The 72,089-nt window shown below is 34.3% G+C and overlaps 2 long non-coding RNA genes across 2 annotated transcripts; one reads left to right on the top strand and one right to left on the bottom strand.

Annotated features, from left to right (window-relative positions):
* Positions 1-55,797: 55,797 nt before the first annotated feature.
* Positions 55,798-68,798, bottom strand: LOC104644642 (uncharacterized). The gene is made up of 4 exons (XR_738516.4): positions 68,225-68,798; positions 67,956-68,028; positions 59,141-59,203; positions 55,798-57,551 (listed from the first exon to the last, which is right to left on the bottom strand). It is a non-coding gene; the product is annotated as an uncharacterized lncRNA (long non-coding RNA).
* Positions 59,215-67,927, top strand: LOC104644641 (uncharacterized). The gene is made up of 3 exons (XR_738515.4): positions 59,215-62,820; positions 62,974-63,035; positions 63,368-67,927. It is a non-coding gene; the product is annotated as an uncharacterized lncRNA (long non-coding RNA).
* Positions 68,799-72,089: the final 3,291 nt, after the last annotated feature.

Here is a 72,089-nt window from a genome sequence, read left to right as displayed (position 1 = left end):
TATAATTAGAACAAATGAAGTTGCATAGTCATTATATGAACTCTTTGGATCTCATTCTGAGTAGGCATGTGTCAAATTAATTGTCTTCTGATCACCATTGCACACCAGCTAAAATACGGAGTCTTGTACGATGTAAGTATTGATATTTTGTATGATAAGTTTACCTTGAACCATCCATGAAAGTACCAATAATTTGCCCCATTAGACTAATAAACTAATTAATGATCTCTCTTGTTATGATCTTAGTGGAGTGTGAGCTAATTTGACGCACACCTCTCTTATGACCTCCCTTGTGAGTTTGTGAACCTCTCTTGAACACTTCTACCTTTTTTTGTAACAAACATGATGAAAACTAAATCTGTTTTGATCCATTCCTCTTAATACTCATGTATGATTATTTTGATTGATATAACAACTTAGGACGAAAGCCTAAGTTGGGGGTCTGGTTAAGAGAATAAATGAAAAGTCGAAAGAAGTGAAAGAAAAGTCTCCCTTAACCCATGGTGCTATGAATAATGAACCTCCATATTAAAATAATAAAAGAAAAATAAAGAGAAAAGATAAGTAATTTAAAAAAAGTTGGGAATAACAGTAAAGAAGGAAAAGGGTTCCAAGAAATCCATAGGAAGTGAGAAATAGGATGAGTTATGAGCACTAATAAAGATGAGGAAGGAAGAAGAAAGGAAGTGTTCTGAGCACCACAACTCATGAGTTACATTAGTCACTGATCCTAATTTACTATAACTTTGTACTAATCACAATTACAAGCCCTATAAAGACCTTTTTGATCTTTAGAAACTAGAAACAATTGTGCACTGGAAAATATGGGCAAACATATAGGTGAAAGTATGCATTGTGTTCCTATTTTTGAGAGTGAGCGCTGTATATGATTCCTGAACTTAAATTTTTCATACACTTGTGTGAGAAAATAGAATCATCATTTGTGTGAGGGCCTCTGAATTCTTATGTTTGATCTTGAACTTGCATTTAAATCAAGCAATGTAATCTTTAGAATCTTTGATAATGGTGTATTACAACTTAAATCATTGAGTACACAACTAATCCCTGCTTAAGTAGTTTTAGTGATGTCGTGTATATTTTCTATTGAGTCTTGTGTAGCATTATTTGAGACATCCATTTTGAATTGTTCAACTTTAGTTTTACTTGAGTAAAAGCAAATGTTTAAGTTGGGGTTTTTCATTAGTCCACAAATTTTACTCATTTAGGTATATATTATAGAATAAGTAGTTTCCTCTAATGCTTATTTATCTAAATATGTGATGAAAACTCCTAAGTTTCAGATATTTGACGATATAAGGAAAGTATGGACACTATGTCATAACAAGGATCAAAAAGGCTGCATAGAGCGAAGAAATGAAAGTCTAAGGATTTCAAAGTGCACTTGGCTGATCGCCTATGAGGCATACTACGCCTTTTGTTCTTGTGTGCTGATCCTTGAAGGAAAGGGTAAAATCAGTGAAAGAGTGGACCAATTGGTGCATCGCTGAGTAGTTTCACAAAGCAGTATCTCATCGCCTATGGAACCCAAGCACGACGATGCTGAAGATTGTACCAGAAGGCGATGAACTACACTAATGGGTGAATTGTAGAGTTAATTGTCTATTCCCACTAAAGTCGTTAAATGATTTGCTGCAACACAAATTTGAAAGATCTAAATACTAGTAGACTTGCAGTTTTTTGGGAGTTCGATCATTATTGGAGAATTCCGACTTAGACACAAACAATATTATATTTTTATAGTACTATATTTTAATCTCAATTTTTGTAAGAGTTTTGAAGAGTTCAAGAATAAAGGGTTTCTTCTATTTCAATTTTGAAATGGGTCTCGTTAATTCTTCTCTCTTTGCTCAAATTAAGACTTAATTTCTCCTAGACATTTGATTTCAGCATCATTGAAGGTATAATTTATATTTCTCAATGTGTTGCTAAGACCCCCATTATTAGGGTGTGATTTAGCAAATATGGGTTAATATTGTTGTTGGGTCTTGTTTGTTTGTAAATTAAATGTATTTCCATATTGATTTTTTCTACTGATTGTGGTTTAATCAAATTTATATGGTGTTATAAACACAAGTTCACCCATGTGTTTTCACCTTGTTCGAGAGAGAGGTCATGAGATAAAGACCGCTAGATTGATGGCATAAGGAGTGGGTCGACATAAGGTTCAACCAGAAAGGGTGAGTCCTAGTCCCAAATCCTAACACTTAGCTCAAGAGAATGCGTGGGTTATGGCGTAGGCTTGTCTTCATGCGGCAAATGGGTGTCCAAGAGCAACCCATTTGAAACGGGGTAAGTTTCTTGAGAGAGAACTTCTTTACATATAAATATTATCCTAGACATTTCTCTACATATTTTCTATCGATGGTATGTACCCAATAAACAAAATTAATTTTTATTTTTTTCACATCCCTAGAATTTCCCTCACATTGCTTATTTTTCTTGTTATTTTTAGCTATTTTTAGTACTTATGAAAAACCCCTAATTTGATATTTTTGACACTTTGGTGTAACCCCATTAATTTGTTATGTTTTTATTCATTACTTTCATTAGATACAAATAATTAGAATGAGATTCTAATTAGATACATATTTTCACTAACTCTCCTTTAAGGCACGACCCCTTTGTTGGTTTACTATATTTTCATCAATCATAGACACTTGAATGGAAAGTAGTGTTGTTGCTTACAATAATCACCATGTACACTATTACGACCTTAAAGGATATGTTGAGGGGCACTGTGATCAATTTCAAAGGGATTTGGGATGATCACCTACTTCTAATCAAATTTGCTTACAATGATAGTTAGAACTCTAGAATCTAAATGGCTCTATATGAAGTTCTTTAAGTGAGAAGATGCAGATATCCTATTGCATTGTTAAAAGTTTGTGAAGCTTGGCTAATAGGACCATATTTAGTACATCAATCAATCGAAAACGTGATAGTGATTTAGGAGAGGTTGAATACGGTGCAGAGCCGTTAAAAATCCTACTCTAATGTTAGGAGAAAGGAGTTAAAGTTTGAACTAGATGATTGGGTATGCTTGAAGGTTTCACCCATGAAGGGTGTTATGAGGTTTGGTAAGAAGGGGAAACATAATCCCCGTTATGTTGGACCTTATCATATATCCAGGATGATTTGAAAAATAGCTTATGAGTTGGAGACACCAACAGACTTAGCAATAGTTTATCTGGTAATTCACATCTCCATGTTGAAGAAATGCATGAACGATCAATAATTGATCATACCAACTGAATAATATTGAGATCAAGGATATGTTATCTTATGAGGAGACTTTGTGTTTATATTCTAGATCACCCAATTCGCAAATTGAGAACAAAAGAGGTAGCATCACTCAAAGTCCTTTGGAGGAACAAATTTGGTGCAGAAGCTACAAGGGAAGCTAATGAGGAGATTGATGGGTCCATATATTTGATTCATGAAGGACTATATTTTTTTTAGAAATTGTGTCCTCAAATTCTTATTTTATCACGATATATAATGAAGACTCCAAAGTTTAACGTATTTGAGGATTTAAGGAAAGAATGGACACAATATCTCAAAGAAGAGCAAAAGCACTGACAAAGATGAAGAATTGAAAGACTAAGCAACGCGAAGTCCACTTGTCGGATCACCGATAGGCATGGATGCCACCTTTTCTTCCAAAGCTCTGAAGGTTAGGGTCAAATCGATAAAAGAGAGGAACAGTTGAGGCATCGATATGGAGTTCCATGAAGTAGTGTCTTATCTCCCAACGAAGCAAAGCATTAGAATGATGAAGGTTGTACCATAAGGTGACGGACTTCACCAATGGGTGAATCATTGTGTCAGTCGGAGATTCCAAGTATGGTCGTTAATGAACCGTTGAAGCACAAATTTGAAAGCTATAAATACTAGTAGAGTGTAGTTTTTGTAAAATAATAGTTGGATCATATTTGTTGGATTCCTACTTAGCTAAAAACAATAATATATTTTCTTAGTACTTTTTATATTTTACTCTCATGTTTTGGAAGGGTTTTGAAGACTTTAAGAAGAATGGGTTTTATCTTCCCCAAATTGGAAGTGAGACTCCATAATTATTCTTTCATTTATCAAATAAAGACTTTATTTATCATACCCATTTTATTTAATCTTCATTTAACTAATAATTTCTATTTCTTGATATGTTGCTAAAATTGGGATGCGAATTAGCAAATATGGGTTAATATTGTTGTTGGGTCTTGCTTATTGGTAGTATAAATGTAGTTTAATTGTGATTTTGTCTAGTATTTTTGGGATAATATAATGTATTTGTAGCTGCAAATACAAGTTCATTGATTTGTTTTCGTCTTGGTGTACAGAAAGGTCGTGAAACCAAGACCGCAAGATTGATGGTCCAAGGAGTGGTTCAACATGTGGTTCATCCAAAGAGGGTGGGCCCTATTCCAAAATCCTCACTCAACTTGAGAGAGTGAGCCGGATAAGGCATAGGTTGGTCTTCATGCAGCAAATAGGTGTCCGAGAGGAACCTAGTTTAAACAGGGTAAGTTACTTGAGAGAGAACTTATTCTATATAAAACTTACCTTATTCAAAAATTTTCTACATATTTTCTATCAAAAGCATGAGCCTACTAATCAATATTAATACGTTTTGCAGTCACATCCCAAGAACTCCCCCTCTCATTGATTAGATTTCTTGTTCTCTTTATGATTTTACTATACCTGTGACAAACACCCGTGGATATTTGACACTTTCGTGTCACCCCGTAATTTACAATGTTTCTAATTGCAAATTTCTGTAGCTACAGCTAATTAGAATGAAGTTCTAACTAGAAACAACTTTTCACTACCACTACCTTGAGACACAACCCCAACCCTCAGTAAGGTTACTATATTATGGATAATCGTACACACATCAATCGGAAGTATTTTTGTTTGTATGGATAGGCATCAAAATGGTGCCACGGCAAGGGAGTGTTTTTACGTGAAACTATAGCTAACTATAGTTTTTGTTTTAAAGTTGTAAGTTTTAATTACTTTAATTTTAGTTTTGTTTCTCTTTAAGGTTGTTGTTTAAAGATAATTTTTCAAGTAACACTTGTAAGAGTATGGAACACTCTCAACTAGAAGTAATGATGTTGCAAGATAGGGTTTTGACTTTCACGAAAGCATTGGTGAGATTCAAATCACTCCTGGACAATACCCTACAGTTTGAATCCCTGATACATTAATTCTAATGTAATGTTACTGTAGTCTCAATCTAGGAAACAAAATTATGGCTAATAGACTTTCTTGGGTAATCTAGTATGACAATCCTATGAAACATCAATGAACTACTCAACAAATTAACTGAGCCATGCCATGAATGGAAAATCGGAGACTTAAATTCAGTGGTTCTGCTAACAAAATTGGATGAACTGACAAAAAAGTTTGAGGTTATTGGATACCAAAGCAAAGGTTAAAGGGGTCACGTCCCTCCTAACAAACAAAAGAAAATTGAGAACATGGAAGATGGATAAATCAAAGATATGTTAGAACTTTTACTCCTTAAATCTAATGATCATAGTATGATGTTGAATGAGCTCAAGATGAAAATATTAATGACTAATCAAATAATTCTTTCACATGCCATACTCATTCGAGTATTCGAAGCCCAAATAAAGCCAGTGCTAAATGAGTTCCGTCAGGGTTCAAAAGAAGGACCGCCTGATGAATTAGAGGCAAACCCCACTAGTGGAGTATAAACATTACCTTATGCCGTGTCACGAGGTTATATAAGGCGCTTTTTGGGAGGCAACAAAAAATCATAACTTTTTTTGGATTTTCACTTTAGAAATAAAGATATATTTTTAGTAGGATTGTGTGTGGAAGGCATTCAAAAAATATGGAATAGATGACGTAAGTCCTATTAGGGGAATCGCCGACCTTCCAGCGACCTTGATGAAGACGATCATTGGGGCCTTCATGCAATTGGAATCCCTACAAAACTCGGGAAGTTAATATCCACTTGGCGAATATCAGACTAGGTGAGGGAATGTGAATGATCTCGCCGAACGGTTCATATCTTAACAAGTGGAATAAAGTTACTGAATTTAAACCTCACCCCTCCTCATTTATCTCACTATCGATTTAAGACTTCCTCTCACTTCCAGTTTTCACAGAATTGCACCTATTTTTTATTTCCATTGCCATATTTATTTATAGCATTAGTACTCTTGTGGATTGTTTTATCCTATTCAAATCTGTTAGGTCTCTCTGTGGAAAGCACGAGCACCGGTTGTTGTTGATCCAATCCTATTCTGAATAGTGCACCTTTTAATTGTATTTTGAAAGATTGTAGGGAAGATCTAAAGAAAATGAATCGTAATTAGAGGGATGAGTATTTTGTCGAGCAAGATAAGGCATACCGAAACAATGGGCATTATGCCTAATGATCCTGCCCACATTTAATCCCAATGCTTATTTTACTGATTCTGTTAAGTTCGGTGAGACATTTAGACCCATAAAGAGTGTTTGGGGACTCACCGAAGTAATTCTTGATCGCACATAGTCTACACCTTAAGTCTATATTACACTGTAACTTTCGATGAATAAACACATGTCCCTGAACACCATCTGTAATTTGCTGAATGTTTAGGGATCTATTTACACATTCTGATTTATAAGAAGTCAAAACTATTCAACTTTCTGCTATGTAATTCCAGATATTGCTTGTCCAAAATTTTTTGGAAAAGCTCTGCCACATGAAGGGAGGAAACAGGGAACAACTTAAATAAGAATGCATTTAAAACGAAGGCAAAGAAAAGAAACTTGTTGCAATGGTAGGAAGGAGAAGGGTAAACGAAAATCAAATGTGCCACTGGAAGGGATCCTGAGTTATAATTGCATCTATGAAACCCACCTCTCCACCTCTTATAATGGGTGTACGCATTTATAACTCCAAACTACTGATTTCACGAAGAGTGGCAAGTGATAACACAAAGGATAGAACTATGCTCAGAAGATTTAAATGACCCATTTTCGTCTGTGACTCCTCAAGTAAGTACATATCATCCTTTAACATAAGAGCATGTAATAGTTTTGGTGCCCCAAATAGAGGTCCTCCACCAAAGACTATGAAGCGATCAAAAAGCATAAGGGCTAAGGACAATTCTTGAAGAAGCACGTCCATCAACAGACATAATGACTAACAAGTATCAAGAAATTATGAGCATCCTTAAGTATCATAACGTTAAGATGTTCACTAAGACCCGTGGCACATATATTTTAAAATTTGTTCATGAATTCTATGCATCTTATGGAGCTTTGTTACCACAAGGAAGGCAACAAACAACAACACTCAAACTATGTGATTCAGTAGTCGTTCAGGGAAAAAAGTTCAATACAGCCCTAATATTATTAATATTATTTTTAAAATCCCTAAGAAAATTATGGATGCTTACCGTCACATAATCAGAACTGAAAAGCTTAACAACATGAATAGGCGGTTTGCTCCACTGATCTCAAATAACAATACCATTTGGTTATAAGCTGGTTCTGGGATTTAAAAGAAGGACCTTGATGTAGCAGCACTGTATTGATTTGGTTTTTTTAGCAGTACGATCATGCCTTTCAAAAATAAATCTATTATGTGACATACAAAAGATGGATGTTCAGATTACATATTTGACAAAATTCTGCTAAATTTGGGGATGATTATTGTTTCTGATATTCTCATGCACGCAAAACAACACAAAACTTCACTTCTATTCCCCATAATAATCACCAAATTTTATATATGCCCAGGTCTTCGAGATACTAAGGAGGATGTAGAAGTCACTCCTACATCCTCACTTGATATCCGGAGAATCAAAGCTTAGTACCTTTAGGATCAAGCAGGGAAGAAGCATGATAAAGTTGTATCCATCAAATGCTTACATGCAGGGAAACCATTACCTAAACCAGCTCCAGGACCTCGATGTAACCTACATAGACTGTTCCACTTTCTAATGCGACAGGTTTTCAATCACTACATTGGCAAACATTTTTATTGCCTCCCATGTTCTGATAACACGAGCACTTCTGTTTAAGACTGTACAACTTGCCAGTCTGCAAATTATTGGACTGATGCCTTAGAAACCTCTATTTATGGCATGATCCAGACAGCCTTGACTAATGTTGTCACACCACTAAGAGAAACCTGTGATGAAGTCAAATCTAGAATTGTAGTGTGTAAATGTGAGGAAGGGGCCACAAATGAAGTTATATAATTGAAGTCTACTCTTGTTGAGCTGATAATTGATATGGACTAGATGAAGTACATTGATATCCCCATGGTCTACTAAACAGCGGAGATTCAAAATGTATCAAAAATTTCTCGAGCTACCACTAGACTTGAATGAAAAATTGGACCTGAGTCAGGGGCAAATACAAAAATGAACATTCTTGAGGAAACAATAGATTTTGAATACGAGGACTTGATGGAGACCGAAAAAATCTTGATGGGTGTAGCAGTGCTGGTCTCCATGATAAATCATCTTTTGTTGTCCCCAATGAGGCCAACTTTTCCTCGCACGACCAAGACTTCTTATATCCTAGGCACCAATTTCCAAACAAATGGAGCGTTCAACTTAGATAGGGTCCCCTCTATACGTCCCTCTCTGTCTTTATTTACTTTAAGTTCTTGATATTATTATGTGCATTTGATGACAAATACGTTAATTTATGCTAGGGCTGCGGCCCACATTTGTGTTCTATTATAGATGTTTTGAGTTTATGATTGAGATGTTTGTTTTAATTTTTTTCATACTACTTATGTGATTGTTTAAGTGTATGGATTCTTTTTAATTATAATTTGCAAATTGATTTTTACAGCCTTCCAAAATTTGTTTCATATTTATCCAAAGTAATTGCCACCTCTTCTATTGAAAGTGGTTGTTCTCTTGAAAATTCAAGTATTTGTTCTTATCAATACCACCGACTTACATATTTCTTTCAATCAAACAAACATGAATGTGTTGCTTTGACGAGACCAAATGAAGTATCATAGATAACACATGTTTTCCATCTACTTGTGACTAGCCATGTATCATAATGATTCTCATGTTATGACCATTGCACACAAGAAAAAGTGTGAAGTCTTGTTTGACTTAAGTATCGTTTCCATGTGTGATAAGCTTACATTGAACTATGCATGACACAAGACTTAAGTATCGTTTCCTTGTGTGATAATATTACCTTGAACCATGCATGACAACACCCAAAAGTTTCCTCGTTAGTCTAGTCATCAAATTAATGCCTCCTCTTGAAATAATCTTAGGCAATTTATAGAGTGTGAGCCATATTTACATATACCTCTCTTGTGACTTTCCTTGTGAATATGTGAAACTCTATTGAACACCCTTTGAGCCTTAGACTTCTTTGGAAGAAATAATATGAAGACTAGAAACTTCATGATCCATCTCCCTTGATATTTTTGAAATATTGGTTTGATTTAAAAAGTCAACTCATGCTAAAATCCTAAGTTGGGGGTGTGGTGAAAAAAAAAGGAAAAAGTCAAAAGAAGTGCAAATAAAGTCTCCCCTAACCCATAGTGTTGGGGAAGGATGTAAACCCTCCTTATAATTAAGGGAAAAACAAAGAAAGAAAATGAATGAAATGAAAAAGTAAAGTTATGGAATAAAAGTGAGGATGAATAGGGTATCCAAGCAATACTGTCACGACCAGGGCCTTCATGATTGACAACCAAACAATAACTCGATTGGTGAACTACCACTGGCATCCAACTAAAGAATTAAACCTTAAAACTAAGGCATTTAATTTACGGAAGCAAGTTAAATAACTATTGACAAGGTTCCATTACTCAATAAAGATCTAACAACTAACTAACAATGTGGAAGATAAACCTAGAATTTGAACGTCCATGTACCAAAACTAGAAACGATGACCAAGTCTAACAAGAATTCTCTAGTTAAATATCTATCTAGATAAAACAAGGTCTAGGTCCAAAACAGGTGGACATATACTAAAGACAATTGCATGGCAGCCCGAACGATGTGGCTTACCCTTGAACTCACGGCGATCACCGATCTACTAAGTGAGGTTTGTAAACAGTCGCATAAAGATGACATGTACTCAACAAAATAAGAGCAAGTGAAGAATAAGTGCCCAACCAACCTATATGGGTAGGATCACTCGGCTATCCCAGTAGTGTAACATAAAAAAGCAAATACAACATTGTAATACAAGCATAAATATCAACAAATTCAATACTATCATAAGAATCAATATCCAGATCCAGATGTTTCATCACATAGTTGGTTCCCTCACGGAACCCAAAGTCAAACTTATAGCATACCGCAACGTGGAAATATGATCCCATTTTTATGCCGGAACATGGCAACCAATCCTAGTTACAACGAAAAAACGTGGAAATCAAATTGCAATTACACATCACAATAATATATCAATATCACACATTCATGATTTCATTTTTCAACATCTATGGTAAATACTACAACATGCACACATGTACAAGAATCACAATGAAGCAAGAACAAGTAAATATCACCCAGTCATAGAATGAAAACCATGACCTACCTCAAAACAAGCGTCAAACACTAGATAACTTGATCCTTCCCTTCATCATTCGCACCACTTGTTTGGTCTAGAAATAACAATATATGTATTGGAATCAACAAAAAGAACTCTACATTCTCGTGATACTAGAGCATATGAACCCTAGTTCAAACCCATGACCATAACTAGTCAATATAACGTTAATTCCACCATAGGAGTTTTACAAAAATCATTCCCCATAAGTATTGACCAATTCTAAAATGTTCTACGGATCTAAAAATGAATTCGAGGGGTTTAAAGCTTACCTTTAGATTTAATAATTGTGGAAAATGAGTCAGAATAGCCCACGGATCGTCTCTTAAATCAAAAGTCAAAAATTACAAAATAAGGTCATCTAAGAGTTTTATTTACGATTTTAAAAACCGTTTTCCCGCTACAACAACACTTATCCAACTGTAGCAGTGTCCCTGCATTGTTACTAATCTCAATGTTGCGGCAAAAGAAAACCATTGAGGTTCCTCAGAAAAAAGTCTCAAAATCATTTAATTCCATCTCTACCTAGCCTGCTGCAGTGGTACCCATCCCGCTGTAGCAGCAAGGATCCCGTTGTAGCGGAACTAATTGAGGCAGTGAACTCTATAAGGGTATTCAAATTCTTCCTTTCTACAACATACACTTGACCCAGTACGCTCTAAAAGTTCCCTTAACGCCAATATCGATTCCCAATGATCTACTTATCCAAATTCAATTTCCTAAAGTCGTATGGATTCCTTAACAAGTTATCCAACCGATTATGCAATCAAATCTGCATTTATTCCACCCAATTGCTACAAGATTTCCTTACACCATGATGACTATAAACTCCTCCAGATCTTGACAAGGTTGGGTAAATCCTAGTACTTACAAATAATTTTTTTGCCACCATTTTTACCCATTGGAATTCCAATAATATAGAAACCCGATCGTTCGAATAGATACCAATTTCCCCATCACTCATCCTTGAGTGATCAACTTACAAAGGGTAGGCTAGAAAAGGAACAAGGTAGCACCTGATTCGACGAACACCTGCAGATACTTGTCTCACATATCCTTCTCAGTCTCCTAGTTAGCTTCATTACCCGGATGATGTTTCCATTGATAATTCATGGACATAATAACCTTGGTCCTCAACTAACGAACATCACGATCAACAATAACAATCAGCTCCTCCACATATTAGATGTTATTGTCTAGTACTATTTAGTCCCACTTAATGATATAATCACCCTCACTGTGATATGTCTTCAACATAGACACATGATATACAGGATGTACACAAGACAAATTAGGGGTAACACAAATCTATTAGACATTGTTCCTACACGTTCAAAGATTTCAAAGAAACAAATATATCGAGGACTCAACTTACCCCTCTTACCAAATCTCATCACACACTTCATGGGTGATCCCTTGTGATGTTGTCCATGTAATTCTTTTGTCTACACTGTCAATCCCCAAGGGTTTTACATCTTTGAATTCGAACCAACCTATGGGTGATCTACATCTCCCCCAATATAATGCCTTAAATGGTTCCATATCAATGATTGAGTGATAACTATTATTATAAGAGAACTCACATAGGGGTAGGAACTTATCCCAATATCCTCCAAAGGCACTAACACAAGGTCTCAACATGTCCTCTTAAACTTGCATAATCCTCTCATATTGTCCACCCATCTGGGAATGGATGGTTGTACTTAAAGTGAGTTGTGTGCCCAATGCATCATGAAACTTCCCCCTAAACTTTGAAGTAAAAAGGGTACCATGATTTTAGATGATGGAAAGGGGCGCAGTGTGTAGCCTCACTATCTCCTTTACATAAATTCTAATCAATTGTTGAGCGTTGTAATCCACCCTTATTGGAATGAAATGGGATTCCATAGTCAGTCTATCAACTATAACCATGTAGAATCAAATTTCCCCAAAGTCATGGGAAGACAAACCAGAAAAGCCATGCCTATCTTTTCCCACTTTTATTCCAGAATTGGCATCCTTTGAAGTAGACCCACAAGCCTTTGATGTTCATACATCACTATACTTGTTAGCAATTCTAAAACTTTTTGAAAAACATCTTAATGTCTTATATCATTCTCGACCACCAATAAACTCGTTTTTAAATTCTACACATATTGGTCACACACAACGAATAAAATAGCGCGAGCCATGAGCATCTGCAACAACCTTAGAATAAAATCGATAACTCTTGGAACACATATTCTACCCTTATAGTTGAGCAAACTATTAGCATCTAGATGGGTGCCTTGAGAATTACCTATTGCAATCTTTTTTCTAAGCTCATCTAAATGTCCATCTTCAAATTTCTTGGACATGATTTCCTCTATGAACATGTACGTACCTTCAACACTAGCTAACAACCCACCACTTTCAGAAATTCCCAACTGCATGAACATAAATTTAAAGTCTGAATTTCTTTGGCCAGCTGTCGCTTGGTCCCACTCAAGTGAGATAATGTACCCATACTTATCGCTTTTCACCTTATAGCATCTGCCACAACATTATCCTTACATGGATGGTATTGAATAGTCACATCATAATCCTTGAGCACGTCCATCCATCTTTGTTGTCTCAAATTCAAATTCTTTTTAAGTTAATACATGATGCAAATTGTGATGATCAATAAATACTTTACACTTAACTCCGTATAAATAAAGTCACCATATCATATGAGTAACTACCACCACTGCCAACTCCAAATCATGAGTGGGATAATTCCTCTCATGCACCTTTAATTGATGAAACACATAAACTATGACATTCTTATCCTACATCAAAACAACACCTAATCAAGAATGTGAATAATCACAACAAACAATAAAGTCCTTACCCTCAATCGGTAATGCAAGAATGGGCTCAGTGGACAAAAGCGTCTTAAGCTTTTGAAGCTCTCCTCACATTTTTCAGTAGATTCACACGGTACCTCCTTTTTTGTCAGATTGCTCATGTGAGTAAAATAAAGAAAAATTCTTAACGAAATGACGATAGTAACTAGAAAGTCCCACAAAACTCTTAACTTTTGTCATCAAGCTAGGCTGCCCACAATTTTTAACCACTTAAACCTTTTGGGGATCTACATTTACCCCTTCTTTTGACACCACATGCCCCAAAAATGCAACTGACTTTAACAAAAATTCACACATGGAAAATTTTGCATATAACATTCGCCTTACAAGGATACCCAAAATAGTACAAAGATGGTTAGCATACTCTTCTTCACATTTCAAATAAACCAAAATGTCATTGATAAATACTATCACAAAAGAGTAAATAAAGGTCTTGAATAGTCCATTTATCAAAGATCATAAAGGCTGCAGGCACATTAGTCAACCAAAACGACATAACCAAAAATTCGTAATGCCCATAACGAGTCCTACACACAGTCTTAGGTATATCTGCAGGCTTAATTGTCAATTGATGGCAACTAGATCTTTAATAAATTTAAGAGATGGATGTTGCACCTTGTAATTGGCCAAAAAGCTCATCTATCCTAGGCAAGGGGTACCTATTATGTATAGTGACCTTATTCACTTACTGGTAATCTATGCACATCCTCATTCCACCATCGTTGTTCTTAACAAACAAACTTGAGCACCCCATGGTGAAGAACTAGGACAAATAAAACCCTTGTAAAGAAGCTCTTGTATTTGAGCCATACGATCTCTTAACTCAACCGGAGCCATGCGATATGGAGGGATAGAAATGTGGCGCATACCAGGCTCTAAGTAAATACAAAAATCTATGTCTCTATCGTGAGGAACTTCATTAACTTTAGACACCACAGTAATAGACCCAATGAGTGGAACTTCCATCTCATAATGTTTAACACGAGCCAAATAAGCTAAACAACCTTGCTCTACTAATTTACTAGCCTGGATGAAGGAAATAATCCTAACTTGCCCGTCCAACTTTAAATTTCTCCCTTCCTGAAATTTCTATGGTAACAAACATAACATTGAAATTAAGAACATCATAATGTGGTGAAAACCAAGTCATGACTAAGCTTATGTCTAAGTCGGCTAAATAAAAATTATTGAATCTGCCCATGTCTGAAATCTTATAAACAAAATAAGACAAGTACGAAACATGGGTGACTATCACTGAGTCGCCAACCATGGTAGAAACACATATAAGATTATAAAGAGTATAACACAACATCTCAAAATCAAAGGCAAATCTCACCTACAAAATAATAAGTGGATTTCGGATCAAATAATACATCAACCATGTGCTCGCAAATAATAAAAGTACCTGTGATCACTGCATCATACGCCTCTACGTTATTTTTTCTTGGGAAAGCATAATGTTGAGCTACCATTATGTATGGTTGTATGTTACATATACCTAAGTTACCATTTTCTCTATATCAACAACCTTTGTGATTTTCTCCTCATCCTAATTGTGATCATCCCTTCCCATTATTACCATTTCGGGTGAGAATAATTACTCGAGAGGATTCGTGTTCGGAGTCAAACAGATGCGGCTGTGGGCAGTTCCTCCTCATGTGTCCAAGTTTCCCACAACTTAAGCAAGTGCAGCTTCTAGATAGTCTGCTGCCCGCCAGGTGCCCACCACTCTAATCAACTATTAGAAGGAGTTCCGTAGTAGTTACTGGCTGAGGCAGGTATGGCACAATGAATTTGCTTGCCGCGAGTTCAGGTCGACTTGATCCTCTAGCATAGCATCACCAAAAATTTCAAAAATTGTTGGCACTCTTAGCCAACACCTCATATTGACCATCTAGCGTCACCCCCTCAACTTTCTTGACATAATCGGTCACTTCATTAAAACTTCTTCCTGCAGAAGTAATCTGAACATATAACACTTGTAGATCAAAATCAAACTCTAATGAACGATCGGATCCTCTCCTCTTCCTTGTTAGCCAACTAAGTAGCATCTCTAGATAAATCATGGAACTTGGCTTCAGAAGCAGCAGTAGACATACTACCCTGCTCTAGCGCCATCAACTTATCCTTCTTGTGATATCTCAAAGTCCGAGGAACATATTTCTTTAATAATAAGGCATAAAATTGGTTCCAAGAAAGTGGAGGTCAAGTATAGGCTCTGCATTCCATGTAAACTCTCCACCATTGCTTGAGATCACATTGAAGTTAAAACAACAAGAACTCAATCCCATGTTGGTGAATGATATATGAGTCATGCAACCTCTCATATCAATCCAATATGAACCCATAAGCTTCCTATTTCTCCAAACAAAGAAATATCAGGGGCTTTAGCTTCAAGAACTTGGTCGACATAGCATGCTCATTATCGATCGTAACAGAATCCAACAAAGGATGGAAGGAGGCATAACTACCTCCCACCCCAACCAGCTTGGAGATATTTTTAGAAAAAGGGGTACTTGTGGGGGATCGAGTAGGTGGAACCATCCCTAGTCCAGCCATCCCTTTCAAAAGTGAAGGGATCTTTTTAGCTAAAAACGGATAAATTGGAGGGATTCCTGTGGCTTTAGCTTTCCCTCCTTCCTCTTGTTCAACCTCTTCAACATTCTCAACATTCTCATCTTCTACTATCACCTCTTCTTGTGCCGGAGGGTTCTCATTCACTAAAACATGTTCGTTTGGAATCTCATTCACATCAGTCGCCACTCTCCCACAAGATCTATCCCTAAATTTTGTATTATCTCTACTTCGACTGTGACCTCTCGCTACAGGTCCCGAAACTGGAGCATTAGCGAGCTATGGGCATAACACTTTTGTACATAGTACTAACTATCTGTGGATAGACGAGTGAAATAAATTAGATACCAATTTGAATATCTAGATACCAATTGGAATCAAGTCATACCACGATGGAAACAAGTGAAAGTGGACATTCCTAAAGTCCTATAGCCTCTTGAAGAAAAGTATAGGAATCCCTCTACCGTTATGTGAGACTTTATTAGAATAATTTTAGTACATCGAGATCAACGAGCCTAGGCTCTAATACAAACTTTTTCACGACCCAAACCATCATGATTGGCACCTATACTACAACTTTGTGGGAGAACCACTACTAGTATATATATATATATATATATATATATATATATATGTATATATATATATATATATATATATATATATATATAACATAGTCTTAAAATGGATGTCTCATATTAAACCATCTAAACAGATTAAAATCAAAATGGGCATAAGCCCTTACACAACGTAGAAATTCTCCTTAGAACTTACAACAAGGCATTATCCTCGAACTTTAAGAAATACACATTTGGAGAATGATTCCAAGCCTTACATGCAAATGGTTACCAATCCTTCAAAGACCGAAACCTTAAATTTTTGAGACAAAAGGTAGAAATGGGGTTAACCCATCACTTGTAATAAATAGGGCATATATGCACACACAACCTAGAAATCAGGATAAAAAGGGATATTTCATTGAAGCATGCTAATTTACTATGAAAACATATACGCATATTCAACAACAAATACCAATAAATAAGCACATATTCTTTAGGTCAAGACCATGTAAATCAAAAGACCAACAATGTCATGTCTAGTCAAGTCAACATACATATCAACATAAATGAACCCATAATCAAGGCAACTCCACCATCAAGTTATAATATAAATAAGCATGTGTAAGAATTCATAACATCATAACCAAAGCTTTACCATTACTCGTGAATCACCATTAAGTACACTAGTGCAATGACTAGCTAAGGCCCCTCAACTCACTCAACCAAGTAAACCCAACAAGAAACATAAGCAATACCCACTTCACATACTATGTCATTAAGAGTGAACATCATCATACTTTAGCAATCGAGACCAATCACATGTTCATAAGTGAAACCAATATCACATAGTGTTATTAACATATAAGATCAACACATACATATCATTTATATTCATAAGAACATAAGAACATCTTTCTAAGACTTTTTTCAAGGCTAGCTAGTGCTATGTATAGGTGGAGTCTCATACCCCTACAGAGACTAATTAAAACCCCTTGGGTCATCCTAGTTAGAGTTCACTTTGTCACCTCATATTACCTTTTGGGAACATCTTGCCTTAACCTACATAGACCACATGAGATAATGTGGAATCCTGTATTATGGAACCTTACACCAAAAGAAGGCGGACTACTTTCCAAATTAGTACCAAAACATTAAGATATACTCTATGTGGATCCTCTAGCTAGTATTGCTAAAGGGCAACATAGTTTAAGAACGAGGAGATGTAGTTGGGACCCTCTTTATGATATATGCATTATAGTCTCCAATCTCATGAGTATATTAGTGATCCTACCTTCCCTATGTGGGAAGGGACACTTCTCATTTCTACTTCACTCGGTGCAAAGCTAGAGTGCCTTTTAAAAAGTCTTTCAGTAATAATCATAACTTAGTTTAGGTCATAGAGTCTAGCCTTTATATATTCATCAATCATAGATCAATAGGAATTGTAAGAGTATTTTCATTTCATTGCAATCCACACATGTGAGGTTAGCACATTTACATAATCAGATTATGAAATTGCACATCGGAAATTCATCAACAAACTTATATAATTACATCTTCCCAACCACTCACAAGACATAAATCAAGACATTTCAATTCAATATGGTACCAACCCTTATCAATCTTATCATAATTTATACTTTGATATAACTTCATCACTAAACACAAGTAATCATAATTGAAGTAAGGATTGAGATCACAAGACTTACCCAAATCTCCTTGACAAGATATCATCATGTTCTTACCATCAATCAATAAATTTCATCCAATAATAGTTGTAGTAACATCATTCAATAGTATTTAATATAATAATTAGATCAGTTACATCATTACTATCCCAATTAACTTGAATTGATAACCTAGGGTTAGGGGGAAATGGGTTCATCATGAATTTTTCAAGAAATATATCCAATCACAACAATAAATTACCTTGGTCTGTCTATGAATGAACTAGGATACATAAAACAAGTCTTCCAGTCAATGCATTCATCAATTTCTATAAAATTATATACCAGATCCAAGATTTGGGAAAATCAGGGAAAGGGACATGATCCAGACGACATTTCCCACAATTCACATCAATTACTCAACAATGTATACTCAATTATCCAGGTGTTATCACAATTATTCATACTCAATCATCAATTGTAAGTTTAGAAGAAAATCCATTAGAAGTGGAAAATCCTTGGAATTGGGTGATTTAGAAATTAACTTTGAAAGGACCTCTTGGGGAAAGGAATCCCAAGACTGAAGAAACCATACCTTAATGAATCTAAATCCACTAAATTTGAGAAGTGAAGTTGAGAACATGGTCATCTTCTCCAAGCTTCCTTGATCCTTCAATGTAGGATGACTAGAGAGAAAAATTAGAGAGAGGTGAGAGCTTTTGGATTTTATTTTGGTAATTTTATTTAGGTGAGTGAAAATGACTTAAAACTTACCCTTAGTCAGTTTATAGTAACCCCCTAAATTATGAAAAAGACCCCTTACTTAAATGGGTATTTTTGTGAAGTCAAAATGCTTAAAATACAACACTAACGAATTTTGGAAGTGGATGCGCGTCGCGGGGTCAATTTCACATTTTATTTTTGAAATCTGGGATGAGGCAGTGGACCTCATGTAGGATCTGTGTCACGGGGAAATATTTTTCCGCTTCAGGTATAAGCTGCACGTGGCGGAGTTACCTTCAATTCTAGGCTGCCGCAAGCTGCTTTGGCAGCTTGCTCATCAAGGTTTGGGTACTCCGCAAGGACCCTTTGGGTTGTATTTGGAGAGTCGTGACTGGACTTTTGGTCCCTTTGTACTATATTCTACCTATTTAAAGTCTTTTTATAAGTATTAGACTTCATATGACCCTCCCAAACCATCACCAAACATAGGGACGTCAACTAGTTTGATTTAACTGGTTTCCGGACGTCCTGGACGTTTCTTGAAGCCTTGACTCTAAAACATCATAAATGGTTTATAAACATTATTTTAGTCTTATAAACTATGTTCTAAGGTTTAGTTGATCATTTGAGGCTCTCTCTTACGTCATAGACTTTCAGAATGTTTACATTATTTCCCCCTTAGGGACATGCGTCCCCTAATGACACTAAAATCTTTCATGGGAAATGATAGACTCAATACTATCAGCCCAACCAACAATCAATATAAAATTATCACGAGTTACAAGTCATAGGAGTGCTTCACCACTTCATTTAACACATATTGATGGCATTTAATAGTAACTCAAAACATTAATTCCTTCACATAATAGCTCAACATTACAACACAACAACATGAGTTCAACAAAACATATAGAGTAACTTATACAAAAATTTATTTTGAAACAGATCGACATGCTCAATCTCATATCATATAAGCAACATCATACCAAATACACAAATAAGTGCAAAATTGAGCAAAAGGGCATTTTTCACATGAAACTTCATTTTAGAGAAAAAAAATTATCAAAAATATAAACATCTTTGCAAAGAAAATGAAACTAAATTTATTTATTATTTTGATCATTAATTAGAACCACTAGCCTTAATCAACAAAGAGATGAGGATAACGGAACTTCATGTTGGCATCGACCTCCCATGTTTCTCCCTCAACTAGGTGATTCCTCTATAGGAATTTTATGGAGGCAACCTCGTTTTTCCTCAATTTCTTCACTAAATGATCAAGGATTTCCACCAGAATCTTTTCATATGATAGGTTATTATCAACATCTAGACCCTCATGGAAAGAATAGACTCCGGATAACTGATGCACATCTTAAGCATGGAGACATGGAACACCATATGAACAAAAGCTAGTTAACTAGGTAGTCTCAACTCAAATGCAACCTTACCAACCCATTGTAAAATTTCATACGGACCCACATAACAAGAATTCAACTTCCCTTTGCTTGCAAAATCTCATCACTCCTTTCATGGATGAAATTTTTAGGTATGCCTTATCACCTTCTTCAAATGCTAAGTATCTTCTCCTCTGGTCGGCATAAGACTTTTGCCGACTATAGGTTGTTTTAAATCGGTTTCTTATCAAATGAACTTCCTCCAAAGTCTTATAAATCAATTCAGGACCAAAGAAAGAAGACTCCCCCACTCTAAACCATCCAAGTGGAGATCTACATCTCCCAACATGCAAAGCCTCAAAAAGAGCCATAGATATAGTTTAATGGTAATTATTGTTATCAGAGAACTCAACAAAGGCAAATGTGTATCTCAATTTCCTTTGAAGTTGATCACACACTTTTTAAGAATATCCTCAAGTGTTTGAATAGTACGCTCGTCTTAACAATGTATTTGGGGATGAAAATCGGTGCTTAGCTTCACCTTGGTACCCAACCTTTTTTGGAATGAATTCCAAAACATAGATGTGAATTGTGTATCCTATCTGATATAATGGATAACGGAGTACCGTGGCGACATACAATCTCATCTATGAATATCCTTGCATAATCCTGCGCCGAGTATGTGGACTTGACGGGTATAAAAAGACGTATTTGGTTAACCTATCCACAACCACCCATATAGAGTCATGTTTTGTTTGTGTCCGAGACAAACCTATCATAAAATCTATACTTATGTGTTCCCACTTCCAAGTTGGAACTTGAATTTCTTGAAGTAAACCACTTGCCTTTTAGTTATCGGCCTTTTCTTGTTGGCAATTTGGACATTTTACAACAAATTCCACTATGTCCATTTTTAAGACTTCCCACCAAAACAATTCTCTAAGGTCATGATACATCTTAATAGAGTCCGGATGAATCCAACAACAGGAACCATGAGCTTCCTCAAGAATTTGGTTTCTCAAGTCATTAACATTGGGCACACACAACCTTCCTTGATACCTGAAGACACCATCCCCCCTTGAGGAGAATGACTCATTAAGATTACCAAGAACGGATTCTTTCAACTCCATCATGATTAATCAATGTGTTGCTTAGACTTCACTTCAACCACCAAAGAGGATTTGGAGTTATGATGGACCATAAATCCACCATTTGGAGAATCTTCCAATATAACACCCAAACGAGCTAACCTATGAACATCTTTCACTAGGTTTTCCTTGTCTTCTTCTACATGAGACACACTACCCATGGTCATACGAATGAGAGCATCTGCAACCACATTGGCCTTTCCGGGGTGGTAGAAAACACTCATGTCATAATCCTTCAACAATTTCAACCACCTTCTTTATCGGAGATTTAACTGCTTTTGAGTAAACACATATTGAATACTCTTATGGTTGGTATACACATCAACATAGACACCATACAAATAATGTATTCTTATTTTCAAGGAAATTACTACAGCCGCTAACTCAAGATAATCAGATGGATAATTCTTTTCATGAAACTTAAGTTATCTAGAAGCATAAGCTACTACTTTCCCATGTTTCATAAGAACACACCCGAGGCCTACTTGGATACATTACAATATACCACAAAGACCTTGATACCCTCCGATAGTGTCAATAACATAGTGGATGTAAGCCTATCTTTCAAAATTCAGAAGCTTCTTTCACATGCCTCCGACCTCTTAAATTTCACACTCTTTTGGGTAAGATAGTCAAAGGAGATGCAATGGACACAAACCCATCCACAAACCTCCTATAGTATCCCGCTAGACCCAAAAAGCATCTACTGACAGTCGTAGTCAATGGCCTAAGCCAATTTTTCACCACTTCGGTTTTCCATGGATCAACCTCAACTCCCTCACTACAGATGATATGACTAAGAAATGCCACCGACCTCAACCAAAACTCACATTTGCTATACATGTAAAATAGTTCGTGTTCCTTAAACACTTTCAACAGCACTCTCAAATTATCCATGTGTTCACCCTCATTTTTCAAATATACCAAGATGTTGTCAATGAAGACAATGAAAAATGAATCTATGTAACTGAAACACCCTATTCATGAGATCCATATATGTTGCCAGGACATTAGTGAGATCAAATGACATTACAAAGAAATTATAGTGACCATATCTAGTTCGGAATGTCATTTTTCGTATTTATCTGCCTCTCACCCTAAGTTGGTGATACCGCGATCTCAAGTCAATCTTAGAAAAGTAGCTTGACCCTTAGAGTTGGTCAAACAGGTTGTCAATTCGAGAAGAGGATACTTGTTCTTAATAGTGTCTTTATTTAGTTGACGATAATTAATGAACATTCCAAGGGACCCATCATTCTTTGTCAAAAACAATACTGGAGCACCCCATGGAGAAATACTAGGTCTAATGAAACCTTTGTCTAGTAAGTCCTTGAGTTGAGACTTCAAATCATTCAATTCGGTCAGAGCCATCTGATGAAAAGGAATTTAAATGGGGTTAGTATCCGTTAGCAAGCCAATACCAAAATATATTTCTCGCTCGGGAGGGATTCCAGGAAGATCATTCAGAAAAAACTTTGGAAATTACCTCACTACGGGGACAAATTAAATGGGAGGATTTTCGAAGTCTAAATCTTTGAATCTTACAATATGGTATAAACACCCTTTTTATATCATCTTACAAGCCTTTAGAAAAGATATAATAAGACATCTAGGAACAAAATATCTCCCTTTCCACTATAAGACGAGTTCATTTCGAAACTTGAACTTGACAATTCTTGTTCTACAATCAATAGAAGCAAAACAATCATGCAACCAATCGATCACCAAGCTGACATCAAAATCTACCATATCAAGTTCTACTAATTCAACATTAATAACTTTATTGGGAAGCATTATAGGAAAATTTCTATATACCCTCATTGCAATCACTGACTCAACCACCGGGGAGGACACCATAAAAGTTTCATTCAAGATATCAGGCAAAATATAAAAATTTCTACCTATTAAGGGATTAAAAAAATATAATGTAGCACCCGGATCAAGTAAAGCATAAAAATCAATAGAGAAGACTTGTAATATACAAGTCACCACATCGGTAGAACTCTCTTGTTCACCCTAGAGCGAAGTGCATAAAAGCAATCCTTCTTTGGAAAATCCACATTAGAACCACTAGCTTGATCTTTCCCTCTTCCTTTGTCTTTCCCCTTCACATTAGGGCAATCCATAACCTTGTTCCCTCTCTTGACACACCCAAAGAAATTGTCCGTCCCAACAACGCAATAACCATAAAGTATCTTTCTACACTTTCCACATGTTTGCTTCTTGCTGACCTAGTACCTCTTCCCTTTTAGGATTAGGGTTAGACACCCGATCATCATGAGCCTTGGGAAATTTGGAAGGAACTTGATTAGAAAAACCTCTTATTGAACCTGGAATTGTCTTGAATGTCAAGCCTACCCTCTGAAGAACCACTAACATAAGATTTTGCCTTCTTGGCCTCCGTATTCTTCCTCCATAACCTAATTTCTTCCACTTGTTGAGCATGAACAATGCGACGAGAAATATTCATAATATCATGAAGCATAGATGAATGACATTCTTCTACCATGTCTTCGAACAACCCATAAGAAAATGACTTATCTCATCTCTTGGGTTTGATACCAAAGAGGGAGCATACTTGGACAATTTAGTGAATTTCAAGGAATAGTCAAGTACACTAATACCTCCTTGACAAAGGTTGATAAATTCTTCCACTTTAGATTCCCTCAAATATCTAGGAAAGATCTGATAAGGGAAAGCCTTCTTAAAGATCTCATAAGACACCCTACCACCTGTGCCCTATTATCCCTCCATTGCACATACTAAGTTTGGGACACATCTTTGAGTTGATAGGCAGCCAACTCGTCCTTCTCAGTTGAGGTCACACCGATAGTATAAAGAATCTTATAGACCTCATCAAAGAAATCAGAGGTTCTTCATCAAATTTCAAACCGAAGAATATAGGTAGATTCATTCAAGTAAAGTCTCCAAAATGTGACGCCATATTGTTAGCATGTTGAGGCACTCGAGGTTCAACCTCCCTATTCACTTTAGTCGTCATGGATTGGACTTGAGAAGTGACGACATTGGCTTGAGAGATCATATCTTGGGAAAAATTCATAAAATTCGCCCTTACCTCTCCATTGTTCATTGGTGTAGGAACAACCGAAACTTGATCACACATAGAAACTTCCTCAAGTTGGGGCACTTGGTTGTCTTGTGGAGACACTTGGCTCTCTTATGCTCCTCGATTAGCCATTTCTTCTTCGGCCCTTCTAGTAGATTAGCTATCCTTTGAGTATTCATACCTATAACCACAATACAAGGTTTAGGTGAAAGCACATAATAAGACTCTAGAGGCAGGACATAGGAATACAAGACGATGAGAGTTTCTAAGCATCTCAAAGTCTCTTATTCATAAATGTGGCGTGCTTCAAAATTATGAATGAGAATCTACATGGACGTGGTTTAATGAGACATCGTTTATACGGATATTCAATCTCATGCTCTAATACCAAGTTTATCACATTCGGGGAGCACCCCTAGATGTAACCAGCGTCGTCGTCCTTGGAGAGGACTAAGACTAGCCTCTTAGCATTCTTCTTTATATTCATAGGTAAAAAATGTGGAAACTTTTAAATTTTTTCATCAATACTACTTCATGAAGTTTACTTAAACCTCTCGCTTACACATAATATATTCATATCGAGTATATATAGATCCATCGTATTAGAAGATTACACAGTGTTCTACTTTTTTTGCACACAAACACACACACACGGACAAATATATATATATATATATATATATGTGTGTGTGTGTGTGTGTGTGTGTGTGTGTGTGTGTGTGTGTGTGTGTGTGTGTGTGTGCTAGTAGTTGTTCTCCCACCAAGTTCTATGTTGTGTGTTCATTTGTGCCCATACTTAGTACAAGCGATGCGCTAACCCCATTTCTACCTTTTGTCCCAAAAAATTTTGGCTCCGGTCATTAAAAGGTATGTCTCATATTAAACAATATAAACAGAATTAAATCAACATGGGCATAAGACCTTACACAATGTAGAAATATATCGTAGGGCTTACAAAAATATCTTGAACCAAGATGAATGAAAAGACTAGCTTTAAACTATAACAAAGAACCATAGCTAGAGTAATAACAACGCATCATCCTCGGACATGAGGACATACCCACTTGGAGAATGATTCCAAGCCTTCTTGCAAATGGTCACAATCTTTCAATGACCGTAGCCAAAAAATTTTGGGACAAAAGGTAGAAACGGGATCATAACATCACTTGTACTAAGTATGGGCACATATGAACCACACAACATAGAAATCATGCTAAAAAGGGACATTTTATCAAAAAATGCTAATTTACTTGGAAAACACATTACGCACCTTCAAGAAACAATACCAATGAATAAGCACATATTATTCAGATCAAGGCCATGTATATCATAATACCAACAATATTAATTCTAGTCACGTCAACATACATATCAACATAATTAAGCACATAATCATGACAGCTCTATCATCATGTTATAATATCAACAAGCATGTATAAGAGATCATAAATCATAACCAATGCAAGACCATTACTTTTTAATCCCCAATAAGTACACTAGTTCTAAAAGTATGTAAGGCCACAGAACCTCATTCAACCAAGTAAACCTAACAAGGACCATAAGAAATACCCACTTAGCATACTATATCATTAAGAGTAAACATCATCATTCTTAAGCAATACATACCAACCACATGTTCATAAGTGAAACAAATATCACATAGTGTCATTAACATGTAAGATCAACATATGCATATTATATACATTCATAAGAAAATAAGAACATCCTTCTAAGACTTCCCTCAAGGCTAACTACTGCAATGTATAGGTAGAGTCCCATACCCCTACCTTGACTAAGACAAACCCCTTGGGTAATCCTATTTAGAGTTATTACTTCATTTTACCTTTTGAAAACATATTTACTTAGTCGACGTAGATGAGATAAGCTAATGTGGAATCTGGTGTCATCAAACGCTACACCAAAAGAATGCGGACTACTTGTTAAGGTAGAACCAAAACATGAAGATATCATCTATGTGGATCCACTAGCTAGTATTCCTATGTGGTAACATGGTTTAAGGACTAGAAAATGTTGTTGTGACCTTCTTTATTATACATGCATTATAGTGTCCAATCTCATCAGTACATTAGTGATCCTAACTTCCCTGTGTGGGAAGGGACATTCCTCACTTATAGTTCACTCAGTGCTTAGCTAGAGTCCTTTTTAAATGTCTTTCATTAATAATAATAAATTAGTTTAGGTTATAGGGTCTACCCTTATATAGTCATCAATCCTAGATCAACATGAAATGCATGGTATTGTCCTTCAATTACAATTCACACATGTGAGGTTAACATATTTACCTAATCACATTATGATAAGGCACATAGGAAATTCTTCACCAACCTTCTATCATTACAAATTAGCCAACAACTCACAAGTCATAAATTAAGACATTTCAATTCAACATCTTACCAACCCTACTCAATCTTATCATAAGGTATACTTCAATATAACTTCATCACTAAAACACAAATAATCATAATTTAAGTAAAGGATTGAAATCACAAGACTAACCCTAATCCTCTTCACAAGCCATCATCATGGTCTAACCATCAACCAACCAATTTCATCCAATAATTGGTGTAGTAACATCATTCAATAGTTATTAAAACAATAACTAAATCAGTTGCACCATCACTATCCCAATTAACTTCAATTTATAACCTAGTGTTAGGGGTGAAAATAGTTCGTCATGAATTATTCAAGAAATAGATTCAATCCCAACAATACATTACCATAGGCAGCCCATGCACGATCTAGGGTAGATAAAAAAGTCTATCAGTCAATGCATTCATCAATTCCAATCAATTTATAAGCCAGACCCAAGATTTGTAAAAAGTGGAGAAAGGGACATGATACACACGAAATTTCTTAAAATAACATCAAATACTCAACAATCTATACTTAATTATCCATAGGTTATCACAATTAGTTATAATCAATCATCAAATACAAGTTTAGAAGAAAACCCATTCGAAGAGGAAAACCCTGGGAATTGGGTGATTTAAAAATCAACTTTGAAATGACCTCTTGGGAAAAAGGAATTCCAAAAGAGTGAAGAACCAATAACCCAATGAATATAAATACACAAAATTTGAGAAGAAAAGTTTAGAACTTGGTATTTTTCTCAAAGCTTCCTTGATCCTTCAATCGAGGATGAATAGAGAGAGAAAGTACAAAAAGGTGAGAGATTTTGGATTTTGTTTTGGGAATTTGATTTAGGTGAGTGAAAAATGACTTAAAACTTACCCTTAGTAAATATAGAGTCACCCCGTAAATTAACCAAAAGACCCTCACTTAAATGGGTCTTTTTGTGAAGTCAAAATGCTTAAAATACGTGACTAACGAATCAGGGAAGTGGATACATATCGCGGGGTCAATTTCACATTTTATTTTTGAATCTGGGTTAAGGCAGAGGACCTCGTGAAGGCTCTACATTGCAAGGAAAATTTATACAACCCCACATGTCAGCTCCGTGTCGCGTAGTGACCTTTAATTCTAGGGTGCCGCAAGCAGCTATGGCAACGTGCTCGCCAACGTTAGGGTCCTCCTAAAGAACCTTTTGGCAGTCCTTGGGGAGTCGTTACTGGTTGTTGTTACCCTTTGTACTACAATCTACCTATTTAAAGTCTTTTTATAATTTTTATACTTCATCTGACCCTCCCAAATCTTTATCAAACATACGGACGTCAACTAGCTCGATTTAGCTAGTTTCAGACTTCATGGATGTTTCTTGACGCCTTGACTCTAAAACATTCTAAATGTTTTATAAACATAATTTTGTTCTTAGAAAAAGTGTTCTATGTTTTAGTTCATCATGTGACGATCTAGCTTATGTCATGGACTTTCGGAGTGTTGCATTACCCTTGAACTTGAAGATATTAACGATTTCCTAAGTTAGGTCTGCCAGCAGTCATGTGAAGATACCCTGTACTCAACAAATATGAGAGGAAGTGGAGAATCAGTACACAACCATTGTATACTTGTAGAATCACGTGGCTATCCCTCTATGTAACATAAACAACAAATTACAACATTATAATACAAGCATAAATGTCAACATATTCAGTATTATTATAACAATCAATATCACAATTCACATGCTTCATCACATTGTTGCTTCTCTCATGGAACCCCAAGTCAAACTGTTCGCATGCTAGAACGTGAAAATCCGATCAAAATTTTATGTCATTACGAGGAAACCAATCATAGTTAGCAAGCCGGAACGTTGCAATCTGATCCCTATTGCACATCACAATAACATAAAAAGATCACACATTTAAGTCACCATTTAATTTTTCAACATTTATGATCAATATTACAACATGCATACATTTACAAGTATAATAATGAAGCAAGAATAAGTTTATATCCCAACAATTAACTACCTCAAAACAAACTTGAAAACCTAGATAACTTCACCATTTTCTTTTTGAATTTGCTTCACTTGTTCGTGGTCTACAAATAACAATTTATATATGGGAATCAATAAAGAAACAGTAAATTCCTTAACTTCTAACAAACTCTGAACCCTAGTTCATACCCATGACCTTAACTGGTCAATTTAGGGTAGATTCCACCATAGGATTCTTCAAGAAGTCTTTCCTATAATCATTGACCCATTCTAAAATGTTCTATGGATCAAAAAGTAAATCAAGGAGTGGAAAGCTTACCTATAGCTTAAATAATGGTGGAAACGAGTTGGAATATTCCACAAGTCTTCTTTAACTCAGAAAGTCAAAAAATATCAAATAAGGTCGTCTAAGGACTTTATTTACGATTTAAAACCCGTTTTTCCACTACAACAACACGCATCATGTTGTACGGCACTTATCCTGCTGCAGTCGCACAAAGCAAACCAGTGAGCTTCCCTCAAAAGAAAATCCAAATATCCTTTAATTCCATCTACGCCTTGCCCACTAAAGTTGTATCCATCCCGCTTTAGCAGCATCCTGCAATGTCAAGCATCTCGTTGCAGCAGCACAAATATAGGCAATGGGTCTTTACTGAATTTCACTTCTTCCTTTTTGAAACATACTCTTATCCAAGATCGATTCCCAATCATCTACTTATCCAAATTGAATTATGTAAAGTCGTAAGGATTCCTCAATGAGTTATCTAACAGATTATGTAATCAAATTACATTTACTCCACCCCATTGCTACTAGATTTCCTTACATATTTATGAGTATCAATACCATAAAATCTTCACAAGATTGGGAAAATCCTAATACTAAGAAATAGTTTTTTTCTCGAACCCAATTTTCCCCATTGCCATTCCAATAAAGAAAACCCTGAGGGTAAACCTAACCGTTACTAATACATGAAAAGTGAATAATATAATTACTTATGAGCACTAACAAATATGATGAAGGAAGAAGAAATGAAGTGTTAAGAGACCCACAATTCATGAGGACTACTAGTCACCAAGCCTAAATGATCATACCTTTGCACTCAGCCCCATTACAAGCCTTAGGAAGACATTTTTGATCTTGAGGAAGGTTAAAATAATGTTGAATATATTTAAGGGTAAACTAAATGGTAAAATCACGGATTCTGTTTCTTTTTTTTAGAGTGAGCATTGCATTTGATTCATGAACTTTAAATTTATTATACACTGGTGTGTGAAAATGGTATTATCATTTGTGTGAGGGAATTTGAATACTTATGTTTATGCTGGAACTTGCATTTGAAGCAAGCAATGCAAACTCGATAATCTTTGATAATGTTATGCCACAACTTGAATCTTTGAGTACGCAACTGATCCTTGCAGAAGTATTTTGAGTCATGTTATGTGCATCCATGGTTGAGTCTTGTGTAGCACTATTTGATACATCCTTTTTGAACTACTGAACTTCAAATTTACTTGAAGATAGCAAAAAGTTTAAGTTGGGGGTATGGATGTGTCATATATTGTACTCATTTAGGGCTATATTTAAAGAGAAATAGTGTTCTCAAATGCTTAATTCATATCAATATCTAAACTCTTAGGTTTCACGTATTTAAGGAAGTTTCACGTATTTGAGGATTCAAGGAAAGTATGGACACTATGTTGCAAAAAGGAGCAAAAAGGCTGAGAAAAGTAAAGAATTTTTGAAATCTTGAGAATTGCCAATCCAACGTTGAAGATCAATGATAGACATGGATGCCATATTTTATTCTAGTGTGTTGAGTCTTGAAGAAAAGGGTAAAATTAGTGTAAAAGATGAGCATTCGGCGTATCTTCAAGGAGTTCTGCGAAGGAATATCTCATCGCCCAACTAACCAAAGCTAGACGATGTTGAAGGTTACACTAGAAGGTGATAGAATTCAATCGAACATTTAGTCAACGATTCCCACTAAAGTTGTCAAGTGATCCACTACAACACAAATTAGAAAGCTATAAATACTAGTAATGTGTAGTTTTGATAAAAGGAAAGTTGGATCACTTTTGGTAGGAATCCGACTTATCTCAAAACAATATCATTTTTTCTTACTACTTTTTATATTTTACTTTCACGTTTTGTAAGGGTTTATGAATACTTGACTAAGAAAGGGTTTCATCTTCAAAATTTAGAAGTGGTTCTCCTTAATTATACGTTATTTTCTCAAATCAAGACTTTATTTCTCATGCCCATTTGATTTCATCATCATTGAAGGTATAACTTCTAATAATTTATGATTGGCTAAGACCCTCAATTCTTGGGGTTTGATTTAAAAAATATAGGTTAATAATATTATTGGGTCTTACTTGTGGGTAGATTATATGCATTTGAATGATGATTTAGTATAGTGGTTGTAGATTAATCTAATGGTCTTGTAGTTGAAAATACAATTTTACCCATGTATTTTTAGCATGCTAGAGAGAGAGGTCGCGAAACCAAGACCGCTTGATTTATTGACTAAGGGCCCGATAAGGGGTCTTAAACAACATAAGAAAAGGCTTCACCGACGTGGGTCGACATGAGGTTCAGCCCGCGATGATGAGACCTAGTCCCATATACTAACACTCAACTGAAGAGAGTTAATGCCTTAAGGCATAGGTTGGTCTTCATGCGGCAAATGGGTGTCCGAGAGGAACCCATTTTAAATGGGGTAAGTTGCTCGATAGTATTTCCATATAAATCTTAGACTACTCACTATTTTGCTATAGGTTTTCTATTGAAAGCATGAATCCAATAATTTATGATAATCCATTTAAGGTCATATCCCAAGAAATTCCTCCCCCCAATTGATTATATTTCTTTTTACCTACAATATTTTATTTAACTTGTGGCAGACCCTATCACGACCGGAATCTAGACCCTAGACGAGACCGGCGTCATTGACCTCTCACAGATTGGAGCCAAGCCTACTTACGTCATTCGTACTTTACATAGGTTATTTTTTAGCAAAAAAATTGAAACTATTTGTTTATTAACATACTTATAAAAACATTCTCATCAATATGTAATTGTTAACCATCAACCATCTAACATTAAGACATAAGCAACTGAAAGAAATTGTTCAATTCTTATTAAGTGTTTAATTTCCAAAATAGCACCAATACATAGTCTGAATAAAGACACGAAAGAAACGCTAGTGGAATATGCACCACTATCTCAACTCTAAAACTAACCTAGAATATAAAATAGCAGCATCCTCAAAAGCAGACCTACTAAAGTCGGATGAATGATGAACGTCCGAATAACTGCAGCGAAGATCCTGTAGCTCTATCTTCCCCCTGTGCCTGCACCTAAAATAGTAGAGTTTGTATAGGGTTAGTTCACACATGTACTAAATATGATTTTTGGAAGTCACGTCAGTGGACTTGCAAATTTGATATTACTATCGTCCCCCTGTGCCTGCACCCCAACGACATGCATGACAAAGAATAACTCTTTCCTAACAACATGATTTTTGGAAGTCACGTCAGTGGACTTGCAAATTTGAGATTATGAAGGTTTCCAAATTATGATTAGTAAAGTCAATGAGATTTCTAGATTTGGAATAAGAAAGTTATGCCATGAGAATAATATGCATCATCATACTTTTCACATTTTCACACAGCACATAACATTTACACATAGCACATATGATATAGAGTACAACACATTTTGCATGTAGCACATAACTTCTTTAATATAACTCATTCATATGCCGTGAGACCTTGGAATCATGGACTTAGCATCAAGACATCTCCTAAATGAGGGCTCAATGGATGGGACCTCAACTAGGGAGTCTTCATTAGCAAACACGGAGTCTGCTTCATTCATTCATACGTACTCCATTTCATTTCATTCATAGGCCCGTGTAAACACCTGCTATACCTAGGATATAGTTTAAGATTTTCATTAGGTTCATTCCGCAACGACCAAGAATGACCTAATTTCATTACGTGAATCTAACTCACCTTTTGATTTTCCTATCCTAACACCTTTGGAATCGTTCATTTATTTGCATCATTTGAGGCTGGCCTCATTCGTTCATTGGGAACTTTAACTTTAACTTACATTGATTATGGGAGAATCATGAAATCCAATGTCTCCCCCACACCGAAAAGAGGTGGAATAACCGTCCAAAGTGACCCATAACATGCTAGCGTACATGGGACTTTTACCCTGCCAAATCCCTATATTGGCTATATAGGTTCGAAGATTAGGAGATATAAGAAGACCCTTACCTGGCATGCCGGATAGTCTCATCTCATGAGAGTTAGGTGAACCTCTGACCTTCCCGAAAGAAGGGATCATCACTTATAGCTAGCCTATCGGTGCTCAGTATAAAGTTCCATTACATTCATCTCATACTTCATGGAAGTTGGCTTCTAGTATAAGGACATCATATCTCATTAGATGATTTCTCATCCCATCATTAGTATTAAGTGTGTCAAGCTAAATCCTTTCATTAGAGTGTTCATAGAGACTGGTCTCTTAATTAACTCTACACTTTCATTGGTGAGTACATTTTGGTAACATTTACTTAGGCTCATTTCAGATTTCTCTCATCTTTTACATTAGACTCATATCATGTTGTCACCACATTCCTTATCATTAGCACCTTTGCTTTTCATAGTTACTCACGTCTTATTACGTGAATGTTCATTTCATCATATGCCAATGCACTTGGCCATTTAGTGTGTTCCACAATCTTACTTAACCCTTCTAGGGTTTCATCATTTCATTGTTCATTTCCTTATTTCATTGTTCATCTCATCTTATGCCAATGCACTTGTCAATTTAGTGTATCTTACACTCATACTTAACCCTTTTAGGGTTCATCATTTCGTTAATACATCTTAGGTTCACTTACTTTTGAACGTATGATAGACTTATGAGCTTATAGATACAAGTCATGGGGCTTCTTTCATAGTTCGTTAATTGATTCATACATTCCTAAGATTATCTAGTACAAGATTTATGTATCTTGTATATATGCCAATATCTTGATTTGATCTAAGTAGGTGGCATTATTCTTGGATATTTTGTTCACGTATGACTTATGTATCAATACGGAAGTTTAGGCAAGGAAATCCAAGTTTGAATCACTTGGATAGCATTTACATTTTTCATTGATTTTATTTTTAATATTCATGGCATTAGGACTCAAGATTGAACCCTAACATTAACATTATACTATTAATTTTCTACTTGGCTTCCCTCTTAATTTGGTCGAAGGGTAGTGGGTTCGAACCCCCACAACCATTTTTATCTTTTATTAACATCACATGGCCCCATCTCACCCAAAATAAAAGGTTGTGGTATCAAACCCCTACAGCATCTTTCATTTTATTCTCTATTTTCGCTTGATATATGGAGGTTGTGGGTGTGAACCCCCACAGCCTCCTTATTTTAGTTTTATTTCGCTAGGCTGTGAGGTTATGGGTTCGAACCCCCACATCCTCCTTTCTTTATTTTTATTAAAGATTTCTTAACTAGGCGCCTTGGTAGTGAGGTTGTAGGATCGAGCCCCCACAGACTCACTTTATTTTCTCATTTAATTTTGTCATTCTCCTCTCCAACCTTGAGGTCGTGAGTTTGATTCCCACGCCGCACATTTTATTTTCTTTATTTTTCTCTTCTTTTACTTGTAGCTTGGAGGTCGTGGGTTCGATTTCCACGCCTCCCATTTATTTAATTAAATCATGTTCCTCTCCTTTCCCAAACTAGTGGCCTGAGTTTGATTCCCCCCAGCCCCATTTTCGTCTCCTTTTCTCGCGAAATCCAATAGCCAAAAGGTGTTAAATTTACAGATTTTCATTATTAAACTTTAGTTTAATTTAACCTTGCATAGTTTCTTGTAACATTTGTTCATTTTCGATTCATTTTTATCAACGTTTTCCCTTGATTCATAGGGGTATTCATATACCATTTTAACACATCTTTGGGAATATTTTTCATTAGTTTATTTGGCTAAAAGATTGTCACTCAATTAGCCACATTTCCTTACATGAACATCACAATTTTTTTATGATTTTATGCACACAAAACAACAACAACAACAACCTTATCAAATTTTGAGCATCAAGCCGAGGCCTTTGCCACATTCACAAACTTGCACACCCTTGCACATAACTTCAAACACACATTGATTGTCATTTTAATGATTTCACGTACATAAACATATTGATAATACACAAAAACATCACACATACCTAAATCTACCAACAAACATACCCAACCTATGAATCATTGGAAGCTAGTGACAGGGACATGCTACGGGGAAAACAATCCTAGTTTACGACTGAATATTTGAATCTTAAGGGGTCTCTTGAGAAATGGACCAAGAGTAAAGAAACCCATTCCTTAATTTGCTTGTTCAAACGTGAAGTTTCTGCCCAAAACCCTCACCAAAATCAGTCCAAGCTTCCTCAATGTACACACCACTCGACGGACAACTTCTCATTCCCATAATGTTTCTGTTTCTTTGTTTTTCTTTAAATTTCATGTGAGTTCTTCAAGTTTGAAGAATTCTTTATATTACCTCTGTTCTTTGCTGTTTTTGGCAGAACCAACATAAGGGAGAGAATGATGACCGTGAGAGAGAGAGACTAGTGAAATAATAAGAGTTTTAATTTTGGAATTAGTCAAACTAGGACTCCTTATTAATTTAAATAAAAACCTTATTTAATTATCTTAGTGAAAGGACCATTTTTCCCTTAAGATTTCAGATTTTAAATAATAAATAAATCACCTTAAGTATTTACCTACTCATTTTTTAGGGTTGTTACAAACCCCCATTCATATTTGACACCTTCTTGACACCCCCCCCTTAATTTAAAATATTTTTTATCGCATATTTAATTATTTATGACTAATTAAAATAAAGTTCTAATTAGCCACAACTTTTCACTACCACTCCCTTGGGACATGACCCCAACCCTCAGTTGGTTTACTATATTATCGATGATTGTAGAAACATAAATTGGAAGTAGTACCGTTGGTCACGATAAGCATCAAATAAGAAGAAGTTATGTCCACGTCTCTTTTAATCTGGAGAAACTGCAGACCAAGTTACTAATTCTCCTATTAGTACTCTTTAAATTATGAGTTAGAATGTTGATTCTTGGCATTCGCTTGTTCGATGTATAAACTTGATGCTTCCACCCTTATCCTAGTAAGAGTAATTCTTTTGGAGGAGGAATTTTTCAAACGGGGGATAATGTAACGTCTCTCAATTTGAAATAGATAGGAAGAAGCTAAGAACTGGAAATAGTAATTTTTTGGAATAATTAAATCTGAAAATATACTGAAGTTAGAAAAAATGAGTTTTATAAACTGCAGATGGCCATATCCTCTAGATCAGGGTAAGTTAGGATCTCTTCCATATATCGTTGAATAACTCTTGTAATGATTTTTTCAAAACTACCGAGTTTTCTTGATTTCGAGTTCGTTTCAGTAACTTATGCTCGTTGGGAATTGGGTTGTTAGATTAATGAATGTCTAAACCCGAATTTTAGAAGGTTAATTTGGTATTTTCCTTACCTAATTATCTAATTATATTTTAGGAATTTAATTGGAGTGTTTATTCAGTTTTAGAAAAGTGAATTTCATGCTAGGTCTTGGAGAAAGGAGAAAAGAGAAGAAAGCAGAAGAACGTTCAAGCATCATTCAAGATTCATCAAGATTAACATGTGGATTTCGTTGGAGGTGATACCTACAAATGTATGTCACAACACATAGCGTTGGGTTATATCACACACGCTCCAATCATGATTTGTTTTACCAAATTTAAGTTTTAAAAATCATAGGAATTTATATCCTTAATGGGTTTGTTGAAGTTATATAAAATTCTTGATTCGCTGAAATTGTTGATATTTTATTTGATCCAAATCCATGAATTTAGGTTAATTTTGAGTAGAGTCTGATGTACTTTTAACATTTAATCAATTTACATACTTCAGAAAAGAACACAAGAGTTTGGAGGGTTTAGAGCTGAAAACGAAGAAGTTCTCTCGGGCAAATATATGAAATTGTTGTGCGTCGCGGAGCTTGTTCAAGTTTTGTGAAAAAATTGTTTCGCGTCGTAGAGACATCACGGACCGTTCTTCCTCAAATCTATTTTCGAAATAAAAAATTAAATGTTTCTCTGCTTTTGAACCCACCCCTCAGATTTTGATCTTAGATCATTTTCTCAAATTTTTAGCTATCTAAAATCATTCATAAACATCATGAGATCAAACCTATTACGAATCACGATCATTGAATCCATAATTCAATTCAAGAAAATTTAAGAGTCAATTCAAGAAGTTAATACTCAAGTCCAGAAGTCAAGAGTTACGTCAAGACAAGCTCTTAATGTTTTCAAAAGTCTTTCACAAACTTTTGAACTTTGTTTAAGACTTGAGTTTCAAGTTAAATAAAGAGTTCAGATTTAAAGTTCATTTCTTTATGGAAGTATATGGGAACTAAGTATCCCCTGTAAGTCTAAAATGTTTTCACATATAAATATGAACGAAAACTTAAATTTTCAAAGAACCTTTGAGGTAATTTTCAGAAAGGAGGATATGATTTCATAATAAAGCAAGATGGGAATTTTGGTTTACAAAGACTTTGAGCAAAGTTTTTTAGAACTAATCTCAAATCACAGAAGGAAGTATGTTTTTAAAACATAAGAGATACTATAATTATATTTTAGGAAGTAGTATTGAGCATTGATATGGGGGAGAGCTCAAAAAACACACAGTCCCCATAAACCATGTAGCCACCAAAGGTAGAAAAGGGTAATAGTTTTTAGAACATTTATTTAGTGCTTTTAAGCATAGTCTATTGTATCCACTTAGTAGTTCAAGTTCTATACTTATGGTAGAGTAAAGTATGGCCTTGGCAGAATTATCCTAAATAATGTATCATCTCAATTGCTCTTACAATATTGTTTTTGGTTCGAGAAAATCACAAAAAATTTAATTGAATTTTATATACACTATATTTTCATATACAAAGTTGACATCATGATTTGAACAAGTCTTATATATATTTCACTTGTTTTAAAATTGCTTTACATTAAAATGAGTTCAGTCATGTTGAGTTTAGTTGAGTCACGTAAGTTCTTCAGATTCATTTCAAGCCTATGTTGTATTTAGAATTCAAACTTGCATACTCGTACATTCAATATATTGATGCAAGTTGGGATACATCTTATTATGATGAAAACGTAGGTAACTAGGATAAACATCTCGCTCATCTTTGATCCAATCAGCAGTTCAGAGTTTATTGGTGAGCCTCTTGACATACCGGAGGATCCCCATTATTGTTTTTAGTTATTTTCAGTAATTTATTGGTTAAGATGATCAGGGGTATTATCCCGACAACCCTCTCAGGTTTTTAGAGGATTCATAGATAGACATTCATATGTTAGTTCTTAAGTCTTTTCATTGTCATTTTGTATGTTAAGACCTTGGTTGCCATTTTCTTCAAGTTGAATGATTGACTTTGAGACATACAATGTATTTTATTATTCATTGAGTAGTGTTATCGATCATTATAAATATGAATATACTCTTCCATTGAGTAAGTAATTTAGGTCAACTGTTTTCTTGGGATCAATAATGGTCTTCGAGCGTCAATTCCGCCCATTATGTAGGCTCGTGGCATGACATAATCAATGCATTTAATTCTTCTTTTCACATAGTACATATATCAAACTTCTTATAGTTTTTCCTTTAATATTATTTTTCTTACAAATTGTATTTAATAGTTTTCTTATAAAAACTTATAATCTATTATTACTAAATTAAATAAGACTTTCAAATTTGGGATCCTAAAGTGATTGACTTTTTTTAAAAGGGTAGATCCACACTTGACAATGGTGCACCTGTCTTTTTGAAATCTTGAACTCAACTCCGTAATGCAAATATTTGACTTATAATATATTCCCCGTTTCAATTTGATGGTGTGTTTCTTACCGGAAGATACACATAACGAATCAAAATATATTCTAAGATGTCAAAAATGTTAGAAATTATATAGTTACAGAAAACACATTCTTTTTAAATTAATTAAAAAGAAGAGTACGTAAAAGCTTACCTGAGTGGCTACAAACAGGGACATATCTAGAGGAAGTTAGGGGGTTCACTTAAATTTTTTTATGGTTTGCTTAATTGCCTCCAATAATAGCCAATCCTGAGGTTAATCTTGCTTTTGTATGGTAGTAAGATAACGAAAAGTCAAACTCCTACAAAAATCAAATAATCCCTCAAATAATAATAACCAAGTGTGAGAAATTGATCTTTCTTCTGCATAGAATTTAGTAGGTAAGTCAACTTCTTGAATGCAGTTTTCTATTTTTGTTTCAACGAAAAAACATACTTGGATATAGAGTTTGATGAAGGAGAAATATGATGGGTTGGGGTGGGGGTAGGATAAGGTGGGGAGTTTGAGGAAGAAGAGATAGGTAGTGGAAGGTGGGGTTCGATGAAAAAGAACAATGGGGTAGGTGGAAATTTTTAATTTTATTTATTTTTCTTTTATTTTCTATTCTTTCCACGTCATTTGTTAAGGTTGTATTAAATTCACACGAAATGAAATTTGGGGTAAATAAATGTCTATGTAGTTTGATCATTAAAGTAAGTTATGGTGTCAAGCTCATGAGTTTTTTCATTGTATTTTTTCTCTGTAATATACCATGTAGATTATGTATCGATTTATTCACATTTATACGTCCGAAATATGATTGTAACTGAAGCAAAAATTAAATGAAATGTTTATAAATTATGTGTTTTTTTTGGTAATTTGATAAGTCTTTATTCTAACTTTTCACCTTTATAAACAACAAAATTTCAAATCATTTCAATACATCGAGAAGTTACTCCATTACTTTGTCTATTATGAAGATAAGCATAACCTCCTTAACCTCCACTTTTATAATCATTATTCTTGTAATCTTTCACTTCTATAACGCCCACATCCATTATATTCATATTAATGTCATGTTTATGAATAACCTTTTGTAGGCCTCTATGAAACACTTTAAATAGCGGCATAAGGGTTCATATTGTATACACTTGAAGATTAGGTGATCACTTGAAAGAAATAAAGTTATATTATAAATTCCTCTTGTCTTATATTCTTCGTGTCTTCATATTTATAGTATTCTTTTGTTCCTAAGTTTTATAACACTACATATCTCTTAACAGACTAATAGTATTTTTTGTAATTAAGAGTTATTGTATTTGATCTATATAAATAGAACAAGTAAACCTGTGAAGAATATATGAGCATTGAACAATATATATTCACCTTGAAAGTGTTTTGTTGTTAAAATATAGTTTGAGTTTGTCTAATTTGAGATGATGGATTTAATATTGTCATCGAAAAAAGCAGATAAAACAATAATGGAAGTTGCATGAGTTTTTCTTCACCAAATTACGTGCAATGTGAGGAAGTCAAGTCACACTCAACTCAGCCCTTTTCACAACCTTGTCTGCCTAACGTTTTAGGACGTTTTTCTTTTTTCTGCCTTAAATTAATTTCCGAAACTTCAATAAGGAAACGAACACATAAACATATAGGCAAACCCAACATTTCTATTAATAAGCAATACAAAGTACTTGCTCGTAGGAACAACAATCTTTTCCAACTTCGACTTAAGGCACATACACAAGTCATTTGCTGCCTTTGACACCTTTCCGAAACCCCAACATTTTTTCAAAGTGTTTTGGTGAAATTCCAGACTTAATCTTCCCTCTTTAACCCTTAGGATAACAATTCTATCCTCTCTAATTCGTCCAACACACAAGGCTGTCCTTTTATAGAACATGTGGTAGCCTTGTTTTTTACACTGCATAGAGTTGTAATGCATGTCTAACACTTGTCAAACAAATCATCCCACTAAAATATAATTCAGTTGACATCCCCTACTGATAAGAAGCATTCAAAATTTGAATTCAAAAATCATACAAGAGATACAACGAATTTTGACACAAGCGATTGTAAAAAGGTAATCGCCACATGTGCTTGGAATGTGACTTGGCTGACTAGATTTAGGCCCTTTGCTGCATTTTCCCTCCATATTTTTGTCTCCAATACAATTTCTAAACATTTTATAGTCATTGCTTCACCAAGTCCACCCGAATCTACCCGCACATTCTGTATGTTTGTGCACTACCAATGACCTGTCGTTGCCTGCCGCTGCCTTGGTTTGGTCATGCTAACTTTAATCAACTCATGTCATTCCTTGTTTATTTTTGTGTTTCATTCATATTTGATTATGATTCAATTTATCTCAGCTCGATTTTCCCAAATTTGACCAGACCATTTGTTTTTTGCATGCAAACTTACCCACAACCAATGCAGGACAGTGTCCAAGCCATGTCATGGCCTGTTGCCTAGAAAACATCCATTGCATGTCTTGAAACTGCCTTTCCAAGATTATTTGGTACCATTAGACCATGATAACACTTTTCTGACACAACGCATGATTGATTCAACCTGCACTTTGGCCTTTGACAAAGTCATTCATGCCAACCCTTTGCCGCCACTTCACCCATGGTGAGTTACTTGGTCAGGACCCTTATAAGTTTCCCCCACCCAATGAAACATTATGTCCTCGTCGAGGACATCCGTGATATGATCCTATTTTGATTCCGGACAAAAGTCATATCCTACCCATGACCTTCATCTTCAACCAACGCTAAAGAATTCACATTTGGCATTCCTGCCTCATTTGGCGTTTCATTTTCACCGGACAGTCCCTTTTCAAATTTGGACTACCACAAGTAAAGCATCCACCAGACTTTCCTTTATAGTTTGTCATAAAAGACTCCAATTGTCTAGTTTTCCCACTTTCATATTCTTTTTCGGTAGATTGGACCTTCATATTTTTCTTTCACTCCTTCCACTTGTCTTTCTGTCTGAAGTGTGAAGAATCCCTTGGGTCGTCATCCTCATCGATGTCATCCAAATTATCTCCTGCAACTATGGCAGAATTGAGATTTTGAATATTCTGTCTTCTTAACTCTCTTTGTGCCTATCCTTTCAACCCGCTCACGAAATAGTGCAACTTGTATTCTTAAACCATGTTGCCTATGTTCAACACAAGGATGAATACTCCTTGATATTAGCCCTCATTGTGTTTCTTTGTTTCAATCGCCGCAGCCTATCCCTTGCCAACCAAGATTAATTGCTTGGATGGAGAGTTTTCAATTCTTTCTTTAACATTCCCACATTTTGATTTATGGAAGATTCAAACCTTCCGCTACAACAACCATTTTTCTCCACCAAACTTTTGCATCACCACTAACATTGTTGTGACTGACACCTTTTCACCATCTTGAACATTTGCTGCCTTGAAGTAGTTTTCGATATCCCAAAGAAAGTTCTCCAATTCCTTGGCACTCCTCACAACATTGTAAGACTTAGGTTCTGGAACCTTCATTCTTATAGGCCCAATTGTTCCTTCCAACACCCGACGTAGAAGATGAAATTCACCACGCAAGTCTTCTTTCTCCCTGCGAACAAGTTATATCTCTTGTTAGGCAGTTTTGTGCTTGGATGCATATTCTGCCTCCAACAACAAAACTTTTTTGTTCAAGACCTCTTTGGTCAAGGTCAATTCTGCGTTCACTCTTTTAATTTGAGTGAGCAGATCAACCAAGTCCTCCCAATAATTTGTTCCACCAAATAGTGCTTCCAATCGTGTTATCCTCTCCCACAGTTCACCATTTCCAGCAGCCATCGAATAATCTAAGCAACGCTCTGATACCAAATTATAACACGGGCAGAATACTTCACCTAAATTTCGTGCAATAGGTTAACCCAATGCGAGACAGTCAAGTCCCACTCAACTCAGCCCTTTTCGTAGCCTGGTTCGCCTAAAAAGTTAGGACATTTTTCTTTGTTCTACCATAGATTATTTTTCAGAACTTCAATAAGGAAATGAAAACATAAAGATACGGGCAAACACAACCTTTAAATTAATAATCAAAACAAATACAATGGACTAACTCGTTGGAACAACAATTATGTCCAACTTCGACTTTGACTTTTACTTAAGGCACAATGATAAGTCGACTGTTGCCTTTGAAACTTTTCTAAAACTCTCACATTTTTTATAAGTTTCTTGGTAAAATTTCAGACTTAATCTTTCCTCTTTCACCCTAAGATAAGAAGTCTATCCTCTCTAATTCGTCCAACACATAAGGCTATTTATTTATAGAGCATGTGGCAGCCTTGTGTTTTACATTTCATAGTGTTGTAATACATAACTAAAACATGTCAAACAATCAGCCCACTAAAACTTGACATCGACAACTGATAATAATCATTCAAAATTCTAATAAAAATCATACAAATGATACCACGAATCTGGACACAAGTGGTTACAACAAGGTAACCGCCGCATGTGCTTGGCATGTGAGTTGGATGACTAGATTTCGGCCCTATTTTGCATTCTCCCTCCATATTTTAAGCTCCAATACAATTTTGAAACATTGTTTTGTCATTTCCTCATCAAAGTCCACCCAAATCCACCCGCACATTTCCTATGTCTGCGCACCACCGACTTCCTGCCGCTGCCTTGCTTTGGCCATGTTAACTTTTAATCCACTCCTGCCATTCCTTTTTTTTCTTGCTGATTTTTTTTTATATTTGACTATGATTCACTTTAGCTCCGCTCAATTTTCCCTCATTTGACCAAACCATGTGTTTTTCGCTTGCAAACTTGCCCACAACTAATGTCGGACAGTGTCCAAGCCATGTCATGGTTTGTTGCGTTGCCAACATCCATTTCAGATCTTCACACTTCCTTTCTAGAATTGTTTCGTACCATTAGACCATGCTAATACTTTTCTCACACAACGCATGATTGATTTCACCCTCACTTTTCCCTATGACGGAGTCATTCATGCCAACCCTTTGCCGCCACCACGCCTATGTCTAGTTACTTGGTTAGGACCCTTATAGTTGGTCAAATAGAAAATTTCATCTTCTTAGACAAAAACAATTTGCTGTTGGATTATTACTTATGCACCCTTATGATTTTTCTGAACCTTACTATTATGTTTTCGCAAAAATTGGTTATGTTTCTGAAGGTATGTATCATTGTGGACTCACTATCTCAGATATTATAGTTGTTTGGAGTCACACATAATTAGATCGTCTTGTACAATCCTTTCTTATTAATTTTAATTTTCACAGGTGAAGTCATTGTTGTACTGATATCAACAGAGATTAAAAAAAAGAAGCAATAAAATTATGAAAAGGGAATGCCCTACTACTTATCTTGAAACAATGTAATGGTGGTACAATGATTGCGACTCTCAATTCAAAATAATTTTCTTAGGAGAGTATGAAGATGAATATAAACCTGGAGAATACTATGGTTTCTATTTAAATCGATTCATCGGTATTCAAAATGGTTTTTCTAATGAATCCATAACTAAATATTTTCTCATGACCAATACTGAACATGATAAAACTTATAAAAGGCCAAAGTAGAAACAATTTTTTAATTAAGATCAATGTATGCACAAAAATGCAACACCCATGCATCAAAGTGAAGCACGAGTAGATTTTTAACTTTGATAGTGCTAAACCTTGTGTTTATGTAAAAAGTGGTGGAGTTTTATTTGTAGTAAGTTGTATTAATTTACCATTTCTTTGAGACGTTGCATTAATTGTGAATCACGTAGTTTTGGAAAGTGATGCTTTATTTGGTCCAATTTATATAGTGGATTTATCCGTTCAACTGAGTAATGTTACGAAAAGAAGTGGACGTTTTCAAATTGTAAGACCTTTACATAAGGTTGTGTTGGATACTAAAGTGGAAGAAGGTGGATTGTTCTTTGTTCTAAAATTCTTTTTATTTGTTGTAGAAGTTGATGATTGAGGAATGGAGTTCTAATTCGTCATAATGTAATCAAAGTAATTAATACTCCTATTATTTTAATTATATACGATAATCGATGCTATAGTTCACCTAAAATATAATGTATATATTTGCAGGAAAGTATACGATGAGTTATTCGTTGGGGAAAAATCAGTTTGGGAAGCAACATCTCCGTCAGTTTTAGACGCCTAAAGAATTAGATTGAGTACCTCAAATCCAAGATTGCTAACGTTGTAGTAATTTCCCCACCTTCAACTATTTATGTAATAGTTGTTAGACATTTGAGATATATACTTATGTATAATAATAAATATGTAATACTTTTATGCTTGAAAGTTAGATTGATGATGAGGTAGGTCTACACTATTCTACTTCGGTTATTCCACAATTTAAGTAGAGTTGTTGTAAGCTCATAAATAGCCTAGATCTTGTAAATCGTGGCTAGCCTAACAGGCTTAGCTCTTAGTGACAACTCTAAATGTAAGAAGTTTTTGTTTTAGCTTTTTCTCAATGTGGGTAAGCTTATATGATGTTTTATGAACTATGTGTATGTTATATGAATATGTTCCTCAACTTACGAATAAAAATGAAATGAATTTTTTGCTTCGTTCATGTTTACATCTTGTTGAATTAGTATCCCTAGCTTGAGACATATTTCGTGTGTGTATATATATATATATATATATATATATATATATATATATATATTCCTAATTAAGTATAGTAATATTGTACCTCTATTTGTCCAAAACTGACCTTTTATCTAGGGGTGGCAGGGGGATCGGGATGGACCACCCCGGCCCGCGTCCCGACCCACCCCGTTTCAAACCTGGCCTGTGCTCAAGGGTTTAGGGTTATATATATATATATATATATATATATATATATATATATATATTCCTAACTAAGTATAGTAATATGGTTCCTCTATTTGGCAAAAACTGACCTTTTATCTAGGGGTGGCAGGGGGACCGGGATGGCCGACCTTGGCCCACGTCCCGACCCGCCCCGTTTCGAACCTGGCCCATCCCTTAGGGTTTAGGGAGTTTAAGGGGTGGGGGATGAGGCGACCGGTTAGGGGCCGGTTCACCCCTGCGTCTCGGTCGACCCGGCCCGGTCCCAGCCCATTTTAACCTGCTGGTTCGCGGGATCCCCTCTGTTTTTTTTGTTTAATCTTAGATTTTAAAAAATTTACCGTTTAGATCCGTAAAGTTTATTATTGAAATTTGAAACATGAATCTTGAACCTTTAAATTTGAAAATTTATTTTGATATTTGAAAATCAAAAATTAAATTTAAAATTTATTAGCTAAAGACGTGTAATTTCAATAGAAATATATAAGTATGTTTAAAAAAAAATTCCCCGTCCCATGCCGTCCTGTCCCGTCCGCCCAAATCCCATTCCATCCCGTATATATAGTGGGACGGGATGGTTCCTATTTTTGTCCCCCCAATCATGGTCCCCCCAATCCCGTTCCCGTATCAAATCCCCTCTCCCTGTCCCCTATCCCGTCCGGTCACCCTTCGTCCCGTCCCCCAGTCCCCTTCCCCGTCCTCTGGCCAGCCCTACTTTTATCTAAACTAAACTAATCATAAAGAAGTCAACAATTTTATTATAGGTAAAATATATTATGAAACTAATGTATTCATTTAATTTATTTAAAAAAATATTTTCCTTAGAGTTGTCGAGTTATAAAAAATTATATATTTATTCAATACAAAAGTAGCTAGGAGTAAGGTTTTTATATATCCTTATCTCGGAAATTTGTTCATGCAAAAGGATTAGCTATAATTTCATTAGAGAATCCATTTAGAATACCGGTGAATCAAGTTATGAAGAAACCTCAGTATTCTTCAGGTTTGTATTCATCATAATATTCTCCTAAGAAAATGAGTTCAAGTTTAGAGTCTCCATCATTGTACCATCATGACTCTTCTGTCATGGTAACCGGTAGAATATCCCCTTCTTGTAATTTTATACTCCCTTTGTCCCATATGAACTGATCACCTTTCTAAACATACTTGTCCCAATTATTTCCGATAAAATAGACCCATATTTTAATGGCTTGGGTGAGTGACTTTTTACCTGGGTGAAATATGAGTTGATACTCATATTCAACCCACAAAAATATGGGTAAAATTATTGTCGTGTCCTATCAAATAAAAGTCGCTGGACCCAGGAGAGAACCCGTTGTAGATGCACTGTAGTCACTTACCCTCATGAACATCATAACATATCTTCTCAATAATGCAGATGTGATAAAGAACATCAAGAAAGGAACGACTCTCAAATACTATTGATTGAGCCTCAAACTTCGGCTGAACTCTCAACCCACAAATAAGGCATCAAACTCTCTCCTCCTCAATGGGTAAGATCATATTAGTGTGGGGGGGAAGATCTTGAAACTTCGTCTCATACCTTGACAAAGTTAAGAAGCCCTACTCAAACCTTGAGAAATAACCCCAGAGACTGTCTTTGATGCTAGGAGGGGTGAACCTATATAGGCCCTAGAAAACACGTTCTAAACGATAAGATAAGGCTAGTTGTCCTAGTATGAATGATGGTATGTCACCACTCTCCCCCGAGCCCATCTAACTCATCAATATCTAAGTTATCTCACATCGACTCTATTGGGCCCAATACATGAGCCACTCCCGACAAACAATCAGAAATTTATAGTCATCCTCAACCAAAAACCTAGAAAAACCTAATTGGTGAAACATTGATAATCTCATTGAGCATATTGTACTCCTCTAGCGAAAAAGCTTAGGTCGGAATCATCAGATGGCCATGCCAGGTGGTACTTTATCCTTAGGTTCCTCCATTGTAGGTTGATTATGTGGTGTTGGTTTAACTTTTAATTCAGTTGGATCATGTTGCATGATATTAAACACAATAAGAAGTTGTAATAGTTTCCTACATGTCAGGATCAATAATTAGTCTTGGTGGTGGCTTGGTTGCCCACGACCCCGATGACCAAACAAAACCCTTGCTAGTGAAGGTTCTGTTGCAAGCTCTTGATAGTTTTCTTTCTCTCTCTCCCTCTCTCTCTCTCTCTCTCTTTCTTGGGCTAGTGTTGTACCCGTAGTCAAAAATTGAGGTCGACCTCTATCTCAATTCGTCACGCACTACCTACGAGCCATTGCAAAAATAATGAAACAATTGAGATTTAAAGAAATGAATAAAATAAATATTTCATGGAAGCAATACAAAAGAGGTGAAATCCCTAAATGCACCTTGTAGAATCCCAAATATAGGATACATACATCTCTATGCCTAAACGTAAGGCTCAATTAGGTATTAGATTTGTTAAAATTATACAGGTGAACCGAGGGCATTGACACAAAATTATAACGATAAAAATATATTAGTAATGAGGGAACCTACCATAACCTACCAATAGGTAAGACAACTCGTAACCATAATAGCAAGTAATGATCATAAGGTTAAAACTATACAATAATAATACTAAACCATAAAACAAAATAAAAGAAGAACACCAAATGCCATAGAATAAATCTCTCTCTAAAAGCCTAGAATTCAAAAGTAGAGACTAATCTAAAAATAAAAGTACAAGTAAAAAATTAAGCAAAACAAATCTTGTCTTGAAAAGGAAAAGATTAGCAAAATAAGCATAAGAAAAAAAAACTAATCTTGTATGCCAAACGCTTACCCTCGTTCTCTGCATCCCAAAATTTATTGATGACATGAACAATCTTCGTTGGTAGATTGTACTAGGAATGATAAAGCTCAATATTACTCTTTAACCAATTAGAAGGGAAAAGAGTCATAGTCAATAAAGAGGCCCAATGATTAGTCAGGGACCAATCACACAGGGAATGGTATATCATAGAGAATTTTATCATGAAATTTGGATTGTAAAATCATTACTCCCTCCGTTTCAAAAAGGATAACCTAGTTTGACTTGGAACAGAGTTTAAGAAAAGAAAGAAGACTTTTTAATATTATGGTTCTAAATTAAATTTATGTCAAATGTACCAAAATGTCCTTTAATGTTGTGGTCTTAAACATGTCACATGGAAAGTTAAAGTTAAATTATTGCCTAAAATGGAAAGGGTTCATTCTTTTTTAAACAGACTAAAAAGAAAATAGGGTCATTCTTTTTTAAACGGAGGGAGTAATTTATAATAGTAAAAATAAGTGGGTGGATGATTCAAGCAATTCAATAACAATATTGAGTTATGAATTGTTAGAGTTAGACTAAAATTACTAGAAATTTAAGAAGTAACAAGCAATTTAGGGGTGCAGGATTGGAAATGAATGTCGCATAAGGGTAATTGTACTTCTCTATATTGAAGAATATTCGTGAATAGACTAAGTCATCTTCAATGACACTAATCTTCTTTCAATCACTTATCATCCTTCTATGAAATCTAATTTCGGTCTCATCTCTATGTCATTCTAAGAAAATTTATACCTTATTCTATTCTCTCTTTCGTTGTAAAAATAATGCAAATAGATCTTACCTGTAACCTCTAATATAAGGAATGTAACTTACATCAAACCTATATATTTATTAGAAAACTAATTGTGGCTTCTAAGCATCGATTGGAGATCGAAAGAAGAAATTAAGTTTGAAACCTTAACCCATAGGTTAACGCCATAGTAATTCAAATTCATGTATGAATAATACCAAAACATAAATCTTTTATCTGTTCATTTTTTCATGTATCTGAATCATACGATTCTGAGGATTCTGCTTTTCACATTCATTCTACAGGACCAAAACGAGGCCTTTCCTCGCTAGTTATATCACAATGCCAACTATATTAAATCAACATTCAACACCATAATTTCACCCCTAGATCTTGGGTTTTGTCCATCCATTAGAAAAAGTAATGAATTATGTTTTTCATGAAAGTGGCTATAAGTAACATGAAATCACGAAATTACAAGCAAATCCACTTTGGATTCAACTTCAATTTTTAAAGTTCAACATAAAAGTTTTAAAAACCTCAAAAAATAAAAAATATTCTTCACAAGGTAAAGTATTTCTCTCAAATGTACATTTTGTTTCTCTGAACGCAACTCTCTCACTTTTTTCTCCTTTGGGGTATATATAGTTTACCAGAAATTGACCCAAAAACTAAACACACTACCCTATTGTCAACATTACTCAACCTCACCAAGCTCATTCGGTGAATCAAGAATTGTTCTTCAGTTTTTCTCAATATTTCAAGTGCTTGAACATCATTTAGCGAGCTCGTTTAGGTATGGCTTTCTCATTCGTAGAATCATTGAGTGCCACATTGGTTCATTTGTCGAGGCATCAATTCTACTCCATGCACTATTATTTTCGTGGACGGTCAACATTGTCTCTTTTGTCTTTTACCGAATAACTTTTCCTTTTGGAGTTTGCTAACCTATTTGTCACTTTGGCCCAGGCCATGCTCAATCAGTGATCCTCCTTTCTTTTTGGGCGATGAGAAATGTATATTGCTAACTTCTCTTTACACTTTTGGCCATTCAACATGGCCTTGTCCATTAGATTTCATGGATACAAATCATAAAATATTATTACAATTGGATAAAAAAAGGAAGTGAGAATGCTAATCATTGTTCTAAATATGCCTCAAGTGAGTGCAAATCTACCACTAATCAACACCCCTTCTTAAACTTTTTGTTATCTTGGTGTAAATAAAGAACACAATTATCAAGATACGGGTGTTTACAATAGTATTTAATCAGAGATAACATCCTAGTGCCAAGACTACTCTCGACAACATGCTACACTCAATCATGATAACATCTTAAAGAATAATTACTAGCTGGTTTCAACACATACTCAAACTCGCTTTAACTTCTTTCAAATGCAAGACCATGTCTCAATAAATGCATTCAAGTTCCCTCACATCAAGAGCATTCCCTTGTCTCACAAATATACTAAGAAATAAAGAAATCAATGCAACTCACAATATCTTAAAAGAAAAATATACTCAAGCTTGATAGAAATATGTTTCCCCGTATTTTCAAATCATCACACAACCTAGTTCTTTTAAGATATCAAGGATCTTTTACACTTGTAATTGGGTGAGGATTATGGTATGGTCAATTTGGCTGAATGTCACAACCCAAATTACACCTTAGATGTGACATGGTGTAAAAGACTCAGAAAATCCCTACACAAGCTACTTAGCATAAATCATACAAGATAATGTATTTCAACAATTCAAAGGTAAGCTTTATATCAAAAGTTTTTCAAAAAGTAGAAGAAGTCAACCAAAGTCTCATAGACATCCATTACATCAAAGAATGATTCGGACGTAACCCATACATCATATACATGTTACAACCCAAGGGTACCCCTAGATGTAACATAGCGTATACGACCCAGAAATACACCATACCAGACACTTAGCATAAATAACATAAGAAATAGATCAATAGGAGTAAAATAACAGTTCAAGTCCAATAGCTTTTATGAAAGAAAAACGAAAGTCTAAAACAGTTGTCTCAATAGCAAACTAATACAACTAAATGAAATTGATCCTAGCCCAGAAATCATGTCCAAAACTCAAAAAATAAGAAAGAAATTGAAAAATAAAATACCATCCTCGAAGCATGAGGACACAAAGAAGCTCGGGAACCTTGCAATCAACAACTAGCCACAAAACTTAGAAACTTGAAGTGTAATTGATCAAGCTATGTGTTAGTACAAAATATTATGCCAAATATTATCGATATGCATAAATATTTAAATCATGCTAAAAGAGTACATTTCATGACATCCATTTTACCAAGCTAAAACATGATATAACAGGGTTAGAAAACAAAAGTCATACAACAGGGTCATTTCTAGGTAACATCGTTTTAAACCTTTGAAAACACATGAGATAGTTTTTGAAGTAACCGTAGTTAATTATAATTTTAGGAATTTGCCTTAACAGATATTGAGACCATGTAAGTTATAACATGAACCGTAGTGTCTCCCATATAAAAAAGGGTTTCCCTAGTTATTAATGTTTTAAGTACACTTCATCCAATTCCAGATTTAAAGATCGTTAACTAGTATAAAACCATACGAAGGGTTGGGGTCGCACAGACAATGAGTGGTACGTGTCTAAATTTTAGTTATAAAGTTATTAGGTGGTCTATTCGGTTATAGGAATAAAATTTATCAAAAACTATATGTAAGCAAGTCTAAGAGGATTACAACGAATTTCAGATGGGGTTTGGATTGTCATATATCAATTAAAAAACAATAAAACACAAAGGAAATAATAATATAAAATAGAACTCTTAGGATTTTATTGATTATAATCTAATTATGCAATATGGATAATCGACATTTAAAAATAATTTGTTGAAATATTATGGGTAGGATGGATTATAAGTGTAGTAGCTTTCTCTGAAACAACTATAATGATTCAGGTATTTCTCTCAAATATCGACACGCTTAACAAGATAAACAATGGTCAACCTTAAGATATCCACTCTTTCGAGAAAGACAGGTAGAATTGGGTTTAGTATTCACACTCTCGAGCTGAACCCACATCAACTCAATACCTACAATTATTAATCAAAAGATTTGGTTCCAATGTCCCTCTCTTAAGCAAGGAAAGAACTCTAGGCTAGAATTATATTTTAAATTACAACCGATAAATTCATATACAACTAATGATCAAACCCAAATTAAAATAGTAAAATAATAATTAAACAACACTACCCTTAAGCAAATTAAGAAAATAATCACATATCACACCCCAAGAGTTGGGGTTTATACTAAACATCATAACAAAAACACTTACAACATCGATTAGCCAACAACTTGGTAAGAATTCCAAGCCTTTAGAATGTTCAAAAAATTATTTAAATAAAATAAATCCACTTGAAAATTTTAAGTTTGAGTCTAAAAACCTTCAAAGTCTACAATGGAGCTCAAAAACTAAGAACAACACTACTGAGTATCCTCAAGATTCAATGATAATAAATCTTAGGTTTAAATTTCAATTCATTGTTGACCAATTTTTGGACTGAAAAGCCATTGGGCGAGAGACGTCGGGCTTCACCGAACAGGTCAGCTATCAATTGGTGAGTCCACAGATTGGACACATTAGGTCTATATTTTGATAGAAATAGTGTCCTTAATTGCTTGTTTAGTTTCAATTAATAATGAATAACCTTGTGTTTAGGTATTTTATGTTTGAGGCAAATCATGGATGCTACGTGGCAAAAAGGATGAAAAGAACAACGAAATGAAGGCCAAATGATCGCCAATAGTTTTGAAAATCGCCTTTTGTTCTAGTTTGTTGAGCCCTAAAGGAATGATCAAATCGGCGTTCGAGTTAAGTAGTCGGCATATCACCGAGAAGTTTCACAAAGGAGTACCTTGCGTAAAAACATCAATACTTGCTTAAAAACCAAACAAATGACCAAGTGATCATACTACCAACAATTCATAAATGTCTTGGGGTCTCTACAGGAATGCTCTAAACAATGGAAAGAGGGCATGTTCATATAAACTACCTGGAGAGTCTTGACAACTAATTTTGGGGAAGTTTTGATTTGATACAATCTTTATTTTCCTTTTTACATATATCTTTATGTCAATTTTGTCTCTTTGGTTATTACATTTATTAATATATTACATGCATTGTATCCATTTTCATAATTATTCCTTTTTATTAGATTTTGGATTTTATTTTCATGATTAGATCTTTTTCATTTGTTTCTTCATATGTTCAAGTATTCTTTTCTATTTATTTATGTTACATAATTTACCTCATATTTCACTGTCTAAAATAAATTTCATATATGTCAAACCTTTCTCCTAGATTATCAATACAACATTCTTTTATCACACTACTTTATTCTTGAATATATTTATATTTTTATTGCATTTATTTACTTTTTATAGCATTCGTTAAGCTTCTCAATGTGTTACCACATTTTATTACATGCTCGTTGTTTCTACGTTCCTTGAATTGGCATTTCAGTGATACTTACCCCACATGGGGACCTCACACATTCAATAAACACTTTATATTGTACCTTTACACTTATCAAAGAAAAAATTGAACTCTACTTTTAGTTTATATACAGAGAAGTAAACCATCGATTCATATAGGCATAATATTTTCTATTCACATTCTAGGTTGAAATAGGACATGTCATCGTAAATATTGTAGGACAAGATTATATATAATTTATAATTATTATGGGAACGATGAAGATGCAATGTCTTACGCTAGTTTATGTATTTTGTATGCATTGAACGGTACCAAGCTAAGATAGTTATTTTAGACTTACTTACAAAAGCTTATTCTCTAAACTATTAAGTGAACTTATTTTTTTAATCCCCATATGTTGGATGAAAAAAGGCAAAAAGTAAATGTAGGAGTTTTGAGAGATAACATGTATCTTTTTCAAGCAGAACATTATTGCTTCAAAATTAAAAATCTCCTACTGCCATTTTATAGGCTTACAATTAACTACAAAATTTAAAATAAAGAAACACACAAATAATGGAACACATGAAAGAAGTGGTAAACATGGTACACTACAATAGGAAGATAAATTAATTGACTAAGTAAAACATAAACCCACTAATACTAGAAAATAGACCCACTAACTGATTTTGTGCAAACTAAATATTTTGAAGAATTAGTCAACACTCTCCCTTTCAACAAAATCACAAAATCCCATTTGTCGTCTGAAGAAGTCATTCTTCTTGCGGCGCAGAGACTTCGTAAGAATATCACCAGTCTAATTATTTGTTCAACAAAATATCAGTGAGATTTTTCCACCAGTGAGTAAATCGCGAATAAAGTGATAACAAGTTTCGATGTTCTTCATTCTACTATGAAAAACTGGATTTTTTGTCGTAGCAATTGTCGCCTTGTTGTTAGACCATATTTAAGTTTGACCGATCTGCTCTTGTTGATGTTCTTCTAACCGTTTCCTTAACCAAACAGCTTGACAACATACTGAAGATGCACCCATGTATTCTACTTCCGAAAATGACAAAGCTATCATATCTTGTTTGTTTTAACTCCATAGGCCTTCTCCTGAGCCAAGACTAAAAACATTCACAAATGTGCTTCTCTGATCATCCAAGCTACCTCGCTTCTTCACATAAACTGGAGGTTCATTTTCACTTTTTCTAAACTGTTGCTCTTGAGAAAAGAAGTCAATTTTGCTATACCATACTCGTGGTGCTTGTTTTAATCAACACAACACCTTCTTCATTATGTATACTTTGCTCTTCCTTTAACTAAAAATGAAGCCTTCAGGGTGGAAAACATAAACTTCTTGTACTTCGCCAGGGAAGTAGACTTAACATCAAATTGGTATATATGCAAACCAAGGTTAGAAAACAAGGCTAGAGTAGCTCTAACCATTTCAAAGAGAGCTACTGGTGAGAATGACTCCTCAAAGTCGATGTCTTGTTGTTGAAAGTATGAATTTGCAACAAGTGGAGCTTTATGCCTTTTGACACTTCCATCAGCATTGTACGTTATTCTGAAAATCCATTTTAGCCTGATAAAGTTCATCCCTTATGACAAATCAACTAGCTCCTAGGTGTATTTTTGTCGATAGCCTAAATCTCTTCAATCATCACATCCTGCCACTCTTGTTACATTGCAGCTTGTACATCACATTTAAGAACAGAAGCTAATATTTAAAGCTACAGATGCATAAATATCTTCCTGTGACCGAAACATAGTTGGTTACGTCTCTCTAGATGATGCTGAAGGTGAAAAAGGAGATCTTGATGGAGTAGAGTTGCAACGTACAGAGGCAGCATTGTCAGTATTTCTGCTACCAAGTGAGGAAAGATCAGAACTTGTTGTTTCAAGTATCCATGTATGCCCTACTTTTGTATGAACTCTAATATGTATGATAGAATCTTCTTCCAAGTCATTCCACTCCCAGGCTGATTCTTCATTAAATACAACATTACTGGTGATAATAACTTTGCCACTAGTAGGATTATATAGTCTATATGCTTTGGATTGAAGATTATAACAAATGAAAGTGCATTTCTGTAATTTCTTATCTAACTTAGAACATAAACTAGCCAAAGCATAAGCTATACAACCAAAAACTTTAAAGTGTCTTACACGTGGATTCCACCTCGTCCATGCTTCCTATGGAGTTTGATTCGAAACTACTTTTGTTGGAGAGTACATTGTGGTAAGCTCCCTTCAAATTACATTCTCTTCACAAGATAAAGTGTAATAATTAAATAAAAATTCAGCACCAAGGTTTGTCCAAAGAGCCTTAATTTTGCAGCATGTTTGCTTCTCCATGAGTGCCTTGAATTTCCAGAAATTCTCAAATGCCTATAATTTCAAATTGAGAAAATAATCCCAGCTCATACGGCTATAATCATCGCTAAATAGAAGAAAATACCGACTCCCACCAAGTGACTCAGTCTTCATTGGTCCACATAGGTTGGCATGTATAAGCTCAAGACAATGTGAAACTCTCCCTAATTTTCCTATAGGAAACGATTTTGTACTGTGTCATGAAGATGCAACTTTCACATAAATCAAGATAACCCATTTCTGGTAAAACAACTACCATTTTCTTCCTAGTCAGTAATGTTAGCCCATTAATGTTCAATTGACCATAGCGATGATGCTAAAGTTTAGTTTCATTAACAGCTATAGCAATTAACGAATTATTTTCCACACTTGAAAAATTAAGAAGAAACATGTTCTTAATATGCCAAACCAAGAACTAGTTGCACATCACAAAGGTTTTTTACATTACCCTACATTGTAATGGGGGCTATAGTTCCTTTGCCTTCAACTCAAACTTGTTTGTCATCACAAAGTCCTATGATTCGAGCATCCACTATAATTAAACCAAAACATTATCAGTTATGTGAATAATTGAAGAATGATCCATCTAAAGGTTACTTCCATTCTCAGTGTGCTCACAATAATTTTCTTGATTATGTCCGTCCTTTAACTTAGTCTGACCATATGTTTCAGTATGACCGATCTTCTTGGAATGCTGGCACTGAATGTCACTCGTGAGTTGACGAGTGTCATTGAATTTCCTTTCTTCCTCTACTGCACCATCGGCCTCGGGCATGAAATCCGCCTCTTCCTCTACCTTTGCAAGAAAAATGTGAGGGTTTTTCTTTGGAGAAAAATGGATCCAATTTCACCTGGAATGCTTTTTCTTTTCCTTTGAAATATGACTTGACTATCATATCTTTATGAAATAATAAAGAACCCACTAATTCATCAAATGAATAATCACATCAATTTGTGGTTTCTTCTATAGCAGCAACCACATGCTCAAATTTTTTTTGTTAAAAATCTCAATACCTTAGCAACAAAAGGCTCATAACCAATATTCTCCCCATACTACTTCATGAGGTTAACAATGGAAGAAACCCTAGACATATCATCTTGAACAAATTCATTACTTTTCATAAGTAAAGTTTCAAAATCACGACGGAAAGCTTGCAATTTTACAGCGATTACCTTCCTATCTCCCATATACTCATGTTAGAGGATTTCCTAGGCTTTGTGAGAATACTATGCTGCTGAAATTCGGGAAAAAATAGAATCATGAAGGTCTTGTTGAATCAGGAAATTTTCCTTCGAGACTTTCTTGCGATTCTCTTTTAGCCGTTCTACGTGACCTTCATGAGGATTTATAAATCCACACTCCACCAAATCCCTCAGCTCTTGATACCTGAAGAGAGTCGTCATATTAAGACTCAAAAAATTATAATTCATGCCTTTGAAAATTGTAAGATATTGGGAGTTCTTGTTAGAGGTTTCTACCATTGTTTATCTGGTTTGGTATTTTGGGAGCTAAAATTTTATTCTCTTGTAACTCTTTAAATTGGCGTTGATACCAAATTTGTTGGACGAAAAAAGGCAACATATATATGAAAGATTTTGAGAGACAGAAGGTTTCTTTTTAGTGCAAAACTTTGTTGCTTCAAAAATTCAAAAACTCTTATTGTTGTTTATAGGCTTACAATTAACTACTAAAGCTTAAATAAAGCAACACAGAAATAATGGAAAACATGGAAAAGTTGTTGACATGGTACACTACAAAAGGAAGATAATTTCATTGACTATGTATAACATAAACCCACTAACCTAGAAAATAGACCCACAAACTGTTTTTGTGCAAACTAAATACTTTGAAGATTTAGTAAAAAGATAAAATTATTATGATATGTATATATTAAATGTAATTTTGATTTATTAAAAGGTGAGATGTTGAGATGCTTCAATATACCTGATAGATTTGATTATAATAATATATATTTGTGAAATAATAAGTTAGTTGATAAAAATTTATGTCTCGATATAGAGATTTATAAAATTTCTTTTAGGAGAAGCTTATATCTTTCATTGTGTCAAACCTTGCAAGTGGATTTTTGAATTGATATATTAAATAAGTAAAATATTTTTGTAAAGGAAATTATTCGTTAGTAATTTAATTTATTGATTGCTATTTGTTAACTTAACATGGGGAATCACATAACTGTTTAATGGGGAATTTCAAAAAAACAAAAAGAGCATAGTAATCATAAATTTCTAGTGGAATGATTTATATATATTATGGTATAAACAATAAAAAGTAAATATTTGGAATTATTTTCGTAATAGTAAGCTGCGGTAAATAACTCTGTGGTCGATAGAGTATATGTACTTAACTAGAACTCAGAATCTTATTTTCTAGAAAAAGACAAACAAAATAATGTGTGTTTTCTTATTTTCAAGAAAAGCTTGGCTTTTTTATCCCTTTTGGACTAGAAGGAAATCTCTATAAATAGGGGTTCTTCTAACCTAGAAAAGTAATCAGTTTTCTATTCAATATTTGTCCACCCAAATATTGAGAGAGTTTGGATGTGAACTAGGGACCTTTGTAGAAGATGCAAAGTTACTGCCTATCTTGTTGGATTCCCTTGAATGTCTGTTTAACTTGTGGTTTTTCATTAATTCTTGCATTAAATATCAGTAATTTTATGGGCTCTAGCATAAACATTATTAGTTATCTATCATTCATATATGCATTATGATTTTGGCATGATTTCATTGTGCATATAGTTTTTAATCAATTATACCTAATAATATTATATTCATTAACAATATGAATAGTTGAAATCATGAGTCCACTTTGGTAATGGTAAAAAATTAATTTAATAAAATTCTCAACTCAAGAACGCATATCAAAACAAATATAAAATGAGAAAACAAAAGTAAAGGAAACATCACAAATATTAGGGAAATCATTGTAAAGAATACATGGGAAAAAAATATTACCACAATAAAATGAAATAATGACAAATATTGCATACTCCTATCAATATGTAATCTTATCTTGACCTGCAGCGTAGTCGAGATAATTAAAAACAAACAAAAACATAGGAATATGAAAACAAAAAACAAACAATTTATTTGAAGCATATTAGAAAGAAACAGTTTCATCGTAACGGAAAGACATAGCTTGAAGTTACAACTTATTGAAAAATGCAAACATATTAATAGTTTATTTAAAGATGAATATATCCTTAATAATGATGCTAAAGAAATGACATTTTTTGTTGAACATGATGTACATGAATTTTTTGTTTATTTTTTTTGTTATCGTTCATATTATTAACAAAAAGTGAAGGAATTCTCTCATGAATGAGTGTTAATTGTTTTACATGGTAAAAACATGCTATCAAATCTCAAATAGTTGATAATAAAGATCATTAAAAAAAGAGCTAGCAGTAAGTATTCGTAAGGAATAAATACAGTGGGTTCACCATATGATATACACTATAATTCTTGTTTAATATATATTTCAAAAGTTGTGTTTAAACTAAAATATAATTCAATTAAAATATAATCTTTATAGTATAACAGATAGACATTGCGTCAATTGCATGCAATGTATCTGATCAATTTTATCAAATGAAAACTAATAAAAAGGGAATGAGTCGTTCAATTGGACTTCATCAAAATTGTTCACATATTTAAACTCAATTTTTAATTTAGAATCTATGTGAATAACACTACAAACAATAGGACAACTCAATCACTTTTTGAATCATCTTGAATTTTGTACAAAAATAAATGATTGTAAAAATATTTTGATATTTTGACATTCCTTAGACTAAAAAGCATATCATAACAATTTTAATGCTCAATTTCAAGAGGACTATAAAAAAAATACATCTCCTTACAAGATAAAGAATTGTATCAATAAATTTCACTAGGAAAGAAGCATTTATCACTAATCACATTTTCAGTATTCTTAGAAGCTAAAGCTGAAGTAAATTTACCTTTATCACAAGAATTTTAGGAAACACTTTGTACCACATTTTTTCAATACTTCACATAACAGTTACTTCCAAAAATCTAAGATCACAATCAATGATAATTTAAGATCCAGAACCATAAGCAACTAATAGATGGTCACACTCTATTTGCATATTAATACAATGCAGCCTCACTAAGAGGATGTTTAAATTTCATACTCAAGTCTCTGCAAGTTTATTTGAAATAGCTTAAGGTTTGGATAAGCTTTTTTACTGTGATAAGTACATAATGAACAGTATTTATCTTTATTTTATAAAATAAAGATTTCTTTCTCACTTGCAAAAGAAGTCTCATACTTATTTGTTTCATTGATTCATGAATTTCATTCTTTTCTAAGTTGTCATTTTTACGATCATGTTCTCTTCAAGAATATGTACAAAACAAATAATCATGGTTTGTCTTAATCCTTTCAGGGAAGAAATGAAGGGAAGCAAGATGGATTCCATTTGCAGACTGGTCCATAAACAAGAAATTAGGATTTGAATGGAAATCCACATCAACAATTTGAGAAAAGTAGCTTGGAAGTTTCTAAAATGAAATACTTTGTCGGTATGGTACTAACTGACTAATTATCCAATGATTCCATTCATTGGAAACTGACTGAAATTTCATCAATGATTTACCAGGAAGGAAAGGTAATACATGTTTCATAACTACATATTTGATCTTTATTTCTCCTCTCCTAATGTAGTCTACAGGTAATTTAGATTCCTCATTCCTTTCCTACTTATAAGTAATAGCCTTAAAGTCCTTCTGAAACTTGAATTCTAAGACAACAGAGGTATTATAATTAGATAAAAGAGATATATGCATATCAATTAGACAATTACAACACAAGCTCATACCAGTTGGTGTCATTCGCATGAAACATTTATTTCTACTCCTCTCTATATAAGGCAGGGACTTTCAACATGTTCACTTACCAATGCTCATTTAAATAGTTTATTCATCAAGATCTTGAAAAAAATATCAGTAAAACACTATTTTAAATTAGCCTTTGTAAATGAAAATAAATGCTTCATGGGACTGATATCAACAAGTATGAGTTTAACTTGTAATTTTCTGATCAATATGTATATATCTCATTCATCTGATTATAGTACCTTTTTTATCTTGGAATGCTTGTTCTAGAGGAGGACATTAAGGTTGTAGTTAGAAGCATAAATGGAATGAGGAATCTAAATTACCTGTAGACTAAACTAGGAGAGAAGACTTGGAGATCAAAGATGTGGGAATGAAATAGGTAGTGTCTTTCCTTCCTGATAGATGATTGATGAAGTTTCAGGCAGTGTCCAATGAATGTAATTAGTGGATAGTTAGTCTGTTAATAGCATACCAGCAATGTATTTCATTGCAAAAACACTCAGGCTACTTTTATAAAATTATGGATGTGGATTTCCAACCAGATCCTAATTTCTTGTCTCTAGATCATTGTGCAAACGGATTCCCCCTTCCTTCCCTTAGTTTCATTCCTGAAAGGATTAAAGTTCTCAGTCCATGAATTGGAATGCTCTTTTGCAAGAGGGTTCCTCCTTTGAAAAACAATCATTTAAAAGGTTAGTCTTAGAATAAGAAAACTTCTTAGTCATACTCTCTAGATTTTCTCTTATATGATCTTGTTTTCTCTTAATTTCCTCACTTGTATTCGTTTCTTCTTATGAAAATTCATCCTCATTTTTCAACTATATTTTTAACTTTCTTGTAGCCACTCCCTAACTTCTTTAAATTATCCTCTTCTATTTAATATCTTCAGTTTCCACTATTCGCTCCATTATTTCTCTCTTTATATTCTCTCTTATTCAATTTATTGGAGTGCAATAGGCTCCCAGGATTCCATTTGTGTAACAGCCTGTATTAAATACATGCTAGTTCTATTCATGTGATACTTGACATAGACTTATAGTATACGTGAGGTATCATGTTTCTTATATGATTAGTGTTCGTTTAAACTAGCTCGGAAGGTGATGTAACGCCTTGCACGTTTCAGCATGTGTATTGCAAGTTAACTCCGATGGAAAGTATTTGAAATAGATATAGTAAGATGGTGATTGAGCTTAAAGTTGAAAATTAAGTGTTATTTTGAAGAAAAATGGATTAATATTCAAACAAAAGAATAAAATAATTGAGCTCTTGCTTGTCTTCATTAAGCTACCTGTTGCATTACCTTCTTGAGCTACTTGGATATAGTTAAAAGGACCAATGTGGATGGATCTGATGAAGGATTATATTAATGGGCTTAGTTGAGGCCCAAATGTATTAAAAGAAAATAAAAATGAAAGAAAGCCTAGCAGCCAAATCTGCCAAGGCCCAATATAGTTAAAGTCCAAGTAAAAGTAAGTAGGTGCATCACCTAATTTGACCTTTAAAGTTATTTGATGTACATAAGCATGTGCATCACCTACATGACTAATTAGTGGCTGAAAATGGACCCAAAAAAAGGGAGCTTCTAGAGGATATTTTTGTGGTCAATAAAGCTCCATATAAATTGAATATGATAAGATATTTTCACCCATATTAACGCATAATATTGAGAATTAACTCAAGCTCTATCTGTCTCTCTATTCTGTTCAAGATTAAAATAGCAGCCTTAAGTTCTTCTAGGGTTCTTGAAGAAACTCTCATATCTACAAACCAAGGTAAGTGAAAACAATTGGATTTACCTAAATTCTCCCATGGATGATTAGGAAAACATGTACATGCTAAGTATAAGTACAAAAGCAGAAAATTTCCAAAAGCTAGTGCTCACTTCCTTAATTATTAAGATACCTTTTGTTCTTCTTTGGTTTAAGTGTGAAGGAAAGTTGAAGTTCTAGAAGAATTCAAGTTATAAGGAGAAGTTGTAGAAATTGAGGTAAGGTGACTGCTCCATTTTTGCCTTCCTTATGTATGAGTTTGAGTGAGGAATTATGGGTGTATTGTTATGAAGAACTCAAGGATGTGATGAGTTCAAGAATTCGTTGTATGATAAGGAATATTTTGTGATGCTCAATGTGTATTATTGTTTGTACACCATGGTTAATCTTGGGAAAGGATATGTAATTTAAGTATTTGTCAGAGAATGAGGGTATGGTGATAGCATGAGTTTAAGAGTTGTATGGACTCATTACTTGTCAAAGCTAGCTACTGTTCTCAGATCAAAGTGTTATAGCTTCTAATTTTAGTTTACCGTGACTTAAACTGTAGATCTAAAACCGAAAAGGGAGGATAAATCGTGATAGTTATACCGATCAGAGGATAAGGTATGTAAGGCTATTGGATTCCATATTTATTTGAATGAAATCTAATACTTGTGATTAATATCAATGAAGTGAATCTCTTAAGCTATATTCTTACTAAATGAAACATAGTGAAAACATACTATTTCCAAATAGCTAACCATATTTCCTCATATCCTTAGTGCATACATCTACTTCATTATATGTTCACTATTCTATACTTGTGTAATTATCTACCTCCCCCCATGTGCTAGTATAGAAATGGTATTTGCAAAAGCAAGACTGATAAATCCTCCTCTTTTTTATTTGAAGTCGATTGTGTCATTAAGATCTTAAAGTAATTTTTTGATGTTACATAACTCCTTATGTCATTGTTACTCCCTTGAAGTATTATTTTCATGTATTTACTACTGGTCCATATTTCCAGATCTCCAAAATGATTATGACCACCAAAACAACATCTCCAAAGAGTTATGATATCCAAAGAACAATCCCAAAAGAGTTATGAACTAATAAACAACAATTTGAAAGATTAAAGAATCTAAGTGAAGAAATCTATATAATTACGGGTGGCAGCCCAGGGAAAATGCCTAGCATGGGTCAATCCCAACTGGTACATAAGGGTGGCAATTCAGGGGAAAAAGCCTAGCATGGGATTATCCCTATTGGTATAGAAGGGGGGCAGCTCAGGGGCGAAAGCCTAGCATGGGCCGATCCCAATTTGTGTAAAATGCCTAGCATGGGTCATCCTCTTCTTCCACTAATCAGCTTGTCACTTGTATCACATGCACTACAAATATTATAACGTATAGAATATAAGTAAAGAAAATAATGTAAGTTACATGATCTCACAAGAGTAAGCAAAGGTGGTCTTCGCTCGTAATCTACACACTCATATGTTGTATTTGATTTCAAATTTGACACATAATACTGCATATGTTATTGTCGTACATACTCCATATACTTTTTTCGTACTCACGTCCCTCGCCGGGGACGCTGCATTTCATGTTACACGCACAGGTACTCCAGTTAGTAGAACTCCTCATTATGAGCACACAACACTCCACTACCTTTGCTGAACTCTAGGTTGATTCAGAGCCTTACTGAGTCCTCGATTAATTCATTTTGGTATTGTATCATAGTTAAGGGTAAGGCAGGGTCTGTCCCAATCTACTCTAAGGTTTTCTATCTTTTAGAGGCTTTGTAAATATATGTATGTATATAGTTCAGTTGTGTCGTAAGGAGTTGTGGCCTCAACGGCCATGTCTTGTATATAACTTTTGGGTCTACTTATGTTGGTTTGTATCGCTACATCCTATGTGAAATTGTCACGATTGTTATAGTTATATGCATAGTAAGCACAGGTTACAGGTTGGTTCTCTTTGGGACTTTAGGGCATAGGGTATCTGTCCGTCTTAAAGGGATTTGAGGCGTCACAATTTGACTCATTGGAATAACTATTCACGTCAATTTTTAGCTTGGCATCACTAAAGTTTTAAATAGTTGAAATGTTGGATTAACTTTTTACCAAAATGAGATCACCATAAAATAGAAGAAAGTAATACACCTCGAGAAGGTGGACACCATAAATATCCCGAGGATAAATTTTAGTGGTTACATGTCCCCAAGCAATCCAAAACCCAAATTCTACAAATTTTAACTATATATGTGAATATGGTGGTTTTTATTGCACTCATAGGGTTTTCGATTTGGTTTCGCTTCCGAGACAACCCTTCTCTATGCTTCATAGTGTTGGAGAAGCCTTCATTGAATCTAGGAAGGCTTCTCAAAATCTTTGAAGAAGAGAGTTGGGTTTCCTATCAAATGTATCAAAATTTAAAACCATATAAGTTCAAGACAAACCACAAGATTCACATATATAGTGCACATTAATAGGAATTCAGTTTTTTGATTGGTTATGACCTTCTATCCACCCAAATTGGTCCGCCCGAAACGTATGATCTTATCATTCTTTCTCTATTTGAGATTCTTCTGTTTTACAATGTTCTCAATTTTATATTTCAAGGTATCTCCAGTAATTGAACCAAAGATAGGTCCACGAAGTTGATATAACACAATTTATCTAAACCTAAGGTTCAACAAAAAGTTCATCTAATCTTGTATCCTTCAGCAATAACTTCAACTTTAGTCAAATTTTCATTAGGTTCATGTTTTCTCTTTCTTGTAAAACCACTACTATAATTATTATAGAATTCTTCACAATAATCTCTATAAGAAGTGCAACAGTTTATGACATAATTAACACCAAAAAATTGTTAGTTAAAATATAAACCGCACAAGTGACTATCTCACTTGTAGCACTCAAATTATTGCACTCATTTTTATTTGCACTGAGTATAGACTCAAAGTCACATGCTATAGACCCAGACTCAAATGATTTCATCACTAAAGGGTATCCTTCGTCTCTTCATAGTTCTACAATATCAAATAAGATCAATACAAGCTTAAGAGTATTGGTTCAGAATGGAATTTATGTCACTAACAGAGGAAAAAACAATATCAAACATGGAATAAGATACACACATAACACAGCTAAAAGAGAAAACCATGAAACAAATTGCAATAAAATGAAATATAAACGTAAAACTAGCTAGATAACGCTAGAATGAAATAACATTAATTATAACCTAACTATAAAATGCAAGAGAAGAATAAGAAAAAACACGAATTAAAATACGAAATGTTTAACCTAGACAACAAAGTAATCACAACACGAATTTGGTTATTTCTAAAATTTCTGGAATTTAAGCATTGTTCTTCAAGATTCTCAGATTTTTTCTCAATTATTTGACAGAATCTAGTTGGAAGTCCCCTATATAATCCACAAAATCTCCTTAAAATTTTACAGATAAGAAGAGGAATTTACTATAACCACTTCATAATTTTCACGAATCAGGCTATTTTTGAAATGATCATCTTCTTCCGAATCAGGTTTGAATATTAACATGAACCCGAATTTCAAAATTCAAATCCCTTAGACATTCTAGATATTTTTAAGTAATTAATGAAGAAGAAAATACCTATCAAAGATAAAGAAGAAAGAAAACAATTCCTTTTTTGAACTAATTAAAGAACAACTTCCTAATTTGAACAAGTTATTACAATATTAAATTCAACTCATACACATATAATATTACCAAATTTATATTCAAGAAATATTCAATAGATAGAAAAAGATACAACCCATAAAACTCACCTACTAGAGTAGTCACTAAAAATATTGTCCACCACAATAGTACTAATCCTATTATATGTACACTACTAGAGTTGACTAAATTAACAAAATTCATAAATACCGTTAATAACATGGACATCATACATTCATACTATGATTAAAAATCCTAAAACATAATGATAATCTTTTCCTATATTATGTAACTAAAACATCACAATCGTTTTTATTGGTTCTATTGGTTTTCATAATCTCTTTAAATACTATATGCTCTTCATGCAAAAGAGAAATCCTTCATGTAATGAATACTTCCCAGACTTGTAATACCTCACCCAAATTCATTTTTGATCTGCCTTTACATATCTAATATATTGAACCTCTTAAACCTCCTAACTTGGACATTTTGAATCTCCTTAATAGGGAATTTGTGCATCTTCTTTTCACATGTACAAATTATCCCAACCTTATTTTCCTCATCTTGTCCCCCATGGAGCTTACTCTTTCCTTATCCTAAATATAAAAAATATTCTATAGATAATTTTATCACTCTTTGTATACCCACACACCCATCTCAACATCCACATTACTACATCATAAAACTTCTTAACAATGGAGTTCTTAACTGGCTATAAGTCCACCCCATACAACAAAGACACTTTAACCCAACTCTATAAAGATCATTTTTTGATTTCGTTGATACATTTATATACAAAAGGGGCTTCATAACTTTACCCAGGGACCATATATTACCTAGAAAACTTTCAAAACTAGTTGATTTCACTTATTTCATATTCCAAAGTTCTTGATCACATTTACTTCAGAGAGAATAAAATTGAGGCACACATTTTCTTTGAAGATTTGTCTACTTGCTCAACTTTCAGGCTTGTAACTATACATAGTAGGGACACTTTGGATAACTTAAATTTCTAAATGTTTCTTTAATCATCAATTTGGAAAATTTGACGTTTTCTTCACAAACTTATTTATTCAAGTTTGATTAAATTAATCAAGAAGTGCCCAAGATGGTATACTACTACAAGAAAAAATCCATTCTAGTCAATTTAAGAAGCTCGGGATTCATAAACTAGTAAAAGCGAAGCAGAAACAACATTCTACAAATAAGCATGACATGAAAACCTACATTCACATGGATGATTTCAATCATAATTTGCTTATCAATTAAAAGAAAAAATGAAATTCTCATGCTTTATTAATGGCTATTTACCACAACAAAAGAATCACCGGATGGGTGTAATACTACTATATGCTAGAATGTCAAAAATCAAAAACACAAGAAAATCAAAATCTACACCATGAAATAAACCTAGATGCAACAAAGTAAGACTTTTAAAGGTAGATTTACCTGATAAACTCTATTCCAACAACACCCTTTAGATGTGATGAAACTTTACGGTATCAACTTCATTGCTCTGTCCCTTGTGAACAAAAAAAAAATTGTAAGGGACTTTCGTTTGAGGCCAACAAACAAAGAGAAAATCATGACAGTTGAGGTAAAAGAGCTTTTGTTTAAAAACTTTTGTATCTCAAAAGATAGTGAAAATCATAGAAGTATTTTCAAATCATTCTTCAATTGTTTAGTTAAAAATAATTACTTGTTGATTCAATAAATACCTATTAGTTTGGGAGAAAATATGTTCTTACAAAGCCTTCAAAAAATTCAGATCTAGGGCAACTAGAATCTCTTTTAGAGACTTTGGAGAGTTTTTTTTTTATTCTTTATGAATTTTCTTTGAGGACAAGGGAAAATTTGAGGGATAGTTAAATTGTTGGAGGTAACAAAATAATGTAGTGAAAACTATACGGCCCCACTTGGTAAGTGTTGTTTTTATGACTATAAAACTAGCTCACTTTGAAAGTGTAGTCATTTACATGAATAGGTGTGGCCAATTATATCATTATGTGACAATGCTTATAAAGTTTAGCCTATACTACTAAAGAGAACATTTTATTAGTGTTGCAAATATTATCTTAGTAAAAAGCTAAAAACTTAAATTTTAGCCTTGAATAGTTTAGGCAACACGTAACAAGCGTTGTCTTGATTTTATGTGGCTTTACACCTAAAATGTTGAAGTTATTATTTTGTTCTTTTTTAATTTGATTTCTTATATTTCTATTTAGTTTATTTTAAAACACTCCCTTTGTCCAACTATAGTTTTCCACTATAATACTGTGGGATATCTAACAATACATGTTCACTTTATGAAAACAATGGATTATTTGAATGTAGTTCTCCTACTTTATTCTTCTTATTAGTTATAATAATTTCTATATTACATTTTCAAGATAGTATATTAATTATATCTGAAGGCTAATATAGTAAAATTACCCTTCTATTTATAGTTTTCTAATAAGTGTGCAAAGTCAATACTTGACAATTGTTGTTGGACAGGGGGGTTATGTCTTTTTTCATTTTAGGACAACGATATAGTTTTGATTTTCCATGTCAAATATTTAAAGCCACAAGATCAAAGAATAATTTGTTACATTTTTACATCGTCAACATAAGATAACAAGTGTCAAAAATCATATTAATTTGGTTCAACTCAGGATCAAGTCAAAACTAGACAAAAAAGTTGAAATGGAAAAATGCATTCAACTATGAAAAACTAATAAAAAAGGATTTATTATTCAAAATATCTTTTTGTCGTTGATTTTTTTTAGGACTTGGATAGGAAAAACAAATCAAGTAAGATGAATAGGAGGAGGTAATTTTTTTCATTTATATGAATACAAATTCGTAAAACATATAAATGAAGAACTTAAAATATAAAATTTTAGGACAATAATAAACAATAAATCATTGACTCTTGTAGTTAGCTGCTTCTGATTGATTTAATGTACTACCTTTGTCCTTCTATTGTCATGTTTTCGATGTAAGCTCAGAATCAATGAATAGCATTGGAACAACAAAATTGTTTGATAATCAAAGTTTAATAAGGTATGTGAGCTTCTATTTAATGGATTACTATCATCTTTTGTTTTAGGATTTATTTCCTTCTGACATAGCTGTATTGCACGATTTAGAGTATCAAATCGGAAAACGTTTTTTAGATGTCTATAGTCCTTTATTTATAATAGTGGGGCACTCACTACAATAAACAATATCCTTTTGAAATGGCTCCATAGACACCATAGGACACTTAAACTCATTACTTGGATACCAAATTTGTCACGACCCGAGAGTACACCCTTGACATGGCCAAAACTCAAAAATATCTACCCCTCAAGCGAACCCTCATCCTTGATGACTACAAGTATAAAACTAACTCAACCATACATAACCATTCAATTGAAAGAATTGTTTAATAACAGTTAACTGAATCTCAAAACTTCGTTTAATATACTGAGTATAAAGCATAAGTTCTAAATAAAATGTCTTTAATTGAAAACTCTACAAAACTATCTAACTAGGAAGCCTCTAATCTATGCAAGAAGAAGTGTTGTGATATGATCCACGACTCCTCAAGACAACTACCAGTAACAACTCATTAAAGTTGGAGTCCTCCAAAAGCAAGAAGTTCTTACTCAAAAGCTGGCGAGCAGAAGAAGTGATCTCAACGGACTCTTGTTGAGGATCCTAAGAACCAATATCTGCATCATTAAAAGATGTCGGTCTAATGAAATCAGTACATTGAATATACCAATATGTAATATAGTTGAACAACAAATAACTGAAAGAAAGAATGGTAATAGATATTATTGTACTCAACATGAATATAAAGAAAATAAAATATTTAAATAATTTAAAGCTTTACAAAATACTTTCTCATCTCTAACATCAACATAGTAAGTGATATATAAAAATACATTTTTATTATTTATATACTTGTAAAAGGATTTTGTATGACTGGCAACCACTTATGATCCTAACAATTATACAACTCCCGTTGCACGTTGCAAGGGCCCAACTTATACCTTGTTTGGGGTATAAGATGATATCGTGAAAATGAATCCAAATATATCCCTTCTAAGAAGAGGTGAAGAATCGCATTGTAACACCTCAAAACTCAAAATGAAGAAATTCATAGTTTTTTGAAAAATAGGTGTCAGTATTGACGTAACCACCTACGAACCATCAGTAGAACCATAGATTGAAGGTGAGGTTCCGTCGTTAAGGCCAAAATATTGATGTTGTCTGATCACACCCAGGTTTGACCACTATAGTCCGTGGATATACCTACGGACCATAGGAATGTATGTAGGTGAGCTTAATCAACAAATTTGAGGGGATTGGTTGTTGAGTCAACATTAAATGCTCATTCTTTAAGCAGAAAATAACTTAGGTGGCCCATCACCTATTAAACCAATGATAAATTAATCCTCTTTCGTACTACCCCAAGTTTGAAAAAATCCCAGATATGAGTAAAAAAGTTATTCTCGTTTTAATGAAGCCATGTAAGGCATACCAGGAACCACGACTACAATCGACGGTTTGAGGTCTAAACGACGGTTCGTATGTCCCTCCATGGATGACCTATATAAACTTTTAAGTTAGGGTCATGTAGGTATTTTTGAAGGTGTTAGGGATGTTAAACTGTTGTTGTTTAATTCCTAAACTTTGTTGTTTTATCCAATATAAGCCTAATAACTTAGTCATATTAGTCAGAAATCATCCACACTTTGAGCAAAAAGAAGAGAAATATTCTACCAAACCTCCCAAGAACAAGAAACAATGTTTTTTTAAAATTTCAGCCCCAAAATCCAAAGGATTTCTTCATAAATTTCGTCTTCGTTTATGTGGAATTTTATTAGTTGATTCATTGTATCCTATAGGTCCCTAGATTTCAGGAAGTTTCCTAATTTTTCATATCTTGTTTAGACCTAGTGTTTCTAAGACCATAGATATTTAATGTGATTTATCTATTGTAGTATGATGAGTGCGAGATTCAGAATCATGTAGGACTTTGTTGTAGTAGTATTAATGTCTTCAAATTCCTATTTTGTTCTCTAAAGTGATGTTAAAGTGTTTATTTAAAACTACGAAAATTAAAAAGCAAGGCAAGGACATAACCAGCCAAAAAGAAACTGTAGAGCTGAAGAAGTGAAGAAAACGCAACCCTGGAGATCGCAACGACCACTTGGTTCACCGCCGAGTTCCTTATTCATCCCACCTAAATTTTTAGAATACCAGCTCGAGGTAAGAACCAAGTTTCTGGCAGAAACGGTCAGTAAGAAGATCGTCGATAAGTTCTGTGATAACAAATTGTATCACCCAAAGTTATAGGATCTGAGATGCTGAAAGCCAATGCAAAATTGCGATGGAAGAGGACACTCGATGGATCACCAATCGGGTTGGCGTTGCGCAACTTAATCTACTAAGTGGACTTTAAATTTTAATTTTGGGAAACTATAAATAGGATTTTAAATGTAGTTTTGAGGAGTTGTCTCCCATATATTACCATTCTCATTGTAGACTTAGAGTTTTCTCTTGATTTTTGTGTTCAATTTTGGAGGATTTTAAAAATGGTTTTTTGAA

The sequence above is a fragment of the Solanum lycopersicum genome, chromosome 11 (genome assembly GCF_036512215.1).
Source record: "Solanum lycopersicum chromosome 11, SLM_r2.1".
Taxonomy (NCBI): domain Eukaryota; kingdom Viridiplantae; phylum Streptophyta; class Magnoliopsida; order Solanales; family Solanaceae; genus Solanum; species Solanum lycopersicum.
Note: the sequence above shows the minus strand (reverse complement) of the source record. Positions and strands in the feature narration are given on the sequence as shown.